The 68665-nt window shown below is 39.0% G+C and overlaps 2 protein-coding genes and 5 pseudogenes across 2 annotated transcripts; 3 read left to right on the top strand and 4 right to left on the bottom strand.

Moving 5' to 3' along the window:
• Positions 1-11484: 11484 nt before the first annotated feature.
• LOC130684691 (olfactory receptor 8H1-like) lies at positions 11485-12362 on the bottom strand (annotated as a pseudogene).
• Positions 12363-16028: 3666 nt separating this feature from the next.
• Positions 16029-16973, top strand: LOC130684690 (olfactory receptor 8H1-like; annotated as a pseudogene).
• A 12620-nt stretch (positions 16974-29593) lies between these two features.
• On the bottom strand, positions 29594-32516 carry LOC130685004 (olfactory receptor 1102-like; annotated as a pseudogene).
• Positions 32517-40855: 8339 nt separating this feature from the next.
• Positions 40856-41803, top strand: LOC130684689 (olfactory receptor 8H1-like). Its single transcript, XM_057506575.1, has one exon. The coding sequence runs from the start codon at positions 40856-40858 to the stop codon at positions 41801-41803; it is 948 nt and encodes a 315-aa protein (XP_057362558.1).
• A 3863-nt stretch (positions 41804-45666) lies between these two features.
• Positions 45667-53158, bottom strand: LOC130685003 (olfactory receptor 1086-like; annotated as a pseudogene).
• LOC118926484 (olfactory receptor 8H1-like) lies at positions 48517-49464 on the top strand. Its single transcript, XM_057506574.1, has one exon. The coding sequence runs from the start codon at positions 48517-48519 to the stop codon at positions 49462-49464; it is 948 nt and encodes a 315-aa protein (XP_057362557.1).
• An 11737-nt stretch (positions 53159-64895) lies between the features above and the next one.
• LOC130684688 (olfactory receptor 8H1-like) lies at positions 64896-65837 on the bottom strand (annotated as a pseudogene).
• Positions 65838-68665: the final 2828 nt, after the last annotated feature.

Below are 68665 nucleotides of genomic sequence, written 5' to 3'. Positions count from 1 at the left end.
AATACTGTAGAAATAGGTATTTATGAAATGCATTGTTATCTCAGAAACATTGAAGTGGTCCCTTGGCATGATTGTCTTAGATTTTGCCATCATTTTATGGTAAAAATGTCATCTTTCAAATAAAATAGTCTTGTAAGTGAATAAGTTATTTAAATAACATTTTAGAAAATGTATTTAGGACATATAACTCTCCTCAGTTATGGCTCATTTATTCAACACACTTTTACAGGCCACCTTTATTGTGACAGTTTCTTTAAGAGTTCCAAATCTAAAAGGTTTAAACTATAGAGTAACAATTGCTTGTTAGATGAACAGACAGTGGAAGAATATAGTAAATGGGAAGAAATTTTTTTGACTATTTAAAGATAAGAAAATATATGGATATGGTTCTGCATGGACTCTTTAAGTAAAAACAGTAGAAAATAAGTGTGGCAAGGTATTTACACCATGTATGAAGATGCTTTAATGCCAATATAACACTCTTTAAGTCTCTCTCAGTAGCAATAATGAAACCTTAAATGAAATGTAAATGGTATGCTTTAGGAAAATTCCCAGGATGTTAGTATTGCCACATATTGGAAAATCAAAGAAAAATTTGAGAAAGATTTTTCTGAAGCTGTTAAATAAAGAAAAATATTATTCTGAGAGAAGCAGGAAGGGCTATAAGTGAGTAACATAGTAAAGGAGACATAGTCAAGGGTAGTCATGAAAATCACCAACAGGATTGAGAAATGATTCAGTTTTGGGGGGGGGAAAGAAGAAAGGGTTCACATGACTGTACGGTTTTCAGCCTGTGTCCTTAGTAAGATAAATTGGTTAGGAGACATAAATGAAATGCAAGAACATGCATGTGGTTAGAATTTTTGAAGGAAGAGCTTTCTAGGAAGAGAGCAGAGCCAAGAATAATGTGGAAGAACTGGGAGGTTTCCTGGAGTGTTCCAGAAGCAACAAAATGATCAAAAGTGAAGCAAAGATGGGAAGGACTGATAAAGTAGGCAACATTGCCAAATAGGAAAAGGGATCCTGATGATGTGGGCATCTGCAGGGGTTCTGAATCTAAGGGCAGAGAAGGGCATAGGACGGAAGTCAGACCGGAGAATGAAATGGTCTGATTTACGATGAACAAGCTCACTCTGGCTGCTGTACTGAAGATAACTAGCCCCACAGAATGGCAGAAGTGACGGACGAGCCCTGGCAGGAGGCTGCACGTCCATTCAGCTGGGCACTGATGGCACGTGAGGCCAGAACTCTCACAATGAAGCTTGTGAGAAGCACACATTCAAGATTCATTTTGAAGATCACCAGCAGGAGGTGAGGCAGAGAGAAGATAGAGATTACTTCAATATTTGTTTCAACAGAGAAGCAAACAAAAGATGACAGCACATCAGAAAACCTACAATATATGTAAAAAGTAAAAATCTCAATATATATTGATGGATGGTGTGTATTAATATTGTAATATGGACAAGATACAAAAATTTGTTAAACCAAATTTTGTCACTTGAAAGAGAAAATGAATATACCACTTGTAAGTTTCACAGATAGGTAGAAGGATTAGATAGAAAGATAATGGGTATATAGATGATAGGTATGTAGAAAACATATAGACACACATTAGATGTATTGAGTTTAATGTGATTTTAATATCTGTTAGATATTGAAACTGCAAGATAAAAAACAAAATGACGTATAATTCGGATAAGATCAAGGATCTCAAACATATAAATAACACAAAATAAAAAAATGCAAAATACACTTAGGCAGCACACAGGACAGACCTTTCAGACTATTGTGAGAAAAATGAATGTATTACCTAACATTAGATCAAACTTTTGGGGAGTTTGAATAAGTGAAAACAATTTTTATTATTATTATAAATGAATATTGCTATAAATAAATGTATTTGTAAAGGGGTATACATTGGTATACTCATTTATACTTACAGTAAGAATAGAGATTGCAAGAGAGATTAATATAGTATTAAAGTAAATATCACAATTATAATTAGTGTTTGTAGCTAAGGGGTATATGAGAGACCCTTTATATATTCTTGTAAATTCTTATCTTTCCTAAATCTCTTCTATAAGTCTGAAAAGTCTCAAAATGAAAGTTAGGAAAACATGGGGAAAGTGCTTATAAAATGACATGAGCACTTTTACTTCTGGATGGATACAATAGCTTGTGATCCACACAATATGAAAAAATAACAAGAAAATCAAGGTAAGATACAGACATTATCTCTTGAATAAAGTTCGCTATCTCTTGAGCAACCACTAAGGAAGGATAAGAGGATTGGCTTAGAATTCAGACAGGTGTAAACTCGGACATGTGAGCTGACTTTTGCTCACTGATTCAGGGCCGCCGGAAAATGCAGGCTTAGCAGGCACAGGAGGGTCTGCAAGGAATTCAGAGGAATCAGCAGTGCTGGTGGCAGATGCTCTGCAGGTTACACCACAAATGCTTGTATTTCTTCTCAGGCATTCCCATATTTTGACCTGAGCGGGCTTGGCGTTCAAGTAAATAAACAGGTAGAGGTGTTGGGAAGGAATTCAGTTCAGAGACACAGGGAAGTCACAGTGAAAGGTGAGGAAGTAATTCATTAAAGGGAGATAAGAAGGGACTGGCAGCTGCCTTATAGGCATCAGAGAGCAAGGAAGGATAGAGGGACAAAAAGGAAGCTCATTCACCTCCTGCTTGGCATAGGGCTAATCCCTTGCCAACTCCTGAAGCCAGGGTCACCATGCGTCCAGTGTCCTCTTGAATCTGCATGGTGTGGGAACTAAGTCCCTACCACCCCTGGATTTCGGGGAGCCTTAGAACACTGGATGGAGTGAGATTACATTCTGAGAACTTCCCAAAGACAAAGAAAGGAGATTTTCAGGAAGACTACCAAGGAGCATGATTATACAGCTGCTGTCCTGTCCAGGTCACCCAGGTGATGGGAACTTGCAAGCCCAAATCAGAGCTCTCAGTAGCCCCTCCCTACTTATCAGGAGTAGAACAAAGACAGAATGAAGACTTGTGCTTAAGTCTTGAGAATAGGATGAAATAGCAGAGACAAAAAAAATCTTACCACTGGAAGAACCCAGACACAAAACATAAGGAGTTGAGCAGTAAGAAGTCTTTATTTAAGGCAGAAGGTACACACTCAAAGAAAGGGGAGTGCAGGCAACCTCAGAGAGGAGGCACCCTTAAGGGTTTAGGGTTTGGGGTTTTATGGGACCTTTGGGATAGGAGTCTGCATAAGGCATAATGTAGGCAGGTGATTCATAATTCCTTTGAAGTTTTGTTTTAAAATTAGGGTTATTTAGTTGACTGTGTTGGTCCAGATCTTGGCATTCTTTATCCACATAGCTTCAGTTTTACTTCAAAGGTCTATCTCCTGTCCTGGTTGCAAAGTTACTTAATTGATTAAGGGGCTGGAAGAAGAGGAAGAATAGCATATAGATTGTTAAAGAATAAACCGGGCATCTTTCACGGGCTAAGTAGATTTTACAGTGGCATGACCCATGTCCCCATTCCCTGCAGAGAAGTCCTTGACTGACCATAATTGGCCTTGGAGGCCTAATCTACTTGTTACAATGAAGTCATGGGCTGTGCTCTGATGCTTTTCTTTATCTATAATTGCTTTTTCATCTGGGGAATGTCTGAACATTCCAAGTCACTCCAGGCCTTTGAAACTTCAGCTAATTAGTGAATTCACTCTGTGAATCCTTTCTAGCTCTGTGGTTTTATCTGGTTAACTCTTTGAGTCCCTGTTAGTGGGCTTTGCTGGCTTAATACCCTCTGCACCCCACTCATGTCTGTCCTTCTGCCTATAACAACACTACCAAATCATAATACTCAATATAAAGCTACAGCAATTAAGACAATGTGATATTAGCTTAAGGATAAACATACCAACAAACACAAAAGAATGATAAGCACATGTATAATTACTTGTTTTACAGCAGAGTAACTAATACAAAGATGATATCTTTTGGTTTGCATTTTTTTTTTTTTACAAATGGTGCTAGAGGAATTGGATATCTACAGAGAAAACAATGAACATAACTTTTAACTCACACCATGTGTGAAGACTGATTTATGATGGATGATAGAATTATATGTGTGTGAAAAATAAAAGAATAGAGCCACTAGAAATAAACATAAGTCTATATCTTCATGACATCCAAATGGGCAAAAACTTCTTAACAAGGACACAGAAATAGTAAAAATAAAAAGAACAATGGAAGAATTGGGTTTTGTTTGGATTGAGGATTTCTGTCTCTGGAAATGTACCATTAAGAAATTAAAAGGGCAAGCCACAGAATATGGAAAGATATTGATAATGTGTGTATCTGACAGAGAGCTCATTTCCAGGAATCATATTATTGATTGCTGCCTATCTATAAGAATAATACAAATAAGACAGGTAAATATGGAAAAAATAGAAAAGAAATTTTGTAATGAAAGACATTAAAAGCCAATAAATACATGCAAAAATGTTCAATTTCATTGCTCATACATTTTTGACAGGGTTATGAAAATGGCACAACCACTTTGGAGAACTGTTTGCAGCAAGCTGACTATGTATACTTCCTGTGACAGTATTTCCACTTAGTATGAGTGTGTATGTCCACAAACTGAAACCAAAAAAGTGACCCATAACTGTTCATGTAGTCACAAAATGGGAGGCTAAGCAGCACTTTTTTTTTTGGTATAATTAATCTACAATTACATGAGGAACATAGTTTAGTAGACTCTCCCCCCACCAAGTGCCCCCAGCATATCCCATTACAGTCACTGTCCATCAGCGTTGTAAGATGCTGTAGTATCACTACTTGTCTTTTCTGTGTTGTACTGCCTTCCCCGTGCCCCTCCCCCTACATTATGTGTGCCAATATTAATGCCCCTTTTACCCCCTTGTCCCTCCCTTCCCACCCATCCTCCCCAGCCCCTTCCCCTTGGGTAACTGTTAGTCCATTCTTGGGTTCTGTGCGTCTGCTGCTGTTTGGTTCCTTCAGTTTTTTTTCTTTGTTCTTATACTCTACAGATGAGTGAAATCATTTGATACTTGTCTTTCTCGGCCTGACTTATTTCACTGAGCATAATACCCTCTAGCTCCATCCATGCTGTTGCAAAGCAGCACTTTTTAAAAAAAGTTATTGATATACAATAATGTAAGTGAATCTCACTAATGTTATGTTCCATAGAAGACAGACACAAAAAAGTGTCTCTTTGTATGATCCCATCTGTGTAGATTTGACAACAGATAATGCTAAGTTATGATATTAAGGCCATGAAAGGGCATTTTGTAATGCTAGAATATCTGCACCATGGTTTGTGTGTTGGTTATACTTATGTATGTAAACATAAAATTTAAGTAAGTTGCACACTTAGTATCAGGGCACTTTATAATGTGTGTGTGTATGTGTGTGAGTGTTATGTTCTCAGAGGAAAAGATGACTGGAATTTCAATCAAGAAAGTATGGAAGCAAAGGGAAGGGTTAATTTGAGATTTGCAGATAATTATAAGAAGTGATTGAATTTTGATTATATAACAATCATAGTGTTTTATTGGGATGTTTAAAATAAATAAAAGATAAATGCTTCCCACCAGCAATAAAAATTTTCATTTTAGTCCTTGCTCTATAATTTCCTAGGAGAAAAAAAAAAGACCATTGGTCTGAGAAATTTCATCTCTTTCTATTTCTTACATAATTCTATATATATAGACTAGAAATTAATTATGTAGTTTAAAACATACAGTCATTTCTCACCACTAAGGGCTTCTTGATGGCAGCAATGGCATATGATCGCTATATAGCCATTGTGAAACCTTCACTTTGTACAGTGGCAATGACTAAATGTTTTGTTTTCTCCTGATCACTGCATCCTGTGTAGGAGGCTTAATCAACTCACTGACACACATAAATCATTGAATACTAATCAAAGTAGATGGGCAATCATATTTAAAATGTATATTGAAAGGAATTTATGATCAACCTGATGAGATGTTGTTAAAAGAAAATGTGCATGTTGATAATATTCCTCTCTCTCCAACAAGCTTTTATGCTTTCTGAGAAGAGTTTTATTCATATATGTGCTCTCCACAACACCTAGCAAATGTATCACTGATGAAAATATGAATAAAATGTCCTTGCTTCTTTTTTTTGCTTGGGGAAGCACAGTGATAAAATCATTAAGGTTGAGGATTCTAAATTTCTGTTGTTTGTATCATTCTTAGGTATTTGGACAGTTGTGTGTATACTGACATTAAAAAAATATTACAGTAGTTGAAAATCCTATTTGTAGGATTTTTTCAAAAGCATTTATTATTGTAGATTTAAGATGACACAGGAATGAAGAGACATATTCCTTTTTAAATATTTTTTTTCCCTAATAGTAAGGATCTGGAGACAAGTTTGCATAAATTATGCTTTGTACATATGACTTCAACTAATTGGAGGAAACTGGTTAGATACTATCATGTATCCTACATCACAATCAAACCTCCCATAGAGAATCAGTCTTCAGATTTGGGTGTGGCTGCAGGTAACTCATGTGAAGGGATCTGTGTGTGCATATGTGTATATTTGATTTCAGGATTTTTAATTATCTTCTTTGATGTTTATTAGTTGGCTCTGACCCCTGCAAACTTCATTTAACAATGTAATATTTCACATTATAAACTATTCTGTGACAATTTACGAAAACTACTGTAATATAAGAGGAAAGAACGTGCCATCCTTTTCATACTCAAAACAAAAAATAGTAAACTATTGGATTTGCCCAAGGTTATGATTAAATGTCCATATGTATTCTCTGATATGCTCTTCATCCGTGTCTCTGGTATCACTCCCCTCCTTCTCTCTTCTAGCTGCTCTTTCTGTACCTTCCCTCTAGACTCTGTAATATGCATCTCTCCATAGTGGGTCAGGCATGTCTGTGCCTCGGCTTCAGGGTGTCTTCCTGACAGACCCTCCCAGAACTCTTGCTCTTGACCCGTGCATGTGATGTTTGGGACTATGTCCCAGAAGTGATCATAATGTGTGAAATTTGCCAGACATCTCATTTTTTATATCATGGTGAAGACAGGCATTCAATTTTAAATATGTTTGATGTTTGAGACTTCAAAATAAAAACTCTGAGGGTTTTTTTTCAGTTTGTTAAAGCTGTGGTGCCCTTGTAAAGTTCTTGTTAATCATTTGTATTCCTCAAGTTTGTGTCTATTTCACTACCTTTAGGATACCTTCTGCATTAAAATTAAAAATACGATTATTTTTCCTAACTAGTTCTATTTTAAGAAATATTGCCAAAATTCCTGAAGAAGCAAATTAGTGAACATAAAACAGATTGAATCAAATTGGCTTCTTGATATCAGATAGAGCCAGATTCACACTTATGCTCATTCACAAAGGTTAGAGACACATTTAGGAATGCCTTCCAGAGAACTGTGCAGATTATAGTAGGAATTTGCACAAGATATATGCCTTTCAAATTTGGGTGGTAAAGGTAAGGGTAGATAAACTATCTAAAAATAGCTTAAAAACAACAATTAAAAAAAAGTATTTCCCTGTAAAGGAAGCCATAGAAATATTTGTATTATGAAATATAAATGTATTAGAGAAAAATATAATAATTTTATATTTTTAAGTGTAATAAATTCCTCTACAAAGATAGACTATCAGAATGATCCAAAATACAAATTCTAGTGTATTATATTTTTTTGCAGTTTTTACCAAACCAAAGTGATGCAAAACATTAGGAAAAGAAACTCATTTTATAGAACCTTGTCTTTACTATTTGTCTTGCCTGAAATTCACTTCCTCCAAATACGGCTCTCCCCTTCACCTCTTTCAGTGTAACCCAATCACTGAAGGATTTCCCTGAAAAAATATTTATGAGAGGAAGTTGAAGCGTCCCCGTCAGCCCCTCCACTGTGATTGTCTCCACAGCCCCTATCTCCTGTGACATACAGATTCTTCTTGCCTGTTTCCTGTTATTCCTCCCCTCAACATAGAATGAGTCTCTTAGTGCATAGTCCTTGTTACTTCTCAAATTGCAGCCTGCCCATCCCACAGCAGAAGGCCTTTGCACTGGTGCCCCCTGTCTGAAATATTCTACTACAATGTGCTTCAATGACTAGCTCTTCCCTTCTTCAAATCTTGGCTCAAATGCCAATTTTTCATTTAGGCTACCTTGAGCATATCATCTCTGATCACTCCTCATGTCCCTCGTCCACAACCCCTAAGCTGTTTCACATTTTATTTCCTTTTCTACACAACTTTCACCTTCTTACATGTTGTATCACTAATTTGTGTTATTCTGTTTCAACCTGCTGAGAATTCATCATCTAAATATACTATAATTGATAAGGTTAGACTTTATCAATTTTGATACCCACTTTTCATATCCACATTTGAATCTTTTAGTTCTGAGCATCTATGAGGTGTTTATATAAGTTGATTACAATGAAGCCATAAATGTCTATAAATTCATAATGTATAGAAGTCACATTTTCTGACTGCAGTGCAATTTAAAATTCGTATTTGAAAGATAAAACTACATCTCTTAGCTTGAACATTAAAAACATAATCCTAAATTATTCTTAGTTAATAAGAAATAAAAAATTTAACTCAAAATTATTTATATGATGTTTCACAATAGGAAGGTTAATAGTGCTGCTGGGCAGCTGCATCTGGGCAGGTTTTCTCTGCTCACTCGGTGACGACTCAGCCTAGAAAGGTGAGGTTTCTTGGCTCTGACTGAGAAAGAATACTCAACCAGGACAAGTGTAGGTAAGGAAGAGATTCATTAAAGCAAGAGTAGAATCAAATGGCAGCAGCCCTGCAGGCAGTAGAGAGCAAGGAAGAACAGAGGGAGTAAAGTTCATTAAAGTCTCGCTCGGCATAGGGCAAATCCCTTGTCCACTCCTAAAGCCTAGGTTACCTGGCATCCAGGGATCAAAGCCACAGGATCCTAAAGGTACTCTGATGTGTATGTTTTGGGGGGAAGGGTTTTCTCTTAGAAAAATCTTCAAAAGTGTTTTTAAATATACATCTCATAAAACTCAAAGATTCAGTATTCCAGGATCATTTCAGGCTTGTACATTCAAGTCAGGATTTCAAATTGATGAGTCAAGGGTGGCCTAAATAACCCACTATCTACTAGGTAAATTGATTTATTCTTTGAAATCCACCACTAAGACAAAAGTTGGGAGCTCAGTCCAATATGAAAACCACACTTTTCCCTCACACTGGATGCGTACAAAATACTGGATGAATATTCTTCAAACAATGCAGGATAAAAAAGGGAACAACATCTGGGAGAAAATAGTTTAACAACGTAGAGGCAAGCTATGTCCAGGATTATCTTGTGAAAAAAAGCCATTCACAAACCAAAGTTTGCTAAACTCTGCAACTTATTACCAAGGATATTTTTTTCTTTGTTGAGCTGCTCTGTTTACAGGACAGCTGTACCCTGACTATTACAGCTTTTCTCTCTAAATGATACTATTATGTGATAAACTGGTTCTTTCATGACAGAGTTATTCTTTCTGTAAATAGGACTGTGCCAATATGTTTGAGAAAATTTAGCTAGTACTGCCAAAATCACACTGTCCTCTATTCGTGGAGAATGTCCGCCAGCAAATATACCTCCCAACAGCCCCTCATGTTTTTCTTAATGCCTTCTTTAATATAATAATGGACTCTATTTTTTTCAACTCTGATAAAAGTGGTATTCTTAGAATGGTGATGCATAATGTGAACTACAGAGTTGGAGTATCTAGTTTCAAATGTGAGGCTGTTCTTTAATCAGTGGAGGGACCATGAGCCAGGTACTGAATCTCTGTGTCCCAGTTCCATCAACTGTAAAATTCTTCTTTCAGATACATTTATTAAGGCACTGTTGTAGGTGCTGGGGATACATGAAAACAAAGTAAAAATCCTGTGTTCATAAAGCTCACATGATGAGGAGTAGGGGCAGAGAGGAAACAGAAGACACAAGTCAAATATACAAAATGTTAGGTGGAATTACCTGTAAAGGAAACAAACATGGAAAAGCATTTAGTTCAGTAATTTATTTTTAAAAGCCATAAGAAACCTACAGAAATAAGGATAAAGGCAATGATTTTTAAATATACACAGAACTTCAGCAAAAGCAGTTTACTGACCCTTGTAGACACAACAGAAAAATAAGAAAAATACAGAAATAGAAAATAACAGAAAAAATAGAAAATATAGATATAGAAAAAGATACAAAAATAATTTTAAAAAAGTGTTAAATCTTCAGTCTGTAACCACTGAAGAGGTATTTCTGCTTGGACATGTTTATGTTGTTGAATTTTAACATTTCAGTCAAAAGCATGGCAAGATGAGTCCTGATATTTCCCAGGTACCAAGAACACATTCATCTCAGGTTTCAACAACAAAAGAATTCTCAAAGGTTAAACTTATAAGTGAACGCAGAAAACTCCAAAAAAGGTACATAGAAAATGATAGAAATGTTCATTACATTTATAAGACATGCATATACATACATCATTACAGATCTAGAAGAACATGTACTAAACTAATAACTGTGAAGGCATTTCTATTTCTCTGAGTTTTCTCATATTTTTCGTATCTCTCCAATATGAACGTGTATTATTCTAAATCCAAAACTGTGAAGAGCTAGTTTTTCCTAAGCTATTATGTTTGTCAGTTAAATGAACATAAAAGGAATTTACAAAATGCAAGTGAATGTTCTTTAAGAAAAAAAACATTGTGCATTGTGCATCTGCAAGAATGTAACACTAGTGATAGTGGCCAGGATGTATTAGTATTGCCTTAAATGCTTTACATCTCTTATCTGATTAAATCTTTAAAATAACTATGTGGACATGGAATTACTATTTATTTTGTCCAGTTTAGGAAACTCAGGCTTAAATTTCAGGAGTAATTAAGGGTGATAGAACTAAATGAATGGAAGGTCTAGAATTTTAATCCTGCAATACTTGGAACCAAAGTAAGTGCCTGTCATCACCCTACTATTTCTCTTCTATATAATAAATGAAACAATTTTCTGAAAGTGTTAATTATAGTACTAAAAATGAAGCTTTTACCTTAATACAATTCTATGAAGTTAGACTATGTGTGAGATGTTGTATGATATACTTTATAAGACAACAATTCTGTTTTTTTTCTTTGGAGCATCAGTTGCCTTTTAATACACTTCTACGTAGACCATATTTTTAACACATATTTCGTGGATTCCAATTATAGTGTAGGTTTGTAAAGGACCTAAATTCCTGGAAAGTCCAAGAATTTACTGGTCAAGTAAAGGATGACTTCATAGAAAAACAAATTAAAGGATTCAATGTTTGTGGAGAAAAAACAAGGAAATAGAGCAAAGGAAAGAAACAATGTCTTAAAAGTTTAGCATCATTGTTCTCTTAATTGCCTGGAGTCCTCTCTCTTCTGCATGATTCTAATGAGAGCAATTTTCACTTCTTTGTTCCTAAGACTGTAAATGAGTGGATTCAGCATGGGGATCACAATTGTGTAAAACACAGAAGCCACTTGATCCTTTCCCAAAGAGTAGGACTTACTTGGTTTTAAATAAGTGAATATTGTAGTCCCATAAAAGATGGTGACTCCCAGGAGATGGGAGGCACAAGTAGAGAAGGCTTTCCTCTTCCCTGCATTGGAAGTAATTTTCAGGATGGTCGACAGAATGGACACATAGGACACAGACATTGTGATAAGAGACGCCATTAGAGTGGAACCAGCACCAATGAATATCATCATTTGGATGTCATGCGTGTCAGTGCAAGACAGGGCTAAAACTGGGGATACATCACAGAAAAAGTGATGGACTAAATTGGAGTGACAGAAATGCAATCTGCTCACATAAAGCACATTGACTGTGGCATTCATAAATCCAGCGAAGTAGGACCCCAAGATGAGGGAGCAGCAGAGCGTTGTGGACATAAGGACGGGGTAGCGGAGGGGGTCACAGATGGCTACGTAGCGATCATAGGCCATTGAAGAGAGAAGAAAACATTCTGTGGCTCCCAAGAAAACAAAAAAGTACATCTGGGTGAAGCAGCTCACATAGGAAACATACTTGGTGGAAGTCAGTAAGTTCTCTAAGGTTTTAGGTGTGATGATGTTTGAATAAGTGAGGTCAAGAAATGACAGGTGACTGAGGAAGAAATACATGGGGGTATGAAGCCGGACATCCAGGCAGATCACCAGCACCATGCCTGCGTTCCCCAGCACTGTGATCAGGTACATCAGCAGGAACAGTAGAAAGAGGACCAGCTGGACCTCCGGGGAATCCGTCAGCCCCAGAAGGATGAAGTCTGTCACCTGCGTGGTATTCCTTCTGCCCATAATGGTCAGCTGGTTTGAACTGCTGAGAAGTCAGCATTGATACTTAGGAGCAGTGACTTCTGAGAGGCTTGTGTCTGCATGAATATCATGGCACATTTATATCAGTGTCATGTTGCTAGAAAGCGATAATAATGAGTGATTTAAAGAATATGACTAATAAAAAATCTTAATTTCATGGCCCAATATAGAAATGTGTATAAACTGACACTTAGTATGACATGATAATAGCTTACATATGGCATAATTAGAATGAACCTGACCATATTGTAAATGCTTCCTTTTAGTAATGTATTTAGTTCACATGAGAATATAATGCCACAGATGTCACCATTAACCATGTCATTTAGATGAAAAAAGGGTCCAGTTTAAGAAACTAATCCAGAGTCAGAACTATTAAATGCTGGCCATGAGTCTACCAAGATAGATAGGCTTCAGAAAGCATTTTCATAATGTATTCCTTTTTACATACAATTTCAGTAAATGTGAGAAAATATACTATAGATATAATAAACAAAGAGAGGAAAACAATTTTAGGGCATTATTTACCTACCTTTTGTTTCCAGTATATATGGCACTTAATATACATAACAAAGAAATTTCAAGCTAGGTGACTTTACAAGGATGTATTAAAAGTATGGACCATATAAATTAATATTAATTGCAAAGCATAAGATGTTTTCCTTTCTTGACCACTCAAAATCAAAATCTTCCTAATACTGTATTTCTAAAATATGAACATTAATTGTAGTCCCCAATTCCATCAACTCTATTTCTGATTCCGCAAATCCTGGCATTACTGCTGGTATGGTCTAAATGATATGGGTATGCATACCCCTGGTATGATAATGTCCCATTTTATTTTACCTTAACTTAAAGCCATCTTGACTTAAGAATAATACTTACTGTGAGCCAGAGTTGGTGGGAAAAAATCCTCAATCCAATATTATTTCTCTAGAAAATTGTCAATCTCAAATATTGCTCACAAATTAAATTTGAAAAGCATTTTGAGTCGCAAATTTCTGTAGTATAAAATTTGTTTTCCTTGGAAGAAGTTCTATTTAATTTTTAGTGTTTTCATTCTGTTTTATTCTGAGGTAAAAAGAAATCAACCTAGAACTTTTGTTCAGGTCCTGGTCAAATGGAAAATTTGATCTAAAAGAATGTCAGGGAGCTCCTGTGAATATAAGTGGAGCGGAGTATCCTTGCCTCTCACATTGGTCATTCCAGGGCCCCTCATTTACTGAGGATTGATGATCATGCAAAGTTTGATCTTCCAGGGGAACCAGTTTCCAAGGAAGATGGATTGGCCTGTTTTGCTTGGTGTGTTTCCAAGGACACAAGTTGAAGGACTAATTGCAACTCCCTTAGGTTTCCAGGAACTTGTTGCCTTTTCCCTTAGAGGCCACATGGTGGAGAGCCTGGGGGTTTGTCCTCCTTTGTGATTTTTGACTAGAATGGTGGAGAAGCTATTTCTGGAGAAATACCTCCTTACTCTGACTGAAACCATCGGGAATAGAATGATCCATTTTTTTTTTTACAATGAAACACTTTTATTTCTAAAAGGGGGAAGTTATTATAGAAGTAAACATGTCCATTAGGAGAAAATTAGAATATAACAAAACTCAAAGAACAAAATGAAAACAAATCAAAACTTGTAACATTTTGATGTATCTCTCCTGATTATTTATTTTGTTCATATAATGCTTGTTTGTGTACCTATAGATTTGCATAATTATTAAAATTATGTCATATATACAGTATCTAATCCTCATTTCATGACTGCGGGTAAAATTGCAATATTTGCAGCATCTCTCTCCTGGGCTTATTGCAGCTCCATATCAATACGTACTTCAAGGAGTGGAGAGAAATAGTCCCTCTCCGTATCGGTAGGTGATTACAAAGCAGGTGGAGAGTGAGCACGCAGCAGGATGGGAGAGGTTTGCTGGGGCCTTAGCAGCCCAGTCGCAAGAGACACAGTCGAGCAGGAGAAGACAAGTGCTTGTCAGCAATAAATGGGTTTCTCCCACTTTACTTCTCCCTTTGATTGATTTCAGCGTCAAAGGTTTATTTGCCCCAGGTTGGGAACATATTTCCCCCTGGGGTTACAACGACTAAATGATCTTTCTTTTCTCCTTTTATAGATAAAAAAGAATAAGATAAAATACAGAACAAGCACATGAAAAGAGTCAGCCCTGTTGCACACGCATGGCTCTGTGGGTGGATGAGGTGACTGCCAGAGCAAACCGAGGAGCTTGCACCACATTTTCCTTGTAATGCCTCAAAAAATCTACTTATCATTTGATGAACTTTTCTGGGGGAAGCTAGTGATGGGGCTCCTGTCAATGCTTATACTGAAATTATGGTTTTTATCAAATGCTAATGTAACAAGGGTCATGGTATTTCAATAAATTTTAGTCTATTTATTTAGACTACTTAGACTAAATATTTAGTTTGTTTCTCCAGTAATAGAATCTCCACCATTCTAGTAAAAAATTTAGGGCCTCACAAAGGAGGACCAAACCCCCAGGCTCTCCATCAGGTGGCCTTTAAGGGAAAAGGCAACCAGTTCCTGAAAACCTAAGGGAGCTGCAATTAGCCCTTGAACCTGTGTCCTTGTAAACAAGCCAAGCAAAACAGGCCAAGCCATCTTCCTTGGAAACTGGTCCCAGGGATGACTCAATGTTGCCTGATCATCAACCCCCAGAACATAAGGGCTCTGGAATTACCAGCATGAAAGGCATGGTTATTCCACTCCACTTATGTTCACAGTAGCTCCCTGACATTCTTTCGTATCAAATGTTCCATTTGACCAAGACCTATAAAAGTGTTCTGGGTTGATTTCTCTTTACCTCGGAATAAAACAACATGAATGTCCTATAATTTAAACAGAAGTTCTCTCAAGGAAAACTCCAGAAGGTTTAGACTCAAATGGTTTTCAAATTTAATTTGTGAGCAACATGTGAGGTTGACAAATTTCTAGACAGATAAAATTGGAAATTTGGAATAAGGATTTTTTCCTATCAAATCTGGCTCACAGTAAGTATTATTCTCAAGACGAGGGCTTTGATCAAGGTCAAATAAAATGCATATCTTATAAGAAGATTATGCATATCCTTATCATTTACAGCTTATGAGGAATAAGGCCAGAGTTTGTGGACCAGAAATAGAGAGTTGATGGAATCAGGATCTACAAGTAATGTGCATATTATAAAATACAGTATTTGAAAGACATGATTTTGAATGGCCAAGTTGGGAAAACATCATATCTTATGAAATTGATATTAATATGTGGCCTATAGTTTTGATACACTCCAGTCAGCTCATATAACTTGAAATTTATTTGCCATGTATATTAACTGTCATGTATATTGGAAACAAAATGATGAGAAATAATGCACTATCATTGTTTATTGTATCTCTAGCATATTTTCTCACATTTGCTGAACTTAAAGGTAAATAGGATGACAGTATTATGAAAATGCTTTCAGGAGTTAATATATCTTGGTAGAATCACAGCCAAGATTTAATAGCACATTATTATCACTTTCTAACAACATGACACTAAACAAAATATGTCGTGTCATTCATATAGATGAAAGCCTATCTGAAGTCATCGCTGCTAAGTATCAAAGATGACTTCTCAGCAGTTCCAACCAGCTGACCACTATGGGCAGAAGGAATACCACGCAGGTGACAGACTTCATCCTTCTGGGGCTGACGGATTCCCCGGAGGTCCAGCTGGTCCTCTTCCTGCTGTTCCTGCTGATGTACCTGATCACAGTGCTGGGGAACGCAGGCATGGTGCTGGTGATCCGCCTGGACGTCAGGCTTCACACTCCCATGTCTTTCTTCCTCAGTCACCTGTCATTTCTCGACCTTATTTACTCAACCGTCACCACACCTAAGACCTTAGAGAACTTACTGACTTCCACCAAGTATATTTCCTACATGAGCTGCTTCACCCAGATGTACTTTTTTGTCTTCTTGAGTGCCACAGAATGTTTTCTTCTCTCCTCAATGGCCTATGATCGCTACGTAGCCATCTGCAACCCCCTTCACTATCCTGTCATTATGTCCACAAGGCTCTGCTGCTCCCTCATCTTGGGGTCCTACTTCATTGGATTTATTAATGCCATTGTCAATGTGCTTTATGTGAGCAGATTGCATTTTGTGACCAATGTAATCCATCACTTTTTCTGTGACACATCCCCAATTGTAGCCTGTTTTGCACTGACACACATGACATCGATATGATGATATTCATTGGTGCTGGTTCCACTCTAATGGTGTCTCTTATCACAATATCTGTGTCCTATGTGTCCATTCTGTCTACCATCCTGAAAATTACTTCCACTTCAGGGAAGCAGAAAGTCTTCTCTACTTGTGCGTCCCGTCTCCTGGGAGTCACCATCTTTTACGGCACTATGATGTTCACTTACTTAAAACCAATTAAGTCCTACTCTTTGGGAAAGGATCAAGTAGCTTCTGTGTTTTACAAAATCGTTATTCCCCATGCTGAATCCACATATTTACAGTCTTATGAACAAAGAAGTGAAAATTGCTCTCATTAGAATCATATGGAAGAGAGAGGCCTCCAGGCCTTTAAAATAATAGTGATGCTAAACTTGTAAGACATTTTTTTCTTCCCTTTGATATATTTCCTTGTTTTCTCACCAAAAGCAATTGAATCCTTTAATTTGTTTTTCTGCTGAGTCATCCTTTACTGAATGTGATCTTGGACATTTCTAGGAATTCGTCTTTACAAAATCTACACTGTAAACGGAATCCATTAAATTATGTTTTAAACATACAGTCTAAATATATGTTTTTAAGGGCAAATGACTCTCAAAAGTATTAATTGTCATGTTTTATAGTATATCCTACAAGGTCTCACACATATTCTAATTTCTGGGAATTTAAGCAAATAAACTTCATTTTAGCAAAATAATAACAATTTCAGAAGTTGGTTCATTTATTTTTTAGAGAAAAAAATGGCAGAGTGAAGACAAGCACTTGCTTTGGTTCCAAACATTCCAGGATTTAGGTTCTAGGTCTGCTACCTTTTTAGCTGTAAAACCCTTAATAACTTCTGAGATTTAAGCCTGAGTTTTCTCAACTGCACAAAATAAATAGTAATTCCAGGTCCACAGAGTGATTGTAAAGATTAAATCAAATAATGGATCTAAAGCATTTGAGGCACTACTAATAAATACTGGCCACAATCATTAGAAGATTTATATTTCTGCAAAATTTTTAATGCACAAGATTTTTTCTTAAAGAATATCACTTGCCTTTTGTAAATTCTTTTTGATGTTTGTATATGACAAAGATCAATTTAATTGACAAATGCACAATGATTATATTTTAAAGAATATTCACTTGCATTTTGTAAATTGGTTTGGTCATTTGGACATGTGCGAGATTAATTTCATTGATGAATGCACAATACTTCTGGAGAATGTAGCACTTCATAATTTCGGATTTAGAATGGTATTTGTTAGCATTGGAGACACCTGGAAAATATTGAAAAGATTAAGGATTAGAAATGCCTTCACAGTAACTAGTGATTTAGTATATGTTCTTCTAGACCTATAATGATGTGTGTACGTTCATGTCTTACAAATATAAGGAGCATTTATTTTCTATGTAAGTTTTTGCAGCTTTCTGCATACACTTACAAGTTTATGCCAATTTGATAATTCCTTTGTTGTTGAAACCTGAGGTGAATGTGTTCTTGGTACATGGGAAATACCAGGATCCATCTTGCCATGCTTTGTACCTGAAATGCTGTAAATTCATCAATTTAAAAATCTCTATAGAGAAATATCTCTTTGGTGGTTACCAACTAAATATTTTACAACCTTATTTTTCCATTGGATCAACAAGCTTCAGTAAAACTGCTTTTGTTGAAATTCTATATATGTTTAAAAATCATTGCCTTTTTCCTAATTTCTATGGGTTTGTTATGGCCATTACAAATAAATGCTTGAAATATATGCTTGACCCATTTCTTTCAAAATTTTTAACAAAGATGAGTTTTAAAACTAAGACTTAACAATGAATTCAGATTTTGTGGCAACTTGTAAACTTTAGTTAAGTAAATGCTACTATTCCCCTTAAAATTTTTCCTCTATAATCTGGAATTGCAGTTTCAATTTTCTCTGCTTTTTAAATTTGTTGAAGAACATATTGTTCTGCTTTCCATGTCTTTGATTTTTCTTTGTTTGATCTTTTGTAACCAGTTAGATTTCTTCAAGCAATGATGCAATAAAATTTATATTTTTAAAATATTGGTTTTTTCTTCACAAAACTGTATCTGACTATTCTTTTTGTGTGTGTGTGTGTGTGTGTGTGTTACTTTACTTAATTTATATTAGTGTTTCTTTTTCTTTTTTTTTTTTTTATTGAAGGGCAGTTGACAACAGTATTACATTACATTAGTTTCAGGTGTACAACACAGTGATTCAACATTTATATACATGATAATTCTAGGTACCAGCTATCACCATACCACGTTGTTACAATGTTTTGACTATATTCCTTATGCTATACATTACATCCCGGTTACTTATTTATTTTACAATTGGAAGTGTGTTTATATATATATATATATATATACATATATATATATATATATATATATATATATATGTATATATATATTTTGTGAGGGCATCTCTCATATTTATTGATCAAATAGTTGTTAACAACAATAAATTTCTGTATAGGGGGGTCAATACTCAATGCACAATCATTAATCCACCCCAAGCCTAATTTTCGTCAGTCTCCAATCTTCTGATGCATAACAAACAAATTCTTACATGGAGTACAAATTCTTACATAGTGAATAAGTTACATGGTGAACAGTGCAAGGGCAGTCATCACAGAAGCTTTCGGTTTTGTTCATGCATTATGAACTATAAACAGTCAGTTCAACTATGAATACTCATTTGGTTTTTAAACTTGATATATATGTGGATACCACATTTCTCTATTATTATTATTTTCAATAAAATGCTGAAGCGGTAGGTAGATACGAGATAAAGGTAGAAAACAGAGTTTAGTGTTGTAAGAGAGCAAATGTAGATGATCAGGTGTGTGCCTGTAGACTATGTGTTAATCCGAGCTAGACGAGGGCAATAAACATAAATGTATGCAGAAGATTTCTCTCAGAACATGAGGGGGGAGGTTCTAAGCCTAACCTCTGCTGCTCCCCATTTTCTCACCAGATGGCCCCCTGCGACTGTGCCTGTCTTAGGTTGTTCCTCCCTTGAGGAATCTTACCCGTCTCTGGCTAACCAGTCATCTTCCGGGGCCATACAGGGAAATGTTAAGTTGGTAAATGAGAGAGAAGCCTTATTGTTTGAAAAGGTTAGCTTTTTACTTCTTTGCATATTTATGCCCTGTGGCTTCTAAGCCCAGCATTTGTCTTGAGGTGTCTTTACCACTTGGAAGAATTATGATACTCGGTAAATTCGACATGTGGCACGAGTTCTATTTAAAGGTTGTGATTAGGTAGGAAGAAGAAAAGCTATAGAAGTAGCAGGCAGAAGAAAACCTGGGAAGATTGATTATTTCTTTGACATATCTTCTTGTAGAGTAACTTCAGCATGGATAGGTTTTAAACGACTAATTAAATTGTGCGCACACATTAACATAATAGGAGTACAGTTACGTAACCAAAGCATACCTGTAATTACCAGCCATCTCCAGTGAAACCAAGAAAACCAGTTAGGCACCTTAGGCATTTGTGAAAACTTATCTATGATATGGTGGATATTGTCCAACTGAACTTAAACAGTCTGAGAGAATTCAGATAAATTAGAACAACCCATTCCTGGGGACTGTTCATATCCCATATGTTCTTTTAACAATAAAAAGTCTGTGGTTGTAAGATTTTGGAGTGCTACAATTTGCACTTCTCCTTATTCTTGGTTGAGTTCCAACAGTATAGATCCAGTCCAATTTGTTGTTTTACTGTATGCGCAGGCCAGCTTAGATATCTCCTTCCTCATTCCCATGGCAAGTCCAGGAACTGGTGGGATGAGTGCATCTACACCTGAGACAGTGCGTGGATCTTTGTTGGAGTTTTTTTTTTTTTTGCTGATCATCTTCTGTCATGAGTCTTCCCAAGAGTGCTGATGTTGGAAGTTCTTTTTCATATCGTATCTTAGTTCATTTTCGGGGTAGCCCAATTAGGCTTTGATCCTCTGTATAAACACAAACAGACCCTTTGCCTACACTTTTATATGCCCTTTATATCATTGTGTAGAACTCATTGGAGGTCACCACATAGGAACTGCTTTTTTTTTTTTTTTAATCATTAATCTACACTTACATGACGAATACTTTGTTTACTAGGCTCTCCCCTATACCAGGTCACCCCTATATACTCCTTTACAGTCACTGTCCATCAGCGTAACAAACTGTTGTAGAATTACTACTTGTCTTCTCTGTGTTGTACAGCCCTCCCCTTTCTCCCACACCGCTATGGATGCTAATCTTAATACCCCTCTTTTTCTGCATCCCCTTATCCCTCCCTACCCATCCATCCTCCCCAGTCCCTTTCCCTTTGGTACCTGCTTGTCCATTCTTGAGTTCTGTGATTCTGTTGCTGTTTTGTTCCTTCAGATTTTCCTTTGTTCTTATATTCCACAGATGAGTGAAATCATTTGGTATTTCTCTTTCTCTGCTTGGCTTGTTTCACTGAGCATAATACCCTTCAGCTCCATCCATGTTGCTGCAAATGGTTGGATTTGCCCTTTTCTTATGGCTGAGTAGTATTCCATTGTGTATATGTACCACTTCTTCTTTATCCATTCATCTATCGATGGACACTTAGGTTGCTTCCAATTCTTGGCTATTGTAAATAGTGCTGCGATAAACATAGGGGTACATTGGTCTTTCTCATACTTGATTGCTGCATTCTTAGGGTAAATTCCTAGGAGTGCAATTCCTGGGTCAAATGGTATGTCTGTTTTGAGCATTTTGATTTACCTCCATACTGCTTTCCACAATGGTTGAACAAGTGTACATTCCCATCAGCAGTGTAGGAGGGTTCCCCTTTCTCCACAGCCTCGCCAACACTTGTTGTTGTTTGTCCTCTGGATGGCAGCCATCCTTACTGGTGTGAGGTGATCGTCATTGTAGTTTTAATTTGCATTTCTCTGATAATTAGCGATGTGGAGAATCTTTTCATGTGTCTGTTGGCCATCTGTATTTCTTTTTTGTAGAACCGTCTGTTCAGTTCCTTTGCCCATTTTTTAATTGGGTTATTTGTTTTTTGTTTGTTGAGGCGTGTGAGCTCTTTATATATTCTGGACGTCAAGCCTTTATCGGATGTGTCATTTTCAAATATATTCTCCCATACTGTAGGGTTCCTTTTTGTTCTATTGATGGTGTCTTTTGCTGTACAGAAGCTTTTCAGCTTAATATAGTCCCACTTGTTCATTTTTGCTGTTGTTTTCCTTGCCCGGGGAGATATGTTCAAGAAGAGGTCACTCATGTTTATGTCTAAGAGGTTTTTGCCTATGTTTTCTTCCAAGAATTTAATGGTTTTGTGACTTACATTCAGGTCTTTGATCCATTTTGAGTTTACTTTTGTATATGGGGTTAGACAATGGTCCAGTTTCATTCTCCTACATGTAGCTGTCCAGTTTTGCCAGCACCACCTGTTGAAGAGACTGTCATTTTGCCATTGTATGTCCATGGCTCCTTTATCAAATATTAATTGACCATATATGTCTGGGTTAATGTCTGGATTGTCTAGTCTGTTCCATTGGTTTGTGGCTCTCTTCTTGTGCCAGTACCAAATTGTCTTGATTACTGTGGCTTTATAATAGAGTTTGGAGTTGGGGAGTGAGATCCCCCCTACTTTATTCTTCTTTCTCAGGATTGCTTTGGCTATTCTGGGTCTTTGTTGGTTCCATATGAATTTTTGAATTATTTGTTCCAGTTCATTGAAGAATGTTGCTCGTAGTTTCATAGGGATTGCATCAAATCTGTATATTGCTTTGGGCAGGATGGCCATTTTGACGATATTAATTCTTCCTAGCCATGAGCATGGGATGCGTTTCCATCTGTTAGTGTCCCCTTTAATTTCTTTTAAGAGTGACTTGTAGTTTTCAGAATATAAGTCTTTCACTTCTTTGGTTAGTTTTATTCCTAGGTATTTTATTTTTTTTGATGCAATTGTGAATGGAGTTGTTTTCCTGATTTCTCTTTCTTTTGGTTCATTGTTGGTATATAGGAAAGCCACAGATTTCTGTGTGTTGATTTTGTATCCTGCAACTTTGCTGTATTCCGATATCAGTTCTAGTAGCTCTGGGGTGGAGTCTTTAGGGTTTTTTATGTATAGTATCATGTCATTTGCAAATAGTGACAGTTTAACTTCTTCTTTGCCAATCTGGATTCCTTGTATTTTTTTGTTTTGTCTGATTGCCATGGCTAGGACCTCCAGTACTATGTTAAATAACAGTGGGGAGAGTGGGCATCCCTGTCTAGTTCCCGATCTCAGCGGAAATGCTTTCAGCTTCTCACTGTTCAATATAATGTTGGCTGTGGGTTTTTCATAGATGGCCTTTATTATGTTGAGGTACTTGCCCTCTATTCCCATTTTGCTGAGAGTTTTTATCATGAATGGATGTTGAACTTTGTCAAATGCTTTTTCAGCATCTATGGAGATGATCATGTGGTTTTTGTCTTTCTTTTTGTTGATGTGGTGGATGATGTTGATGGACTTTCGAATGTATTACCATCCTTGCATCCCTGGGATGAATCCCACCTGGTCATGGTGTACGATCCTTTTGATGTATTTTTTAATTTGGTTTGCTAAAATTTTGTTGAGTATTTTTGCGTCTACGTTCATCAGGGATATTGGTCTGTAGTTTTCTTTTTTGGTGGTGTCTTTGCCTGGTTTTGGTGTTAGGGTGATGTTAGCTTCATAGAATGAGTTTGGGAGTATCCCCTCCTCTTCTATTTCTTGGAAAACTTTAAGGAGAATGGGTATTATGTCTTCCCTGTATGTCTGATAAAATTCCGAGGTAAATCTATCTGGCCCGTGGGTTTTGTTCTTTGTAGTTTTTTGATTACCGCTTCAATTTCGTTCCTGGTAATTGGTCTGTTGAAATTTTCTGTTTCTTTTTGGGTCAGTCTTGGAAGGTTGTATTTTTCTAGGAAGTTGTCCATTTCTCCTAGGTTTCCCAGCTTGTTAGCATATAGGTTTTCATAGTATTCTCCAATAATTCTTTGTATTTCTGCGGGGTCCGTCATGATTTTTCCTTTCTCATTTCTGATACTGTTGATTTGTGTTGACTCTCTTTTCCTCTTAATAAGTCTGGCTAGAGGCTTATCTATTTTGTTTATTTTCTCGAAGAACCAGCTCTTGGTTTCATTGATTTTTGCTATTGTTTTATTCTTCTCAATTTTATTTGTTTCTTCTCTGATTTTTATTATGTCCCTCCTTCTGCTGACCTTACGCCTCATTTGTTCTTCTTTTTCCAATTTCGATAGTTGTGACATTAGACCGTTCATTTGGGATTTCTCTTCCTTTTTTAAATATGCTTGGATTGCTATATACTTTCCTCTTAAGACTGCTTTTGCTGTGTCCCACAGAAGTTGGGGCTTAGTGTTGTTGTTGTCATTTGTTTCCATATATTGCTGGATCTCCATTTTGATTTGGTCATTGATCCATTGATTATTTAGGAGCGTGTTGTTTAGCCTCCATGTGTTTGTGAGCCTTTTTGCTTTCTTTGAACAGTTTATTTCTAGTTTAATGCCTTTGTGGTCTGAAAAGTTGGTTGGTAGGGTTTCAATCTTTTGGAATTTACTGAGGCTCTTTTTGTGTCCTAGTATGTGGTCTATTCTGGAGAATGTTCCATGTGCACTTGAGAAGAATGTGTATCCTGTTGCTTTTGGATGTAGAGTTCTGTAGATGTCTATTAGATCCATCTGTTCTAGTGTGTTGTTCAGTGCCTCTTTGTCCTTACTTATTTTCTGTCTGGTGGATCTGTCCTTTGGAGTGAGTGGTGTGTTGAAGTCTCCTAGAATGAATGCATTGCATTCTATTTCCTCCTTTAGTTCTGTTAATATTTGTTTCAGGTATGTTGGTGCTCCTGTATTGGGTGCATATATATTTATAATGGTTATATCGTCTTGATGGACTGAGCCCTTTATCATTATGTAATGTCCTTCTTTGTCTTTTGTTACTTTCTTTATTTTGAAGTCTGTTTTATCTGATACCAGAATTGCAACACCTGCTTTCTTCTCTCTGTTGTTTGCTTGAAATATCTTTTTCCATTCCTTGACTTTAAGTCTGTGCGCGTCTTTGGGTTTGAGGTGAGTCTCTTGTAAGCAGCATATGGATGGATCTTGCTTTTTTATCCATTCTATTACTCTGTGTCTTTTGATTGGTGCATTCAGTCCATTTACATTTAGGGTGATTTTTGAAAGGTGTGAATTTATTGCCATTGCAGGCTTTAAGTTTGTGGTTACCAAAGGTTTAGGGTTAGCTTCTTTACTATCTTACTGTCTAACTTAACTTGCTTGTTGAGCTATTATAAACACAGTCTGATGTTTCTTTATTTCTCTCCCTTCTTAGTCCTCCTCCTCCCTTCTTCATATGTTGGATGTTTTGTTGTGTGCTCTTTTTAGGAGTGCTCCCATCTAGAGCAGTCCCTGTAGGATGCCCTGTAGAGGTGGTTTGTGGGAGGCAAATTCCCTCAACTTTTGCTTGTCTGGGAATTGTTTAATCCCTCCTTCATATTTAAATGATATTCGTGCTGGATACAGTAGTCTTGGTTCGAGGCCCTTCTGGTTCATTGCATTAAGTATATCATGCCATTCTCTTCTGGTCTGTAGGGTTTCTGTTGAGAAGTCTGATGATAGCCTGATGGGTTTTCCTTTGTAGGTCACCTTATTTTTCTCTCTGGCTGCCTTTATTACTTTGTCCTTGTCTTTGATCTTTGCCATTTTAATTATTATGTGTCTTGGTGTTGCCCTCCTTGGATCCCTTGTCATGGGAGTTCTGTGTACCTCTGTGGTCTGAGAAGCCATTTCTTCCCCTAGTTTGGGGAAGTTTTCAGCAATTATTTCTTCAAAGACATTTTCTATCCCCTTTTCTCTCTCTACTTCTTCTGGAATACCTATAATTCTTATATTTTTCCTTTTCGATTGGTCACTCAGCTCTCTTAAAATTCTTTCATTCCTGGAGATCCTTTTCTCTCTCTCTGCATCAGCTATCTCTGTGTTCCTGTTCTCTGTTTTCTAGTCCATTAATGGTCTCTTGCATCTCGTCCATTCTGTTTTGAAGTCCTTCCAGGACTTGTTTTATTTCTGAATTCTCCTTCCTTAGTTCTTGCATATTTCTCTGCAAGTCCATCAGCATGGTTATGACTTTGTTTTGAATTCTTTTTCAGGAAGACTGGCTAAATCTATCTCCCCAGATTCCTTCTCAGGGGAAGATGTAGCAGATGCCGAAGCTGTCTGGGTTAGTCTTGTCTGGATCATATTTTTTTGCCTTTTCATGTTGACAGGTTCTATTGACTGTCAGCTGGGAGGACCAAAATTTTCACTTGCTACTGGCCTTTCTTTATTGGGACAACTGCGACCCCTAGTGGCTTGTGTTGGGTAATTGCGTGTAGACTGGGTCTTTGTGTCTTGCCTGGCCGGGAGGGGGAAATTTCCCTTTCTGTGGGTGGAATTTGTCTCAGGCTGCTTCTCTGCTTTCGCAGCGCCCAGAGGGGTAATGGATGGGGGGGCTGCTTGACTCTTTGCCTCCGTCAGGGGTCTCAGAGCTGTTGCCCAGGGGGTTAGTGCACCCGGTTTTCCCTGTAATTTCCAGCTGCTGTTCTGTGACCTGGGTTGTTTCCGTCAAGCTGTTAAGTCCCTGACCCTTTAAGACTTTCAAAAAGCCCCCGCTTTTCTTTGTCACAGGGGCATCAGCTTCGGCACCCTCTCAGATGTCTTACTCCCTGTTCCCGTATCGAGGGCCCTCTGCCCACGCACTGTGTCTGTGCTCTGGTGGGGGTGGCTAGGGCTGGATGTTCAGCAGTCCTGGGCTCCGTCTCCCTCCCGCTCTGCCTGCTCTTCTCCCCCCGGGAGCTGGGGGGAGGGGCGCTCGGTTCCCGCCGGGCCGGGGCTTGTATCTCACCCCTTTCACCAGTCGCTGGGTTCTCGCTGGTGTAGCTGCAGTCTGGCCACTGTCCTGCGTCTTCTGGTCTCTCTTTTAGGGCTAGTTGTGTTTGTTGTATTTTCAAAAGTATATATGTTTTTGGGAGGAGATTCCCACTGTCCTACTCACGCCGCCATGTTCTGACTATTCTTTAAATACTTTTTAAATATTTAAAGTGCAAAAGTGCAAATTATCCTTTAGGAGTTAAAAGTTTAGAGTTCTCCACTAATTCAAAACTGTTAATAAGGATTCATTTCTTTTAAGAACGGATTATATTCTCTCTCATGTATTTTTAAATTTCCCTGATTATATGTCAATGTCATTTTAAAATATTATGAATTACTTTTCCTTTGGTGTCCATATTATTTAATGTCTATATAGCTAATGCTATTTGTTGGTGCTGGAATTTAAAGTATATATTTGATCAATATTTATTGTCTAATAATGCATTTTTTTGGCTCATATCTTCTTGTATACACATTGTGTCATTTTAAGCATTTTCAGGCTCTTCATTCTTTATGACTATTATTTCAGCTTGCTTTCATTCATGTCTATTTCTATGATAGGAAATATATTATTTTGGTTAATGTTGGCAAAGATAGTCAACAGACCCATGAATTTAAGGAAATAGTGAGGTAAATGGTAATTAAATTTGATCAAATTCTATTTATAGTAAGACAAGGCAAATAAAATTAACTTATGATTATATTAAGTTAATCTACATACTTCATACTATAATTTAGAAAGCATGTATGTAATGTTATTACACATGTGTTATATAATCTAGGGTCAATATGAAAGGTGTGAACTACTTGCTTTTTGCCTGTAATTTCCCTATTATATTAGTGAGTATAATATTTCATGTATGATGTAGTCTGTTGTAATTTAGGATATACACTTCTTGATTATGGTGCAAAACCCAAGTGCCCTTTCATATAAACATGAAAATAAATTAAGACTAGAATAGAGCATGACTAAAATATGAACAGCCGTGTTTACTTCCAAACAATTGATAGATACGGTAATGCCATATTTTATAGGGTGCTTACCAAGTTCCAGGTAATAGTCAAAGGGCTTTAGATATATAATAAACATAGTTTATCTTCACGAGATAACATCAATGTAGTACTAGCGATGCCTACATGATAATCCCACATCATGGAAAGTGATCTTTCTCCTTCTTCAGACAGACATGGTCCTGGATTTCTCCCTCTATCACACATGCCTCATATCCAGCCAATTGGCATGCTGTGCTAAATACAGAATCTGTTCAGAGTCTGACTACTTCTCAGCTCTTTCTCTGCTGCCACCCTGGTCCTGGATCCATCATCTCAGTCTTAGAATTAGCACTGCAGTTTCCTAGCTTGTCTCTCTGTGTGACCTTGTCCCTCTGACTCTAATTTCAGTGGAAGAGCTGGAGTGGTGCTGGCATGCAGTGCGCTGGAGCCTGTCGCTTTCTTCACACATCCTGCAAGACTTCTCAGGACACTGTAAATAAAAACTAAGCCTTTAGTAGAGTTCACTGGTAAAAACAACCTCACATTTGAAACTAGTCAGTCCAACTCTAGAGTTCACATTCTTCATCATCATTCTAAGAATACTACTATTATTACAGTTGAAAAAATAGAATCCCTTATTATATTAAAGAAGGCATTAAGAAAAACACTAAGGGCTTTTGAAACATTTATTTGCTGGTAGACGTTTTCCAATGTTGCTGACAGAGGACAGTCTGATCTTGGCAATACTAGCTAAATTTTCTCAAACATATAGGTACAGTGCAACTTACAGAGAGAATAACTCTGTAAAAGAGAAAACAATTTATCAGATGCTGGTATTGCGCTGGAGAAAAAATCTTTAATAGTCAGAGTACAGGCTATCCTGTAACAGAGCAGCTCAACACATAATAAAATATCCTTGGTTATAAGTCGCAGAGTTTAGGTAACTTATGTTTGTGAATGGCTCTTTTTTTCACAAGGTAATGCTGGTACCCAGGTTGCTTTATATTGTTGAATTGTTTTCTCCCAGATGTTTCTCTCTTTTGCATTCTCCATTGCTGAAGAAGATTCATCTAGCACTTTGTGCACATCCACTGTGAAAGAAAGTTGAGGTTTTCATGTTGGAAAAACAATTGCCAAATTTGTCTTACAGATGGCCTTTAAAGAATAATTGAAATTATTTAGTAGATAGGACTATTCCAACCACCCTTATTTCATCAGTTTGAAATGCTGATTTGAATGGTAGAAGCCTAAAATGATTCTGGAATACTGAAAATCTTTTGAGTTTTCTAAGAGATGTACATTAAGGAACACTTTTGATAAGGATATTTCATTCTAACAAAAAATTCTTCCCCCAAAATCATACACATCAAAGCACCTTTAAAACATAAAATTTAGTCTACCACATGAATAGTTATGTGTTTCTGAAAATAAGTTTTCTCTTTTTAGATGAAATTTGCATATACATTCTGGCCTCAAACAGTTTCATTTTCGAATAGAAAAGTGGAAATCCAAGTTATATAAACTAATAGCAGTGTGTGTATAACTGAATGTTGAATATGGATCAGTATAAGCATAGTCAGAGGTACAAATATGATACAATTTAAATTTTGTAAAACGCTGCATTGAGGGACTGATTAATGATTTATTGTATGACATGTATAAAAACTTCATAAAACAAAGTCATTTCCTTTTCTAGATCTAATGATTGAACAATAAAATGACACCCAACATACTTTTTAGTTTCATTCAATGCTTAAATTTTACCTTCTTATGAAATAGTATCCCTTAAAATATTTTTCATTGCATCCTTTAATCTTTGATCCTGAGAATGGAAGGTTGTGGATACAGGAAGCAAAATTTTGAGTGGGTCCCTAGGAGTAACAGTGAGAAGTGCCACCACCATTTCTACCCCTTGATCCTGTAACAATGGGCCCTGGCTCTGGGAGAAACAGCCCCGTACACTGGATGTTGACTCAGAGCATTACAGCTGTAGTCATGGTCTTTACTTAAAAATGTGCAAGAAGAATAAAAAGACACTAAGAACCTAAAACAAAACATTTTTATCATAAGTTCTTGATATAGAGACAATGCACATCATTCTTAAACTGTTTCTGTTTAATGTCTAGTGTGAAAAATAGAAGGAGTTGATAAACCAATTTTTCTGACACACTCTTATCATTGCCTTTTTTTACATCTTTGTTCCTCAAGCTGTAGATAATGGGATTTAGGAAGGGAATCACAACAGTGTGAAATACTGACACCATCGTGTCATGGTCTGAAGCACGGTTGGAACTTGGTCTCGCATACATGAAGAGGATGGTTCCCTGATAAATTATCTCTCCAGTTAGGTGAAAGCCACATGTAGAAAAGTCTTTTTGTCTCCCTTCAACAGAATGAATGTTCAGAATGGCCAACAGAATGAAGCCATAGCAGATCAGCACAATCAGGGTAGTGACTGTCTCAGTACCCACCCTCCAAAGTAGAAGAGCAGAAGCTGGCTTGTGTGAGTGTCAGAGCAAGAAATAGCCAGGAGACAAGGGATGTCACAGAAGACATGTCTGATTTTATTAGATGCTCAGAAGGAGCAGCTGAATGTGTCCACTGGGTGTACAGAAACATGCAGGCTGCCACCAACACAGGAAGCAATGATATGGGACACACAGACTTGGGGAGACATGCTCACTGCATACAGGAGATTGGTGCAGATTGCTACATAGGAATCATATACCATTGCAGCAAGGAGAAAGCCCTCTGAGGATCCACAAGTAAAAAGGAGAGGCATCTGTGCTGCACATGCAAGGAACCAAATGGTTTTATTCTTTGACACAAAATCTGCTGACATATCTGAGGTAATTACTGAGGAGAAGCAGGCACTGATAGGTCAGAGCACACTAAGATAGGCGAAAGCACACTTGAGAAAAGTGTACATGGTTTTTGGAGTCAGGAATCCCCACTGACCTATAAAGCCAAAGCCAGGTTTCCCTACATAGCAAAGAGGTAAATGGCTAAAAACAGGATGAATCAAATTGTCTGCAGTTCAAGCTCTTCTGTGAAGCCCTTCAGTATATACATGGTGACTGCAGACACATACTGTATGTTGCCACCTCATGAGGGAAAATTGAAGATCTTCATGAAGTATATAAAATGTCGGTGCAACTGGTCTTACTATTTTGGAGTTGAAAGGAAGGAGTGACACACAGCAGCAATTCACCGGAGAATTCCGCTTTAATAGGGAAAGGCGCTGGGTTATATAGGAAGGGGCATGAGCTGATTGAGGTGTCACTTCTACGGGGCTGGTGGCTATTGGCTAGGTGCTGGGATTAGGGGGGTGAGGGGTGATTGGGCTTCAGGTGGCGCCGGCGGGAACAGAGGACCCGGAAGAGAAGCAGGAGGTTCGCCGTCTTATGCGTGGGGGCCCTTCATTCCCCCCTTTCTCCTCTATGGGGTGTGGACGTTGCTTTCTCTCTGACTGCTTCCTCCTGAACGGGGGCGGAGAAGGGAGTGAGGGCTTGAGGACCGGGAGGAAAAGATTGATAGGACTCCTCACAGTAAGGACGAGTAGATGTGGACTTCTTCAGGTTGGAAATCAATGAAGGTTCCCTGTAACCATAGGTCGAGGACTTGTTGATTCCAATGGTGCCAAGAGGATACGGGTGCCAGAAGCCAGGCGTCTGTGGCCATTGTTTCCAGGAACAGTTTCCAGCGGAGAGAGGGGTCCATCTCAGCGTGTGGTGAGGAGGTCACGTGAGGGTGAGGGATCTTCTGTGGCTAAAAGCTGGTAGTTCTTGAGTAAAAGCTGGTTGAAAGTTTGATTAGAGATTTTACCGACTTGGGATTTGATAAACTTTATTATACAGGGTAAGAAGTGACAGGCAAGGAGAATGATTATTATAGGGCCTGCAATGGGCCACAGCCAGGTGAGGAAGGGGTTTGTTAGTATTGAAGAGAATGGGTTGGAATTGGGAGCAGAGTGGAGGCTGGAGGCAAGGTCAGTGAGTTTGGTAATGTCAGTTTCTACAATGCCGGATTCGTTGATGTAATAGTAGCACTCTTCCCGAAGGAAGACGCAGCTGCCGCCCTTTTTGGCTGTAGGCAGATCTGAGGCCCACCAGTTTTGAAGGGTGACCTTAGCTAGCAAAGTGACCTGTCTTTGGAGAGAGGCCAGGGAATAGGAGGTGGATGTCAGGGCTCGCTCAAGTTTGACGTTGAGATCTCTAATTGCCTATAGAGAGTGACCCAAGGCTCCCTCTGAAAATCCTGCCCCAATGGCTGAGGTGGCTAGGGAAATACCGACCATAATGGGAAGGAAAGCAGCCCTTCTTGTGCCCAAGGGCAAGGGAGGTTGAGCTCAAGGAATTCTGCCGTGCTGTAAAGTGTAAGCTGTGGGATTAGGGTGATGAGAATGCAGGGTGTGCTGGAGTTGGGAGGCAGTGAGTTGAAAAGACTGCCATTACACCAAAAGAAGAGTCCCGGTTGCATAAAAGTCTTAGAGCCAGAGGTAGGGGTGTAGATAGAGAGACAGTGAAGTGCAATGGAGGGGGGAGGGGTTGGCCTACACAGCGGTGGATGGTGAGATTGTTTACGTATTCTGGTTCCCATATGGGTATGTCTGCCAGGGGACGGAAGGGTTGTCCTTCTGCATGAAAGGAGTAATTGGAAATGTTTAGGGGCATGGCGGCTAGCAGTGGTTGCTGTAGTGATGCGCAGAGGAAACAATTGGCAGTGTTAAGGGTGTGGTTGAGAAAGATGGTGGTGTCCTGAATAAGCTGTAACCAAGAGTAGGATGAATTGGAAGAGGGGCGGGGATAAGAAGATGAAGAGGCGCCGTCAAGAGTTTGGATAATGACTTTTTCGGAATGTCCGATATCTGATTCAACTTGAGAGATCTGGGAATGAGAGGGAACATACTCTCAAGAGATATGAAGGGTACCGTGGGGGGTCGATGACCCCCCATAGTAAACTGAGGCTGTGACTCCGGAGGCCCATCGAGAATCCCAGGGACCTGGGATTGATACAGAGAATGAGCCATTGGGGTATTTCATGAAACGGTTTGAGCATTAATACTGTGGGTACCGGGAGTTACCCATGTAGTGAATGGCGCAAGACCAGTAGGGACATCCCCCGTAGGTGTCTGGCCATCGCCTGCAATAGGCTTGTTTTTGGTCAAAGAGGAAGCAGAGGTAGGGAGAATAAAGGTAGCTGCTAGTGTACACTTCGGTGGAGGGATGAAAGTGGAGGTATAAAGGCACGGAGCAGCCTTTCAGAGGGCAGTCTGATGTGGCAATGAGGGCAGTAATTTTTGTTTGATGCTGTGTGTAAGTCTGTCTGACTTTGAATCGCCATACAAAGGAGGCTGGGGTGGCAGGGAAGACAATAGGAATGAGGAAAAAAAGCGAGAGAGCAGTAAAGGAGGAAAAAGTCATGATTCGGGTATGGATGGCAAAGGGGGTGAATGGGAGGTGCGGAGTTTCAAGGGATCAGAGGGATGAAGCATGGTAGAGTAGACAGCATCTTGGGCTGTATCCGAAGGACTCTGGGTTGTGACTGATGGGTCTTGGGTATTTGGTTTCAACCTGGAGATATGAATTCAAGGGGTGACAGAGTTATCAGGCAGTGAGAGCTTGGTGGCCGAGGGGGTGCAGAGAATAACTGGATGTGGACCTTCCCATTTTGGGGTGAGAGAGGGCCGATCCTCTGGCAGCTTATAAAACACTAGTTGGCCGGGCTGTAAGACAGGAGGGTTTTGGGAGGCGGATGGATCAGGAAGGAGAAAATCCTGATATTTCCACAATTCAGTGCGGAGGAGAGAGAGTAGTGGAAGGGCCATATTAGGAGGAATTGGTCCTTTGTGGGAAGGGAGCCCTGGGGGTAGAATTGGGAGGCCGTACATGATCTCAAAGGGTGACAAGAAGGAAGGTTTCTTTGGGAGGGCCCGAATGCGGAGTAGAGCTAAGGGAAGTAAGCGAACCTAGTCAAGGTGTAGTTCTAGAGATAGTTTGGTCAGGATGTCTTTTAGAGTCCTATTGGCTCTTTCTACTTTTCCCAAAGCCTGTGGTCGATAAGGACAGTGTAGATGCCAGGGGAGTGAGAGTGACTTGGAGAGGTTCTGAATGATTTGGGCAGTGAACTCAAGGCCGTTATCTGATTGGAGGGAAGTGGGCATCCCGAACCTAGGAAAGATCTGGGTGAGGAGGATAGAGGCAACCGCGGACGCTCGTTTGTTAGTGGTGGGGAAAGCTTCGACCCATCCTGAAAATGTATCTACTAACACGAGTAGGTATCTGGTACGCAGTATAGGGGGCATGTTAGTGAAGTCTATTTGCCAATCTGCAGCGGGGACATTACCCCTTTCTTGATGAGCTGGGAAGGGTCAGGCCTTAAGGGGAGTATTAGGGTTAGTGCGTTGGCAAATGGTGCACCTGCGGGTGATTTGGTTAAGTAGGGTTTTGTCTTCAGGAGAGAGAGAAAAAAAGGATTGTAAAAAATGGATCAAGGATTGGGGGCTAGGATGGAACAGATTGTGTAAGAAGCAGAAGAGAGACTCTCTGTCCTGGGAACAGAGGGTGTCTTGTGATAAGGCTAAAACCACAAGGGCAGATGGATAGTTGTCTGGTACGTCTTCTGATAGGGCAAATGACCGGGCTACTCTGTCAGCTTTGTTGTTACCTCTTGTAATGGGGGAGTCATCCTTTTGATGTGATTTGCAGTGGACTATGCCCAGTCGGTGTGGGAGTTGTGAAGCCTCTAGAAGTTTAGTAATTAAGGCTGAATTAGTGATGGAATTTCCTTTTGTGGTGAGGAGGCCTCGTTCTTTCCATACTGCCGCATGAGACAAGAGAATGTGGAATATGTATTTGGAGTCAGTGTACAGTGTGAGAGACGTGTCCCGGGCCAGAGTGCAAGCTCTGGTGGCTGCAATGAATTTGGCCTGTTGATTGGTTGTACCGGGGGGTAGGGCTCGTGCCTCGATGACGTGTTTGAGGGAGACTATTGCGTATCCTGCGTAATGGGTGCCCTCATGTTTAAAGGAGGACCCATCAGTAAACCAGATGAGGTCGGAGTGTGAGAGGGCTCCTTCAGAGATCATGGAGTAGCACAGAAGGCAGTTGTGAAGGGCTTCCAGACAATCATGCGAGGGAGTATGAGGAGAGTAGGGTAGAGGAAGAAGAGTGGCCGGATTCAGGGGCGGGCAGGGGAGGAAATAAATGTCTGGATTTTGGAGGAAAGAGAACAGTAAGGTCAGGAGCCTGGAGGGAGAGAGAGTCTGTAAACTTTTGTAGGTTAAGAGATCTTTTAGGTGATGTGGGGACAGAATGGCAAGGGGCGCCCCGAATGTCAGTTTATGAGCTTCCTTCTGCAAGAGCTGTCCAGCGGCTAATGCCTGTAGGCAGGGGGCCCATCCCCAAACTTTGGGGTCTAATTGCTTGGAAAGATAAGATATTGGGGCAAAGGATGGGCCATAATATTGGCCTAGGACTCCTAGAGCTTGACTGGACCTCTCATGACTGTATAATGAGAAGGGCTTCGACAAATCAGGAAGATGGAGAGCTGGGGCTTCCACAAGGGCTCCACGGAGCTTAATGAAGGAGTGTCGGGGTGAGGAGGATAATGGCTCTTCAGGGGGGCCCTTGCTGAGGTCGTATAGGGGTCTTGCCAACAGGGAGAAGTTAGGGATCCATGCTCTAAAATACCCAGCCAGGCATAGAAAGGAAAGGATTTCTGTCTTGGTTTTGGGAACGGGCAGGTCAGAGAGGAGTCATTTTCTGTCTAAGGTAATGGACTTTCTTTGTTGAGATAGGAGGAATCCGAGGTAAGTGACAGAAGGGGAAGAGATTTGAGCTTTGACAGGGGATACGCGGTAACCTCTGGAAGCTAGAAGGTTAAGTAGGGAGGCAGTGTCAAGTTGAGACTTTTCCCACGAGGGACTGCAGAGTAAAAGATCGTCCACATATTGTAATAAGGTGGACTCAGAGTGATCATGATGAAACTGTTTGAGGTCCTGAGCTAGGACCTGTCCAAAAATATGGGACTATCTCGGAAGCCTTGTGGAAAAACTGTCCAAGTGGGTTGTTCAGAATGTCTTGTGTATGGGTCCGTCCAGGTGAAGGCAAAAAAATCTTGGGAGGAGGGGTCCAGAGGGATAGAAAAAAATGCGTCCTTCAGATCTAGGACTGAGAAGTGGAGGCCAAGGCAGGGATCCGCGATAAAAGGGTGTATGGATTTGGAACTAAGGGATGGATAGGGACAACGGCCATGTTGATGAGACGAAGGTCTTGGACAAGGTGGAAAGATCCGTTGGTTTTTTTAACAGCTAATATGGGGGTATTAAACGGAGAGTTAGTGGGTCTGAGGTAATTTTTGTTTAAAAGATCTTGAATGATGGGTTGGAGGCCTATGTGGGCTGAAGTGGTTAGGGGGTATTGGGCCTGACAGATATACTGAGAGGGGTCACGTAATTTGATAGAGGCAGGAGGACATAGAGACACAGCGGGGCTTGTAATGTCCCAAACTTTGGGATTTACAGGGTGTATGAGGGTGGAACTGGAGCTTTCATTGGGTAGAGGGGGGTCGTCGGCTATGAGGGCCATCAGAAAGGGAGTACTGGGGGCTGTGGGAGTGGATATAGTTATGGAAACATGGAGGAGAGAAAGGATGTCCCGTCCTAGTAAAGGGATGGGACACTGGGGCATAACCAGGAAGGAGTGGGAGAAAGGTATAGGATTGTCTTGGATTGTGCATAAAAGGGGGGGTTTTAATGGGAAAATCTGTTTACCTCCTACCCCGACTATAGGAGTAATGGCAGGCATGGTAGGGCCCCGGTATTCTCGCAAGACTGAGAAGGTGGCTCCTGTATCTAGGAGGAAGGAGATGGGGCAACCGTCTACTATAAAGGTAACCCTGGGCTCTTGGTTGGTGATGGAAATGGTCAGGCGAGAAGCCCCGGGGCCCCGTCAATCTTCTTCTGGCAGCCCCACTATGGCGGGCTTAAGATGGGGGTTGTTCGTCCAGCCTCCCCTTCGGGTTGTTGGGCAATCAGAACCCCATTGGACCTTTATGTGGCATCTGGGGCGGCATGGGGTGGTAGGAGATCTGGGGGAGGGGCACGCCCTTGACCAATGTCCTTCTTTTCTGCACTTGATACAAGCTCCTGGGGGGGGCTTGTTTGTATAGGGGCGCCCAGGTTGTGGTTTTATCAGCTGGGCCAACATTTGGAAATTGGCCTGATCAGCCTTTTGTTTACGGCGTTCTTTCTCCTCCTCCCGGTTATGGAGGACTTTAAAGGCCACTGTTAGGATCTCAGTCTGTGGGGTAGCGGGGCCATGTTCTAACTTTTTGAGTTTAGCTTTAATGTCGGGGTAGCTTTGAGCTAGGATGTCATTAGGACATGTCTTCTGTCAGGCATTTCTGGGTCTAGGCTGGTAACTGTAATAGGGCTTGAGTGAGTCTGTCTAAGAACTCGGACGGAGTCTCCTCCCTCCTTTGAATTATGTCTTGGAGCTTTTGAAAATTGACTACTTTATGAGCTGCCTTTTTCAGACCTGCTATTAAGCAGCAGGCGAACATATCTCAAGAGCGGAGACCCACGGCGGTGTTATAATCCCAGTGTGGGTCTTGTTCAGGGACAGCGGTGGGGCGAGGGGGATAGGTGGGGTCAGTCCTGTGGGTTTCAGTGGTGTGCGTTTGGGTGAAGTCCCAAACTCGTCTACGCTCTTCAAGAAGGAGGATATTGGCCAGGAGCATGAAAATGTCATGATGTGTGAGGCTGTATGACTGGAGGGTCCATTGAAACTCCCTGATATATGTCGTGGGATCAGTGGAAAAGGAACCTAGGCGTTTCTCAAGTTGGGCTAAATCTCCAAAGAAGAAAGGGACGTGAACGCGCACGATGCCTTTGGATTCTGCTACCTCCCGGAGGGGGGGGCGTTAATTTTGGGAGGCCCTCGGGACTGAGTCTGAGGAGGACTGAAGGGTTCTGGTTCAGTCTGTGGGGGAGAAACAGGTGACGGGTGCAAAGATGGAGGAGGCTCCTGGGACTTAGTTAGAGGGGGGCTGAAAGGCTCAGGCTCGATCTGCAGGGGGGGGAAGGTGAGGGGGATGAAGGTAGAGGGGGTGAGGTGAGTGAGGAGATAGTGGTGGAGGAAGGGGGAGGGGCTGTTGTAGGAGAGGAGGGGGAAGGGAGTGGGCGGGAGGATTCTGCGGGGGAGGAGGTGGAGGCGGCGGTGGTGGCGGAAGAGGGCGGAGGGGTTGTAGGAGGGGGAGGGGCTGAAGGGGGAAGCCTGTATGGTGGAGGTTTGTCGGCTGGGTCAAAGGTAATCGAAGAGGGACTGGGAGTGTGTGGAGGGGAGGGAGGCAGCCTGCAGGCTAGGAGAACTTGGGGTGGGGAACAGGTGGTGCAGAGGCTGGGATTTTGAGCTAGGAAGCGAAAAGCCTCGATATAGGGATTCTCCTTCCATTTTTTCAGGCGCTGGCAGTAGTTAAAGAGATCGCGAGTGATGTTAGGATCAAGAGATCCCCCTGCAGGCCATTGGTTGTGATTGTCTAGGGGGTATGTCGGCCAATCTTGGGAGCAGTATTTACGGAGAAGGTTTGGTTTTATATCAGGTGTCAGGGAGAAGGTGGCTAGATGCTTGAGCAGGCATTCAGGAGGTGAGCTTCCAGGGAGGGATGAGGAGGTTCCCATGGTTAAAAGACAGAGAAGGAGACAAACAGGGGAAGACGAACGGAGACCCTCGGACTAGGAGCAGATGGCAAGGAGACAAAGGGCGTCCCCGATGATCCTTGGGGGTCTGCGGAAACTCGTGTACGAGTAGGTTTCTTAGGAAGTGTGGGTCGTCACCCAGACTTCTCTGAGAACGCAGAGTGCCAGAGTCCGAGGTACCTAGTACTAGGAATTTTTGGCGGAAGGAATTTTCGGCGGAAGGAATTTTCAGCGGAAAGAGTGTGGGGGAAGGGAGCGTTCTCATCCGCAAAGGAGTCACCCCGTTTATGGCTGTTGAAGGGGGGCCTGAGGGTCTGCCGCAGCCGTGAAGGCCAGAGGAGGGGAGAGCTCCCCCCTCGTCCCCGAGCGTCAGGGCCTTGCCGGACGATCATGGTCAATGGCGCTGCGGTAGCTCGGGGAAGAGTGGCCCGCTCCGGGGGAAAACTTACCCAAAGGCCAGAGAGGAGTGGTGAGTGTGAGGAGCCAGCACCGGAAAAAGAGGATGAGGGCAAGCTGCTGCTGGTGTTGGGGGAAGACGGGGCCCAGTTGGGGTGTCCCGTCTCCCGGGTTTCGGCACCAATGAAAGGAAGGGAGCAACACACAGCAGCAATTCACTGGAGAATTTCGCTTTATTAGGGAAAGGTGCTGGGTTATACAGGAAGGGGCATGGGGTGATTGTGGTGTCACTTCTACGGGGCTGGTGGCTATTGGCTGGGTGCTGAGATTAGGGGGTCGAGGGGTGATTGGGCTTCAGGTGGCACCGGCGGGAACCGAGGACCTGGAAGAGAAGCAGGAGGTTCGCCATCTTATGGGTGGGGGCCCTTCAGGTGTGCTTGCATTTTATATTATTTTACCTTATTTTATAGAGTGTAAAAGGAGAACAGAAAGGCTTGTTAGTTATGAAATGAGGATTGGGTATTGAATATACAGTATAATAATAATTATGCAAATCTATAGGCACACAAATAAGCTCTATACTAACAAAAGAAAATGATTGGAAGAAATTCATCAAAATGTTACAAGTCTTGATTTGTTTTCATTTTGTTCTTTGAGTTTTCTTATATTCTAATTTTCTCCTGATGTACATAATAACTCCTATGACAGTATCACCCTTTAAAATGTAATATGGTTCATTGTGAAAACTGGATCATCGCATTCCACATGGTTTCAGCCACAGAGTAAAGAGATATTTGTCCAGAAATAGCTTCTCCACCATTCCAGTTAAAAATTGAAGGCATCACCAAGGAGGACAAACACCCCAGGCCCTCCACCATGTGACCTTTAAGGGAAGAGGTGACCAGTTCCTGGAACCCTAAAGGAGCTGCAATTAGTCCTTGAACTTGTGTTCCTGGAAGCATGCCATGCAAAACAGGCCAAGCAATGTTCCTCGGAAATAGGTCCCCAAGGATGAACAGATGTTGCACGATCATCAGCTCCTATGCACAAGGGGCCATGGAATTAAAAGCATAGGAGGCAAGGCTGCTGTGCACTCCTTATATTCACAGGAGCTCCCTGAGGTTCTTTCAGATCAGATTTGCCATTTGACCAGGACCTGAGCAAACGTTCTAGGTTGCTTTCTTTACACCTCAGAATAAAACAAAATGAATACATTACAATTTAAAAAGAACATTTCTCAAAAAGAAAAAAACAAGCATTATGCTACAGAAGTTTTGGATTCAAATGGTTTTCAAATGTAATTTGTGAGACATATGTGAGGTTGACAAATTTCTAAACAGGTAATAATGGAATAAGGATTTTTTCCGACCAAGCCTGGCTCACAGTAAGTATTATTCTCGAGAGTAGAGGGTTTTAGTTAAGATCAAATAAAATGGGGATGTTAAGAGCAGAGTACTTGAATTCATGGAACCAGAAATAGAGTGTTGAAGGAATCAGGGTGTACAGCTAATGTACATATTTTATAAATATGGTATTTAGAAGAAATTTGATTTTGAGTGGTCAAGTTGGGAAAACTTCATATCTTTTGAAATTAACAATATCATGTGGTCCTTAGTTTTAATACATCCTGCTAAGTCAACTAGATTTAAATTTATTTGTCATGCATATTAAGTTTCATGTATACTGGAAACAAAAGAAAGGTAAATAATACCCCCAAATTGTTGTTCTATCATTGTTTATATCTGTAGCATCCTGTCTCACATTTGCTGAAATTAAATGTAAACAGAAATACAGTATTATGAAAATGATTTCTGAAGTCAATCTGTCTTGGTAAAAACACAACCAACATTTAATAGCTTTGACTCTGGATTGGTTACTTAAACTAGACCCTTTTTCTCATCTACACAATGTGGCTAATGGTGGTCACATATGGCATATGGAGTAAATGCATTACTCAGGGGAAGCATTTACAAGAGTGTCAAGCTCACTTTAAATATGCCATGTGTTAGCTATTATTATGATTTATCTAAATGTCAATTTATACCGATTCCTGTATCTGGCCATGAACATAAAATTTTTCATATTCACTAACCTACTCATTATTATAACTTTCTAAAACACAACACTGAAATTAATATGCCATGTCGTTCATATAGACACAAGATTTTCTGAAGTTACTGCTCCTAAGTATCAAAGCTGACTTCTCAGCAGTTCAAACCAGCTGACCACTATGGGCAGAAGGAATACCACGCAGGTGACAGACTTCATCCTTCTGGGGCTGACGGATTCCCCGGAGGTCCAGCTGGTCCTCTTTCTGCTGTTCCTGCTGATGTACCTGATCACAGTGCTGGGGAACGCAGGCATGGTGCTGGTGATCCGCCTGGACGTCAGGCTTCACACCCCCATGTACTTTTTCCTCAGTCACCTGTCCTTTCTCGACCTTATTTACTCAACCGTCACCACACCTAAAACCTTACAGAACTTACTGACTTCCACCAAGTATATTTCCTACATGAGCTGCCTCACCCAGATGTACTTTTTTGTCTTCTTGGGTGCCACTGAATGTTTTCTTCTCTCCTCAATGGCCTATGATCGCTACGTAGCCATCTGCAACCCCCTCCACTACCCTGTCGTTATGTCCACAAGGCTCTGCTGCTCCCTCATCTTGGGGTCCTACTTCGTTGGATTTATGGATTCCACAGTCAATGTGCTTTGCATGAGCAGCTTGCATTTCTGTGACTCCAATGTAATCCATCACTTTTTCTGTGATACATCCCCAGTTTTAGCCCTGTCTTGCACTGACACACATGACATTGAAATCATGATATTTATTTTTGCTGGTTCCACTCTAATGGTGTCTCTTATCACAATATCTGTGTCCTATGTGTCCATTCTGTCTACCATCTTGAAAATTACTTCCACTTCAGGGAAGCAGAAAGCCTTCTCTACTTGTGCCTCCCATCTCCTGGGAGTCACTACCTTTTATGGCACTATGATATTCACTTACTTAAAACCAAGTAAGTCCTACTCTTTGGGGAAGGATCAAGTAGCTTTTGTGTTTTACACAATCGTGATCCCCATGCTGAATCCACTCATTTACAGTCTTAGGAACAAAGAAGTGAAAAATGCTGTCATTAGAATCATGCAGAAGAAACAGGACTCCAGACCATTAAAATAACAGTGATGTTAACTTTTAGGGATTTTTTTCTTCCCTTTGGTGTATTACATTGTTCTCTCTCAAAAATAATTGAATCCTTTAATTTGTATTGATTTCTGTTGTATTATTCTTTACTTGACTAAATAATATCTTGGGCATTTCCAGGAATATGTCTTTACAAACCTACATTGTAATAGGAAACCGTGAAATAGGTGTTAAATATATCATCTAAATATAAGTGTTTCTAATAGCAACTGAAGTTCAAAATAAGAATATTGATTGTTATGTCCTAAAGTATATCATACAATGTCTCACAAATATTCTAACTCCAGAGAATTTTATTAAGCAAAGGAGATTAATTTTTGGCACAATAATAAAAGCTTCAAAACTTTTAACTTTTTTTATATAGAGACTAAAATAGCATAGTGAGGACAAGCACTTGCTTCAGATCCAAACATTCCAGGATTTAGATTCTAGATGTGTTACCTCTTTAGCTCTATAACCCTTAATAACTCCTGAAATTTAAGCCTGAATTTTCTCAAATGCACAAAATAAATAGTAATTCCAGGTCCACAGAGTTATTTTAAAGATTAAATCAGATAATGGATGCAAAGCATTTAAGGAAATACTAAGAGTGGCCACAATCGTTCAAAGACTTACGTTTCTACAAAATTATTAATGCACAATTGTTTTTCTTAAAGAATATTCATTTGCATAGTGACTCTGTGGCATCTTAATACACTGATGTATAATGACTTCAAGGGCGCATGGGGAGGACTTGATAATATGGGTGAATGTAGTAACCACAATGCTTTCCATGTGAAACCCTCATAAGAGTGTATATCAATGATACCTTAATAAAATAAAATAAAAGACTCTTCACTTGTATTTTGTAAATTCCTTTTGGTTAATACAATTGACAAATGCACAGCAGCTAAGGAAAATACAACAGTTCATAATTTGGATTTTAGAATGGCAGATGTCAGCATGGAGAGATTTGGTGAAAATTAAAAAATTAAGGAAATAGAAATGCCTTCATAGTTGTAAGTTATTTGCATTTGCCCTGTAATTTCCCTGTTAATAGTAGTATCTTTTTTTCATGTAAGATGTAATCTGACATAATTTAAGACATACTGTCCATGTTTATAGTGCAAAGCCAAAATGCTATTTCATATAAACATGGAAGAAATTAAGATAAGAATAGAGCATGGATAAAATATGAACAGCTGTGGTTGCAACCAAATAACTGATAGATATGGTAAAACCATATTTTGCAGAGACCTTACCAAGAGCCAGGCAATATTCGAAGGGCTTTCGCTGTATAATTAACATAGTTCATCTTCCCGAGACAATTTTCAGGTAGTATTAGCAATACCCACACATTAACCTCATCTCTTGGAAAGTGATCTTTCTCCTTGTTCAGACAAACACTGAAGAATGATACTGGATTTCTCCTTCTGTCTCACACACCTGATGTCCAGCCAATCAGCTTGTTGTGCTAAACACAGAATCTGTCTGGAGTCTGACTACTTCTCAGCTCTTTCTCTGCTGCCACCCTGGCCCTGGATCCATCATTTCAGTCTTAGAATTAATGCTGCAGTTTCCAGGCTTGTCTCTCTGTGTGACCTCATCCCTCCTGACTCCAATCTCAGTGTAAGGGCAGGAGTGGTGCTGGCACGCAGTGTGCTGGGGCCTGTCGCTTTCTTCACACATCCTGCAAGTCTTCTCATCACACTAAGAGTAAAAACCAAACCTTTCCAAGAGCCCCCTGGTCCAAAGTGATCTCACCGCCACTCCTGAGCCCTAATAACTCATTCCTTAGTGTTCTGTCAGCCTCACTTTGCTCCCCCACACGGCCTCTGAACTCTTCCTGAACACCTTAGAGCAGATATTGCCTGAGATATATTTCACTTTCTCTTTTTCATCCTAAACCTTCCTTTTTAAAGATAAATGCAGGCTGATTTCTCTTAATTTCTTCTGAGAACAATCCTTACGCCATTTTTTAATATTGTACCTGTCTCATGTCTTTCCATCACTTGTTTCCCTTTACAGGCACATCCACCTAACATTTTGAATATTTAACTTGTGCCATTTTTTTCTTCTTTGCCCATGTCCCCATCATGTGAGCTCTGGGAACACAGGATTTTTGCTTTCACTAATGTTATATCCCCAGTGCCTAGTAGAGTGGCTCAATAAATGTATCTGAAGGATGAATTTTAATGTTGATGAAACTGGGACACAGAGAGATTCAGTAACTGGTTCCTGGTCCCTCCAAAAGATAAAGAACAGCCTCATATTCAAAACTAGACATTCCAACTCTGGAATTCACATTCTTCATCATCATTCTAGGAATACTACTATTATCAGAGTTGCAAAAGTGGAATCCATTATTACATAATAAAAACAAGAGGTGTTCTTGAAAGGTGTATTTGCTGGCAGACATTCTCCAAAGCAGCTGATAGAGGACACCGTGATTTGGGCAATACTAACTAAAATTTCTCAAACACATTGGCACGGTCGTATTTACAGTAAAAATAACTCTGTAATGGAACGAACAATTTATCAGGTGACTATATTGCTCTGGAGGAAATATCGGTAATAGTCAGGGTACAGGCTGACCTGTAAACAGAGCAGGTCAACAAAGAATAAGTATCCTTGGTCATAAGGTGCAGAGTTGAGCTGACTTGGGTTTGTGAATGGCTGTTTTTCACAAGGTAATCCTGGAACCTAGGTTGCCTCTGTGTTATTGAATTGTTTTCTCCCAGGTGCAGTTCTCTTTTGTATCCTGCACTATTGAAGAAGATTCATCCATTACTTCATCCAAATCCAGTGTGAAACGTGCGGTTTTCATGTTGGACAAAGAATACCCAAGTTTGTCTTAACCGATGACTTTAAAAGAGGAATTAAGTACTTTTAGTAGATAAAGGATCACTCTGGCCATCCTTGCCTCATCAGTTGAATTACTGATTTGAATGGTAGAAGCCTAATATTCTGGAATATGGAAAACTTTGAGTTTTGTTGGAGATGTATATTTAGGAACACTTTTGATGAAGATTTTTATTTCTAAGAGAAAATTTTACCCCGATAATCATACACATCAAAGTACTTTTAAGATCCTGTGGCTTAGAAACCTTAATATTTTTATAACATAAAATTTGGTCTACTACATGAATAGTTATGTGTCCCTGAAAATAAGTTTTCTCTCTTTCAGATGAAATTTGCATATGCATTCTGGCCTCAAACATTTTTTTTTTCTAATACACAAGTGAAATCCAAGTTATACAAACTAACAGCAATGTGTCTATAAATGAATATTGAATATGGATCAGTATAAACATAGAGGTATGAATATGATACAATTTAAACTTTATAAAATGCTACATTGAGGGACTGATTAATGATTTATTGTATAACATGTATAAAAACTTAATTAAAACAAAGTAATTTCCTTTTACAGATCTAATGATTGAAAAATAAAATGATACTCAACATTCTTTTTAGTTTCATTCAATGCTAAAATTTTACCTTCTTATGAAATAGTATTCCTTAAAATGTTTTTCATTGCATGCTTTAATCTTGGATCCTGAGAACATAAGGTTGTGGATACAGGAAGCAAAATTTTGAGTGGGTCCCTAGGAGTAACAGTGAGAAGTGCCACCACCATTTCTATCCCTTGATCATGGACCAATGGGCCCCGGCTCTGGGAGAAACAGCCCCGTACACTGGATACTGACTCAGAGCATTACAGCCTGTAGTCATGGTCTTTACTTAAATATGTGCAAGAATAATAAAAAGACACTAAGAACCTAAAACAAAACATTTTTATCGTAAGTTCTTGATATAGAGACAATGCACATCATTCTTAAATTGTTTCTGTTTAATGTCTAGTGTGAAAAATAGAAGGAGTTGATAAACCAATTTTTCTGATACACACTTATCATTGCCTCTTTTATATCTTTGTTCCTCGAGCTAAGATGATGGGATTTAGCAAGGGAATCCAACGGTGTGAAATACTGACACCATCGTGTCATGGTCTGAAGCATAGCTGGAACTTGGTCTCACATACATGAAGAAGATCGTTCCCTGATAAATTGTCTCTCCAGTTAGGTGAGAGCCACATGTAGAAAAGTCTTTTTGTCTCCCTTCAACAAAATGAATGTTCAGAATGGCCAACGGAATGAAGCCATAGCAGATCAGCACAATCAGGGTAGTGACTGTCTCAGTGCCCACCCCCCAAAGTAGAAGAGCAAAAGCTGGCTTGTGTGAGTGTCAGAGCAAGAAATAGCCAGGAGACAAGGGATGTCACAGAAGACATGTCTGATTTTATTAGATGCTCAGAAGGAGTGGCTAAATGTGTCCACTGGGTGTACAGAAGCATGCAGGCTGCCACCAACACAGGAAGCAATGATATGGGACACACAGACTCGGGGAGACATGCTCACTGCGTAGAGGAGATGGGTGCAGATTGCTACATAGTGATCATATACGATTGAAGCAAGGAGAAAGCACTGTGCAGATCCACAAGTAACAAGGAGAAGCATCTGTGCTGCACATCCAAGGAACCAAATGGTTTTATTCTTTGACACAAAATCTGCTGACATATCTCAGGTAATTACTGAGGAGAAGCAGGCACCTATAGGTCAGAGCACACTAAGATAGGTGAAAGCACACTGAGAAAAGAGTACATGGTTTTTGGAGTCAGGAATCCCCACTGACCTATAAAGCCAAAGCCAGGTTTCCCTACATAGCAAAGACGTAGATGGCTAAAAACAGGAAGAATTATTTGCAATTCAAGCTCCTCTGTGAAGCCCTTCAGTATATATATGGTGACTCCAGACACATTCTGAATGTTGCCACCTCATGAGGGAAAATTGAAGATCTTCATAAAGTATATAAAATGTCGGTGCAGCTGATCTTACAATTTTGGTGTGCTTGCATTTTCTATTATTTTATCTTATTTTATGGAGTGTAAAAGGAGAACAGAAAGGCCTGTTAGTCATGAAATGAAGATTGGATATTGAATATACAGTATAATAATAATTATGCAAATCTATAGGCACACAAATAAGCTCTACACTAACAAAAGAAAATAATTGTGGGAAAATCATCAAAACGTTACAAGTCTTGATTTGTTTTCATTTTGTTCTTTGAGTTTTCTTATATTATAATTTTCTCCTGATGTACATAATTACTCCTATGACAGTATCACCTTTTAAATATAATATGGTTCATTGTGAAAAATGGATCTTCACATTCCACATGGCTTCAGCCACAGAGTAAAGAGATATTTGTCCAGAAATAGCTTCTCCACCATTCCAGTCAAAAATTGAAGGCATCACCAAGGAGGACAAACCCCCCAGGCCCTCCACCATGCGGCCTCTAAGGGAAAAGGCGACCTGTTCCTGGAACCCTAATGGGGCTGCAAATAGTCCTTGAACCTGTATCCTTGGAAACATGCCATGCAAAACAGGCCAAGCAATGTTCCCCAGAAGCAGGTCCCCAAGGAGGAGCAGATGTGGCACGATAATCAGCTCCCATGCACGAGGGGCCATGGAATTAAAAGCATAGGAGGCAAGGCTGCTGTGCACTGCTTATATTCACAGGAGCTCCCGAAGTTCTTTTAGATCATATTTGCCATTTGACCAGGACCTGAGCAAACGTTCTAGGTTGATTTCTTTACACCTCAGAATAAAACAAAATGAGAAGATTAAAATTTAAACATAACATTTCTCAAAAAAAAAACAAGTATCATGCTTCAGAAGTTTTGGATTCAAATGGTTTTTCATATTTAATTTGTGAGACATATGTGAGGTTGACAAATTTCTAACAGATAATAATGCAACAAGGATTTTTTTCCTACCAACCCTGGCTCACAGTAAGTATTATTCTCAAGAGTAGAAGGTGTTAGTTAAGATCAAATCAAATGGGAATGTTATGAGAATAGTACGTGAATTCAAGGAACCAGAAATAGATTGTTGATGGAATCAGGGTCTACAAGTAATGTACATATTTTAGAAATATGGTATTTAGAAGAAATTTGATTTTGAGTGATCAAGTTGGGAAAACATCATATCTTTTGAAATCAACACTAACATGTTGTCCTTAGTTTTAATACATCCTGCTAAATCAACTAGATTGAAATTTTCTTTGTCATGCTATTAAGTGTCATGTATACTGGAAACAAAAGAAAGGTAAATAACACCCCCAAATTGTTGTTCTATCATTGTTTATGTCTGTAGCATCTTTTCTCACATTAGCTGAAATTAAATGTAAACAGAAATGCAGTATTATGAAAATGCTTCCTGAAGTCTATCTTGGTAAAAACACAGCCAGCATTTCATAGCTCTGACTCTGGATTGGTTACTTAAACTGGACCCTTTTTCTCATCTAAACAATGTGGCTAATGGTGGGCACATATGGCATATGTTCTCATGTGGAGTAAATGCATTACTCAAAGGAAGCATTTACAACAGTGTGAGGCTCATTCTAATAATGTTAGTTGTTATTATGACTTACCTAAATGTCAATTTATTTGTATTGCATGGATCTATACAATGATGGCCATGACTCTAAGGTTTTTCATTCATAATCTCTATTCCATCATTATAATCACTTTATAAAACACGACACTACAATAAATATGTCATGTCGTTCATACAGACGCAAGATTTTTCTGAAGTCATTGCTGCTAAGAATCAATGCTGACTTCTCAGCAGTTCAGAGCAGTTATCACTATGGGAAGAAGGAATACCACGCAGGTGACAGACTTCATCCTTCTGGGGCTGACAGATTCCCCGGAGGTCCAGCTGGTCCTCTTTCTGCTGTTCCTGCTGATGTACCTGATCACAGTGCTGGGGAACGCAGGCATGGTGCTGGTGATCCGCCTGGACGTCTGGCTTCACACCCCCATGTATTTCTTCCTCAGTCACCTGTCCTTTCTCGACCTCATTTACTCAACCGTCACCACACCTAAGACCTTAGAGAACTTACTGACTTCCACCAAGTATATTTCCTACATGAGCTGCCTCACCCAGATGTACTTTTTTGTATTCTTGATTGCCACAGAATGTATTCTTCTCTCTTCAATGGCCTATGATCGCTACATAGCCATCTGCAACCCCCTTCACTACCCTGTCATTATGTCCACAAGGCTCTGCTGCTCCCTCATCTTGGGGTCCTACTTCATTGGATTTATTAATGCCACTGTCAATGTGCTTTTTGTGAGCAGGTTGCATTTCTGTGACTCCAATGTAATCCATCACTTTTTCTGTGATACATCCCCAATATTAGCCCTGTCTTGCACTGACACACATGACATTGAAATCATGATATTTATTCTTGCTGGTTCCACTCTAATGATGTCTCTTACCACAATATGTGTGTCTTATGTGTCTATTCTGTCTACTATCCTGACAATTACTTCCACTTCAGGGAAGTGGAAAGCCTTCTCTACTTGTGCCTCCCATCTCCTGGGAGTCACCATCTTTTATGGCACTACAATGTTCACTTATTTAAAACCAAGTAAGTCCTACTCTTTGGGAAAGGATCAAGTAGCTTCTGTGTTTTACACAATCGTGATCCCCATGCTGAATCCACTCATTTATAGTCTTAGGAACAAAGAAGTAAAAAATGCTCTCATTCAAATCATGCAGAAGAGACAGGACACCAGGCCATTAAAATAACAGTGATGCTAACTTTTAGGAATTTTTTATTCCCTTTGATGTACTTACTTATTCTCGCTCAATAACAATTGAATCCCTTAATTCGTATTGATTTCTGTTGTATCTTCCATTATCTGACTAAATAAGATCTTGGGCATTTCCAGGAATATGTCTTTACAAACCTACTTGTAATAGGAAACCGTGAAATAAGTGTTAAATGTATCACCTAAATATATGTGTTTTTAAGGGCAACTGATGTTCAAAGTAAGAATATTAATTGTCATGTCCTCAAGTATATTATACAATGTCTCACAAATATTCTAACTCCAGGGAATTTTATTAAGCAAAGGAGATTAATTTTTGGCACAATAATAAAAGCTTCAAATTTTTCATTTTTTTTATATAGAGATGAAATAGCAGAGTGATGACAAGCACTTGCTTTAGATCCAAACATTCCAAGATTTAGATTCTAGATCTGCTACATTTTTAGCTGTATAACCCTTAATAACTCCTGAAATGTAAGCCTGAGTTTTCTCAACTGTACAAAATAAATAGTAATTCCAGGTCCACAGAGTTATTTTAAAGATTATATTGAGTAATGGATTTAAACCAATGTAGGAAATACTAATAAATACTGGCCACGATCGTTAGAAGACTTACATTCCTATAGAATTATTAATGCACAATGATTTTTCTTAAAGATTATTCACTTGCATTTTGTGAATTTTATTTGGTTAATATAATTGACAAATGCACAACAGCTAAGGAAAATACAACACTTCATAATTTTGGATTTAGAATGGTAGAATAGCATGGAGAGATATGGAAAATATTGAAAAATTATGGAAATAGAAATGCCTTCTAAGTTATTTGCATTTGCCCTGTAATTTCTCTGTTAACAGTAGTATCTTTTATCATGTAAGATGTAGTCTGATGTTATTTAAGACATATTGTCCATGTTTACGGTGCAAAGCCAAAATGCTGTTTCATGTAAATGTGGAATAAATTAAGATTAGAAAAGTGCATGGATAAAATATGAACAGCTGTGGTTGCAACCCAGTAATTGATAGATATGGTATTACCATTTTTTGCAGAGAGCTTACCAAGAGCCAGGCAATATTTGAAGGGCTTTAGCTATATAATTAACATAGTTTATCATCACACGACAACTTTCAGGTAGTACTAGCAATATCTAAACTTCCATCTCACATCATGGAGAGTGATCTTCCTCCTTGTTTAGACAAAGATTTAAGTATGATCCTGGAATTCTGCTTTTATCACAGACGCCTCACATCCAGCCAATCGGCATGCTATGCTAAACACAGAATCTGTTCGGAGTCTGACTACTTCTCAGCTCTTTCTCTGCTGTCACCCTGGTCCTGGACCCATCATCTCAGTCTTAGAATTAGCGCTGCAGTTTCCTAGCTTGTCTCTCTGTGTGACCTTGTCCCTCTCACTCTGATCTCAGTGTAAGAGCCAGACTGACACTGCTACGCAGTGTGATGGGGCCTGTCACTCTTCACATATCCTACAAGGCTTCTCAAGACACTCAGAGTAAAAGCCATACCTTTACAAGAGCCCCCTGGTCCAAAGTGATCTCACCACCGCCCCTGAGCCCTGATAACTCATTCCTTATTGTTCTGTCTGTCAGCCTCACTTTGCTTCACCACTTGGCCCCTGAACGCTTTTTGTACACATTAGAGCGGATACAGCCTGAGATGTTTTCCACTTTCACTTCTTCATCCTAAACCTTCCTTTTTTGAGGATAACTGCATGCTGATTTTTCTTATTTTCTTCTGAGAACATTCCTTATCTCCTTATTTAATATTGTACCTCTCTCATGTCTTTACAACATTTGTTTCCCTTTACAGGAACTTCCAGCTAACATTTTGAGTATTTAGCTGCATCTTTGTTTCTTCTCTGCCCCTGCTTCCCATCATGTGAGCTCTGTGGACACAGGATTTTTACTTTCACTAATGTTATATCCCCAGCACCTGATACAGTGGCTCAATAAATGTTTCTGAAGGATGAATTTTACTGTTGATGAAACCAGGGCACAGAGAGATTCAGTAACTGATTCCCAGTCCCTCCACCAGTTTGTCTTACTGGTGAATTTAAAAGAATAATTGAATATTTTTAGTAGATAAAGGATCGCTCTGGCCATCCTTACCTTACCAATTTGAATAACTGATTTGAATGGTAGAAGCCTAATATTCTGGAATACTGAAAAACTTTGAGTTTTGTTGTAGATGTATATTTAGAAACACTTTTGATGAAGATTTTTATTTCTAACAAAAAATTCTTCCCCAGTAGTCATACACATCAAAGCACTTTTGAGATCTGTGGCTTAGAAACCTTGATTTTTTTATAACATAAAATTTGGTCTACTACATGAGCAGTTATGTGCATCTGAAAATAAGTTTCTCTTTTTTAGATGAAATTTACATATACATTCTGGTATCAAACATTTTCTTTTTCTAATACACAAGTGAAATCCAAGTTATACAGACTAATGGCAGTATGTGTATAATTGAACATTGAATATGGATCATTCTAAACATGTCAGAGGTATGAATATGATGCAATTTATCTATATTTTGTAAAATGCTGCATTGAGGGAGTGATTAATGATTTATTGCATGATATGTATAAAAAGCACTAATTAAAACCAAGGCAGGTGCACCCCTGTGTTTATCACAACACTATTTACAATAGCCAAGAAATGGAAGCAACCTAAGTGTCCATCAGTAGATGAATGGATAAAGAAGATGTGGTACATATACACAGTGGAATATTATTCAGCCATAAGGAAACAAATCCTACCATTTGCAACAACATGGATGGAGCTAGAGGGTATTATGCTCAGTGAAATTAGCCAGGCAGAGAAAGACAAGTGCCAAACGATTTCACTCATATGTGGAGTATAAGAACAAAGAAAAACTGAAGGAACTAAACAGCAGCAGAATCACAGAACCCAAGAATGGACTAACAGTTACCAAAGGGAAAGGGACTGGGGCGGATGGATGGGAGGGGAGGGATAAGGGCAGGGAAAAAGAAAGCAGGCATTATGATTAGCATGTATAATGTGTAGGGGGGCACGGGGAGGGCTGTACAACACAGAGAAGACAAGTAGTGATTCTACAGCATCTTACTACACTAATGGGCAGTGACTATAATGGGGTTTGTGGGGGGACTTGGTGAAGGGGGCAGCCTAGTAAACATAATGTTCTTCATGTAATTGTAGATTAATGATAACAACAACAACAACAAAAAACCAAGGCATTTCCTTTTCTGGATATGACCATTGAAAAATAAACTGACACCCAACATTCTTTCCAGTTTCATTCAATGCTAAACTTTTACCTTCTTAAACAATAATTTCCCTTAAAATATTTTTCATTGCATCCTTTAATCTTTGTTCCTGAGAATGTAGGGTTGTGGATACAGGAAGTAAAATTTTGAGCAGATCCCTAAGAGTAATAGTGAGAGGTGCCTGCTTCTCTTCTACCCCAAATAAGTTTGCAGATTTTGTGTCAAAGAATCAAGTGTGGAGGGTGTGGAGCCACAAATCCACAAGGACCAATAAAACCAAAGCCAAATTTCCCTGCATAATCTGGAGATAGATTGCTAAAAACAGGAAGAGCAAGATTATCTGCAATTCATGCTTGTCTGTAAACCCTTCAGTATAAATACTGTGGGCAGAGTCAGCCTGCATGTTGACAGCTCAGGGGGACAACTGAAGATAGTCATAAAATTGTAAAACATATTAATATGAAAGAAATACACAAAATTGCTGACCACCTCACTGCAAAGGTCACATGACCCCCCATTCTGCCTCCTCCTGGTCATTGCTTCCTACATCCTAGGTTGCGCCAACTCCCTCACTCACATGAGCGGCTTGCTCAGTCTGTCTTTCTGTGAGCCCAACATCATTAATCATTTTTTCTGTGATATCCCATTACTTTTTCAACATTTTTGTTCTGATACCCAATCCAATCAGATATTATTTATTGTCCTCTCTGGAATGACATCAGTGACCGCCTTCCTGTTAGTGGTGTTTTCCTATATTGGAATCCTTCTCACTGTCCTGAAGATACAGTCTAGGAGGAGCAGATATAAAGCCACCTCCACCTGTGCTTCCCACCTGACCACAGTGACTCTCTTCTACGGGACAGTGATATTTGCTTACCTGGGAACCAGCTCTAACTACCACATTATAGAGACAAAATCTTGTTGGGGTTTTACACCCTTTCACTGCTAATACTAAATCTTGTGATGCATAGTTTGAGAAACACAGAGGCCAAAGAAGTAGTGAAAAAAATTATTGTGAGAAAGATACTTGCTCAGTGGACATGAATTTTCAAGCAGGAACATTTAAAGAATATTTATTGATGCTACTGGCATTTACACTGTTAAGTGCCTGTGAACTTGTGGGAGAAGAAAAGAATGGTATTTTCTGGGCAGTATATGTGCAAAGATATATTTATCATTGGATTTTGGAAATACACACACATATATGACATGCATTTTTTGTGTGTGGGAGGGTATGTGTGTGTGCTTATACAAAGACATATATATGCAATGCATTCTGTGAGGAAAGAAGATATTTCTTCTACCCTCTTTGGTTTACTGTCAAAAGACAAATGAAAGAAAGAGATTTCTGTAGGTGCACAAGTAAACCAGCTTGCTCTGTATTTAGAGATGAGGTATATATGCTTCACTGAAGAGGAATAAGGGAAGGGAGAAAAGGCTCCTACAGGGTAAACAAATGGGCTTTTAAGGGACCTAATGAGTGATGAGAAGTTTTGTGATCCCATCTGGTATGGTGGGGAAACTGATCTCTGTCTCCTTCCTCCAACACCCCCAGAGAGAACGTTTATGGCAGGCTCGTTCTCAGAACTTTCTGCTTTCCATTGGATAAGGGAAACTGGAAAACCCTCTTTCGGCCTCAGTTGATTTCCAAGTTTAAGATAGTCTTATGCCACTGTGTCATTTGGATCCCTCCAATTCTCAAATTAGTGTTTTGAATTTCTACTAACTGCCTATTAATAAACTTTTACCACCTTCTACGATTGATTAGTTATGCAATACCATCTTCAGTTTTGATGAGGAATGTAGAACAATAGGTGACAATCACACACACATACATACAGAAACACACCCACACTCAGAATGCACACAGCTAGGCAATTCAAGAAGAAACAGTTACAGAGGGTGAGTCAATCTTCCTTCTCCTCTAGAAGGGCTGACCCAAATTACAGATGAGTAAATAAAAGATCAATGGAGTTAAAAGGTTACCCAAGATCAGATGACATTAACATTTGAGAGGTAGAATTTAAACACACATATATTCATATACTTGTACATAGGCCTTCTCCCATTTTATATAAATAGAATTTCCTCTATGTATATTGGATGCCATTCAATTTGCCTAGAACTATTAAGATTTAGATTTCAACTTTAAAAGAATTCCACAGGCACAGAGAACTTTTCCTTAAAACAATTCAATTTTTTGTCAGTTTAACAGAAACACCAAAATAGCGATGTAAATATATTTTCCATTGTATCAGCGAACACTGGAATTCACTAAAAATCAACGTTAGGAAAATTCCATAAAACAGTTAAGCCATTTGACAGTCCTAATAGGGTTTTATTTAATAAAATGACCATTATAACCCTATTTGCTAATATTCATCATTCCATATAGTTTTTATTGTTCTCCTTACTCAACCAGGCATCAAAAACTCAGTCCAGTGCCATTGTCACCACTGTAACTGTTAAGAAAGCAAACACAGCTTTTGCTCGTGACACTTTTGCTCTGTGTAGTTAGCAATGGTTTTGAGTGTGAAAGAATGTTTATAACCACAAATGGAATAATATTTAGTTCACAGCAATAGATCTCATCTATTAAAATCTAGGTCTATAGACATTTTTCTTACTGCTTGATTGTTGAAGTTATGTAAACATGTACCAAATGCGTCAAGGTAAATTTTATTTCGTTGCTTCTAGGCAGCCCATATTTTCATTTTCTCCCAGAATAATCCCAGTGTCAAATATTTTGACTGCATATCACCCTAACAGCATTGCATTTTTGAAAATGTAAGTAATCACTGTTATTGTTATAACCAAGTTTTCAAAAGAAAACTCTCACCTAATGAGGGATTCCCTAGGACCTGGGAAACAGCTTTCTGAATATCTCATAATCACGGACGATTCCGTGCTTATGCTCCCATTGCTCCCCTCTCTCTCTCATTGCTCAACCACTCTCTCACTCGCTCTCCTGGATTGTTCTACTCACTGTTTTCTCTTTCTTTTCTGACTCATGAAAGAAATGGCTCTTTTATCTTTTATGAATAAACGATCTTCATTTTGTTTTGTCTTGTTTATAATTCATTAATGTTACCTAAGTTCTATCTTTTTGGTTCCCCTATTTTATTAGGTTTGTGGAGGAGGAAAAAATATTTTCATTTTGCCCTTCTAGGTTCTAGGCTGAGTCCCTCCTGTAATAAAAGACACACAGAAATTTTGTAAAACGTATGCCTTCTTTACACACGGAAAAGTGAGCCACTCATCCTTACGCTCTTTCTTGGATTATTCTAGCCATGTTTTCTCTATCTTTCAAGTTAGCTCCTCCTGAAGTGGCCCAGACACAACCTTAAAGACCACTTCCAGCTAAAGGCAAAAGAAGCTGTTAACAGGTGGGGTGCAGTTATGGAAGGTTACCAGAAAAAATAAAGGAAACAAAGGTAAGGTTATTATGCAGATATAAGCCCCTGTGTTCTCCATGGATAAATTTCTAGAGATTTAGTCAGCCTTCTCTCACAGGCAAGGAAAGGGAGATAACCTTACAAATGAACATTTCCCTTACAGATTTATTATACTTAAAATTATATTATATTTTCTCTAATACATTTATATTTCATAATACTGATATTTCTATAGCTCCTTCTCTGGGAAGTGCAATTTTTTAGTTGTTTTTAGGCTATTTTTGAATAGTTTATCTACCCATACCTCCACCACCATATTTTGAAAGGCATATAGCCTGTGCAAACTCCTACTATATACTACACTACTCTCTGGGATGCATTTCTCAATGGACCTCTAACTTCTGAGAAACAGCATAAGTGCAAATCTGACTCTACCTGATATCAAGAAGCCAGTTTCATTCAATTTATTTCATTTTCACTAATTTGCTTCTTCAGGAATTCCTGCAATGCTTCTTTAAATAGACCTAGTCTGGAAATATATTCATACTTGTTATTTTGGTAGAGAAGGTATCATAAAGGTAGTAAAATAGACATAAGCTTAAGGAATAAAAATAATTAGCAGGAACATTACAAGAACACCACAGCAATAACAGACTGAAAAATAAAACAGCATAGGAGGGGGGAAAATATGGTGGCATGAGAAGTGAGACATAAACCTCCTCCCAAAACTACATATAACACGAAAATACAGCAAATACAACTAATCCTGAAAGAGCAACTTGAAGACTGCAGGAGATGGCCTACATCTGGGGAAAAGAGAAGAACTCAAAAAGAAGGTCATGATTCAGTAGCAAAGTCATGATTCAGTATGACCCAAGCCTTCCCCCAATCCCAGTTCACAGGCAGGAGGAAGAGAAATGGAGCAGGGAGGGAGTATAAGCCCAGGACTGCTAAACACCCACCCCTGGAGAACTGCTCTGGGAGCATGAACCCACATTACATGGTCCTCTGGAGATTAGAGGAGTTGGAAAGCGAACACAGGCAGAATACTCAGGCTGAAATTCCAGCCTCTTGTGGAGAACAGGTACCCACAACTGGCTGCTCTGGGAAAAAATAAAAGTGGGCACTTTGAAAGACTTCCCATCATTGAGAGGGGTGCTAAATGGGCAAGGATTATACAGAATTTACTGCTTAGGAGAAAGACCAGATGGACAAAATCATCCCAGTGCACTCAGCCTAGCAGGTTGGGAACTTTCAGGAGCTTCAGATGCTCCATCCCACTAGCTAGCAATGCAGCACTGAGGCCCCAACTGCAATATATATCCTGTCACTCCTTCCTCCCAGCAGGCACTGGTCTGCTTGCCTGATGCCCTCACAACTGCACCAGGCCAGCTGGAGGGCAGCCCTGCCTCCGGCAGCTGCAGGGGCATAATGCAGAGGCTCCTCCTTTGTATTCGGCCCTCTGGACCTAGAAGTGGAGGTAGTCACTGCAACCAGAAAGCAGGAAAGAGCTCTTTCCTCCTGGCAGGCACTGGGACTGCTCACATGTGACCCCCGCCATTGCTCCAGGTGCTGGGCAACCCTAGAGGGTAGAGGTTCTAGCACTAGAGGGTGCTGCCTACACAAAGTTATTATTCCATAGTAACCATTAGAAATATGAAACAGTAAAAGAACTTTGCACAAACAAAATCCCACAAGCACCAGAAGGGGGCTAAGTGAAACTGAAATCACCAATATTTTCAACAATGATTTCAAAATAAAAATTATAAACATGCTCAAGGACCTACAGGAAAATATCACAGAGAGGAGTTCAAGAAAGAAGTGGAAACTTTGAAAAATACAGTATCTGAAATGAAACATACAATGGAGGGACTTAAAAGCAGATTAGATGAGGTAGAGGACACAGTAAATGAAATAGAAATTAGAGAACAGGAAAACAAAGAAGCTGAGGCACAGAAAGAAAAAAGGATCTGTAGGAATGATAGAATAATAAGAGAATTGTAGGACCAATCCAAACAGAACAACATTTGCATGATAGGGTTACCAGAAGAAGAGAGAGAAAAAAGGGAAAGAAAGTCTCTTTGAGGACATGGAAGATTTCCCCAATCTGGGGAAGGAAATAGTCTCTCAGGCTATGAAAGTACAGAGATCTCTAAACACAAGGAACCCTAGGAAGACAAAACCAAGACATATAATAATTATAATAGCAACAATCAAGGACAAGGAGAGAGTATTGAAAGCAGCCAAAGAGAGAAAAAAGACCACATACAAAGGAAAACCCAACAGGCTATCATCAGACTTCCCCACAGAAACCTTACAAGCTAGAAGGGAGTGGCACGATAAATTTAATGCAATGAAACAGAAGGACATCCAACCAAGAATACTCTGCCTGGCAAGATTATCATTTAAATTTGAAGGAGGGATTAAACAATTTCCAGAAAAGCAAAAGTTCAGGGAATTTACCTCCCACAAACTATCTCTACAGTGTATTTTAAAGGGACTGCTATAGATGGAAGTGCTCTTAAGGCTAAACAGCTGTCACCAGAGAAAATAAAACCACAGCGAAGGAAGTAGACTACTCAATTACTAAGGAAATGTAATAAATCAACTACCCGCAAAGTCAGTCAAGGGGTAAACAAAGAGTACAGAATATGATACCTAACTATATAAAGTGAAGGAGGAAGAAAAAGAAGGGATAGAAAAAAAAGAACCTTTAGATTGTATTTGAAATAGTGTAATAAGTGACTTAAATTAGACTGTTAGATAGTGAAGAAGCTATCCTTGAACCTTTAGTAACCACGAATCTAAAGCCTGAAATGGCAATAACTACATATCTATTGATAATCAAACTAAATGTTAATGGACTGAATGCACCAATTGAAAGACACAGAGTTACAGAATGAATAAAAAAGCAAGACCCATCTACACACTGCCTACAAGAGACTCACTTCAAACCCAAAGACATATACAGGCTAGAAGTGAAGGGGTGGAAAATGATATTTCATGCAAATAAGAGGGAGAAAGACGCAGGAGTTACAGTACTTGTATCAGACAAAATAGACTTCAAAACAAAGAAAGTAACAAGAGACAAAGAAGGACATTACATAATGATAAAGGGGTCAGTCTAACAAGGGGATATAACCATAATAAATATCTATGCACCTAACATAGGAGCACCTAAATAAATGTTGGCCAGTATTAACAATTCACCATGTATGAAAATCTACTGCCTTGAATGAAAACACTAATTTTTATATATTCTTTTTTATATCTTCATTTTAAAGCAAAGAAAAATCTACAGTAACAAATTATATTGAGGATTTTGATTTCTGTGACCTATAATAAGCCATAATCTAACTAATTATGTTAATTTCTATGTTTTGTGGTCAAACAGATCTGTTTTAAGATCCTGGTTCTATCATGCATTTAGTACCTGTCTGACTTTGGTCATGTTAACTTGACTACTATTCTGAGATTTAATAAAACAGAGTAATAATACCAACTTATTCATAAGGCTGTTATAAGGATTAAATAAAACAATATAGACAAACCAGGGAACTCTGCTTGGTAGGGTCTTCTGGTGACGATTGGAGAAATTATCTTTTTATATAATCAAAAGTCTTGCTATATCTGAGAAGTTGATTTTTGTTGCCCTTCTATATTTTAGCCTACTGGGAAAATTCACCCTACCATTTTTAATAGCTGGAGTAAGAAATCTTTAAGGACATCTGGATTCCTTGTGGCTTCAATGGTATTCCTAAACAATACCTCTATCTGTAATTTTGTAATGTTTCTGAAAGGCTATTTCCTTTGATTTCACCCCTTATATTTGATTTAATTTGATTCTGCTTTCTTAATCTTGGACCGATAACCATGTTCTCAAGCTCATTTCTGAATAAAAAGGACAGAGTAACTTTATGCCCTCAAATTGTGTCTTATAAAATCCATTGATAATTTCAGGGCTGAAGAGCATGATTACTCAATGTATCTTCATTAATTTTCACCTTATTGGTTTTGACTTTTTCTTCTCACTCATGAGATGTTATTATGCAGTACATTCGTTATATTTCTGTCCATAGCTTATAATTAAACTTTTAAATAAATATAATTTTATTGATGAAATTAGATATCATGCAAGTTTTTTGGAAAGTAATTTAGCAAAATATTAAAATAAAAGTGTTTATATGTGTTTCACCAAAGAATTATATTATTAGAAATCGATTGAGATGAAAAACATTAGAAAAATTAAATTGTTTTATATGCATACATTATCAGTATACTATAAATTACTTTGTAAAATTAAAAACTCTTAGTATAACACAAGGAGATGGATACTTTGGTAGTTCTAATGTAGAATTAAACTTTTGTCTGTGATTAAAAGTTATTCAGAAAGCTGCTTGCCATGTCTTAAGAAGTCCCTTATTAGGTGAGAATTTTCTTTTGAATCTTGGTTATAACACTAACAATGATAACTTGTACTTTGCAAAATACAATGCTCTTATGGTGATAAGCAAATCAAAATATTTGACAAAAGAATTATTCTGCAAGAAAATATAGGTGACTGAGAAACAAAGAAATAAAGTTGCCTTAATACATTTGTTACATGATTACATAACTTTAATCATCAAGCAATAAGAAAAAAATGTCCATAGACACAGATTTATCATAAGATTTATTGCTATAAGCTAAATATTATTCCATTCAATAAATATAAACATTCTTTTCACAAAAGTAAAACCAGTGTTTATCACATTGGAAGTCAGTAGAGATTCAAAATAATAATTTGGGAATAGGAGGGATCCAAAAGACACAATGTCAAAAATTATTTTAAACTGAAGATACCTGGGAATCAACTGAGACAGAAAGCATCGTTCAGAGTCCCCTTATGCCATGAAAGGCAGAACATATTTGGTCAAGTAAATGATGAATCAACAGAAAGACAAACAAAGGATTCAATTGCTTTTGGAAAGGGAACAAGGAAATACACAAAAGAGAAGAAAAACTGCCTTAAAAATTTAGCATCAAACTGGAACAAATAATTCAAAAATTCATATGGAAACACCAAAGACCCCGAATAGCCAAAGCAATCCTGAGAAAGAAGAATAAAGTAGGGGGGATCTCACTCCCCAACTTCAAGCTCTACTATAAAGCCATAGTAATCAAGACAATTTGGTACTGGCACAAGAGCAGAGCCACAGACCAATGGAACAGACTAGAGAATCCAGACATTAACCCAGACATATATGGTCAATTAATATTTGATAAAGGAGCCATGGACATACAATGGCGAAATGACAGTCTCTTCAACAGATGGTGCTGGGAAAACTGGACAGCTACATGTAGGAGAATGAAACTGGACCATTGTCTAACCCCATATACAAAAGTAAACTCAAAATGGATCAAAGACCTGAATGTAAGCCATGAAACCATTAAACTCTTGGAAGAAAACATAGGCGAAAACCTCTTAGACATAAACATGAGTGACCTCTTCTTGAACATATCTCCCCGGGCAAGGAAAACAACAGCAAAAATGAACAAGTGGGACTATATTAAGCTGAAAAGCTTCTGTACAGCAAAAGACACCATCAATAGAACAAGAAGGATCCCTACAGTATGGGAGAATATATTTGAAAATGACACATCCGATAAAGGCTTGACGTCCAGAATATATAAGGAGCTCTCACGCCTCAACAAACAAAAAACAAATAACCCAATTAAAAAATGGGCAGAGGAACTGAACAGACAGTTCTCCAAAAAAGAAATACAGATGGCCAACAGACACATGAAAAGATGCTCCACATCGCTAATTATCAGAGAAATGCAAATTAAAACTACAATGAGGTATCACCTCACACCAGTAAGGATGGCTGCCATCCAAAAGACAAACAACAACAAATGTTGGCGAGGCTGTGGAGAAAGGGGAACCCTCCTACACTGCTGGTGGGAATGTAAGTTAGTTCAACCATTGTGGAAAGCAGTATGGAGGTACATCAAAATGCTCAAAACAGACTTACCATTTGACCCAGGAATTGCACTCCTAGGAATTTACCCTAAGAATGCAGCAATCAAGTTTGAGAAAGACAGATGCACCCCTATGTTTATTGCAGCACTATTTACAATAGCCAAGAATTGGAAGCAACCTAAATGTCCATCAATAGATGAATGGATAAAGAAGATGTGGTACATATACACAATGGAATACTACTCAGCTATAAGAAAAGGGCAAATCCAATCATTTGCAGCAACATGGATGGAGCTGGAGGGTATTATGCTCAGTGAAACAAGCCAAGCGGAGAAAGAGAAATACCAAATGATTTCACTTATCTGTGGAATATAAGAACAAAGGAAAAACTGAAGGAACAAAACAGCAGCAGAATCACAGAACTCAAGAATGGACTAACAGGTACCAAAGGGAAAGGGACTGGGGAGGATGGGTGGGTAGGGAGGGATAAGGGGGGGAGAAGTAGGGGGGTATTAAGATTAACATGCATGGGGGGTATGAGAAAAGGGAGGGCTGTACAACACAGAGAAGGCAAGTAGTGATTCTACAACATTTTGCTATGCTGATGGACAGTGACTGTAAAATGGTTTATAGGGGAGACCTGGTATAGGGGAGAGCCTAGTAAACATAATATTCGTCATGTAAGTGTAGATTAGTGATAGCAAAAAAAAAAAAAAAAAAAAAAAAAAAAAAAGGGCAGTTCCTGTGTGGTGACCTCCAACGAGTTCTACACAAGGGTATAAAGGGCATATAAAAGTGTAGGCAAAGGGTCTGTTTGTGTTTATACAGAGGATCAAAGCCTAATTGGGCTACCCCAAAAATGAACTAAGATGCGATATGAAAAAGAACTTCCAACATCTGCACCCTCTGGAAGACTCATGCCAGAAGATGATCATCAAAAAACCCCAACAAAGATCCACGCACTGCTACAGCTGTAGATGCACTCATCCCACCAGTTCCTGGACTTGCCATGGGAATGAGGAAGGAGATATCTAAGCTGGCCTGTGCATACAGTAAAAGAACAAAATTGGACTGGATCTATACTGTTGGAACTCAACCAAGAATTTGGAGAAGTGCAAATTGTAGCGCTCCAAAGTCTTACAACTACAAACTATTTATTGTTAAAAGAACATATGGCATGTGAACAGTCCCCAGGAATGGGTTGTTTTAATTTGTCTGATTTCTCTCAGACTGTTCAAGTTCATTTGGACAATATCCACCATATCATAGATAAGTTTTCACAAATGCCTAAGGTGCCTAACTGGTTTTCTTGGTTTCACTGCAGATGGCTGGTAATTACAGATATGCTTTGGTTATGTAACTATACTCCTATTATGTTAATGTGTGTGTGCAATTTAAGTAGTAGCTTAAAACCTATACATGCTGAAGTTACTCTACAAGAAGATATATCAAAGAAATAATCAATCTTCCCATGTTTTCTTCCGCCTGCTACTTCTATAGCTTTTCTTCTTCCTTCCTAATTACAACCCTTAAATAGAATTCGTACCTCATATCAAATTTACCGAGTATCATAATTCTTCCAAGTGGTAAAGATACCTCAAGACAAATGCTGGGCATAGAAGCCACAGGGCATAAATATGCAAAGAAGTAAAAAGTTAACTTTTTCAAACAATAAGGCTTCTCTCTCACTTACCAACTTCACATTTCCCTGTATGGCCCCGGAAGATGACTGGTTAGCCAGAGACGGGTAAGATTCCTCAAGGGAGGAACAACCTAAGACAGGCACAGTCGCAGGGGGGCCATCAGGTGAGAAATTGGGGATCAACAGAGGTGAGGCTTAGAACCTCACCCCCCCGTTCTGAGAGAAATCTTCTGCATACGTTGATGTTTTATTGCCCTGGTCTAGCTTGGATTAACACATAGTCTACAGGCACACACCTGATCATCTACATGTGCTCTCTTACAACACTAAACTATGTTTTCTACCTTTATCTTGTATCTACCTACCACTTCAGCATTTTATTAAAAATAATAATAATAAAGAGAGAAATGTGGTATCCACATATAAATCAAGTATAAAAACCAAATGAGTATTCATATTTGAACTGACTGTTTATAGTTCATAATGCATGAGCAAAACCGAAAGTTTCTGTGATGACTGCCCTTGTACTGTTCACTATGTAACTTATTCATTATGTAAGAATTTGTTCTACATGTAAAAACTTGTTTGTTATGCCTCAGAAGATTGGAGACTGACAAAAATTAGGCTTGGGGTGGAATAATGATTGTGCATTGAGCATTGACTCCCCTATACAGAATTTTATTGTCGTTAACAACCATTTGATCAATAAATATGAGAGATGCCCTCACAAAAAAAAAAAAAAAAAAAAAAAGGACAGACTTCCAATGGTAAAATAAATTAGTAACCGGGATGTAAGGTATAGCATAAGGAATATAGTCAAGATATTGTAACAGCCTGGTAGGGTGATAGCTGGAACCTAGAATTATGTATATAAATGTTCTACCACTGTGTTGTACACTTGAAACTCATGTAATGTAATAGTGTGTGTCAACTACCCTTCAATAAAAAATAATTATTAAAAAAAAAAAAAAATATTAAGCATTAATGCTAATTTAAGTTTAACTGAAACGGACATGTCCTGGAAGTACAGTGGGTGTCCCAGCTGCCAAAGTTTACTTAAAGTCATTTAAGTTGATGTTACCTATTAAACATTTCAAAAAGATGCTTAAAAAAAAAAAAAAAAAAAAATTTAGCATCATTGTTATTTTATTTTCCTGGAGTCCTTCTGCATGATTCGAATGAGAGCATTTTTTACTTCTTTGTTCCTAAGACTATAAATGAGTGGATTCAGCATGGGGATCACAATCGCATAAAACACAGAAGCGACTTTATCCTTTCCCAAAGAGTAGGACTTACTCGGTTTTAAATAAGCAAACATCAGAGTGCCATGAAAGGTGGTGACTCCCAGGAGATGGGAGGCACAAGTAGAGAAGGCTTTCCGCTTCCCTGCATTGGAAGTAATTTTCAGGATGGTAGACAGAATGGAAACATAGGACACAGATATTGTGATAAGAGACACCAGGAGAGTTTAACCAGCACCAATAAATAACATCATTTCAACCTCATGCGTGTTGGTGCAAGACAGGGCTAAAATTGGGGATGGGTCACAGAAAAAGTGGCGAATTACATTGGAGCCACAGAAATGCAATCTGCTCATGTAAAGCACGTTGACAGTGGAATCCATAAAACCAACAAAGTAGGACCCCAAGATGAAGGAACAGCAGAGTCTTTTGGACATAACAACTGGGTAGTGGAGGGGGTTGCAGATGGCTACGTAGCGATCATATGCCATCGAGGAAAGAAGAATACATTCAGAGGCACCCAAAAGAACAAAAATATACATATGGGTGAAGCAACTCATGTACGAAATATACTTGGTGGAAGTCAGTAAGTTATGTAAAGTTTTAGGTGTGGTGATGGTTGAGTAAATAAGATCGAGAAAGGACAGGTGACTGAGGAAGAAATACATGGGGGTGTGAAGCTGGACGTCCAGGCGGATCACCAGCACCATGCCTGCGTTCCCCAGCACTGTGATCAGGTACATCAGCAGGAACAGCATGAAGAGGACCAGCTGGACCTCCGGGGAATCCGTCAGCCCCAGAAAGATGAAGTAAGGCACCTGTGTGGTATTCCTTCTGCCCATAGTGGTCAGCTGGTTTGAACTGCTGAGAAGTCAGTGTTGACATTAAGCAGCAATGAATTCAGAAATGCTTGTGTCTGTATGAATGACATGGAATATATACTTTACTGTTATGTTGCCAGAAAATGATAACAATCAGTGAGTTAGAGAATACGACTGAAAAAAAATCTTAGTTTTATGACCAAACATAGAAATAGGTATACACTGACATTTAGATATGACATAATAATAGCTAACATCTGGCATAATTAGAATGAACTTGACCTGTTCTAAATGCTTCCTGTTCATAATGCATACAGTTCACATGAGAATATAATGCCATAGGCACCCACCAATAGCTACATTAAGAGGAGAAGCAGCATCCAGTTTAAGTAACTAATCCAGAGTCAAAACTATTAAATGTTGACCATGATTCTACCAAGATAGATTGACTCCAGAGACCATTTTCATAATGCTGTATTCCTGTTTGCATTTAATTTCAGCAAATGTGAGAAAACATGCTACAGATATAATAAACAATGATAAAAAACAATTTTTGCACATTATTTACCATCCCTTTGTTTCCAGGATACATGACATTTAATATACATGACAAAGAAATTTCCAGCTAGGTAGCTTTAGTAGGCTGTATTAAAACTATGGAATTCATGTGAATATTAATTTCAAAAGATATGATCTTTTCCTAACTTGAGCACTCAAAAACAGATGTATTTCAAATACTGTACTTCTAAAATATGTACATCACTTGTAGACCCTGATTCTATCAATTCTCTGTATTTGGTTCCACAAATCCTGGCATTATTCTTTGTAAAGTCTAAATGACATGGATATGCACACTCATCTCCTAGCATCCCCATTTTATTTGATCTTAACTAAAGCCCTGTAGACTCAAGAGTAATACTTACTGTGAGCCAGAGTTGGTGCAGAAAAAACTTATTCCAATATTAACTGTCTAGAAATTTGTCAACCTCACATGTTGCTCACAAATTAAATTTGATAACTGTTTTTGTTGAAAATTTCTGTAATATAGTACTTGCGTTCCCTGAGACAAGTTCTGTTTAAATTTTAGTGTGTTCATTATTTTTATTTGAGGTAAAAAGAAATCAACCTAGAACTTTTGTTCAGGTCCTGTTCAAATGGAAAATTTGATCTGAGAGAACCTCAGGGAGCTCCTGTGAACATAAGGGAAGCAGAGTAGCCTTTCTTACCTCCCGTGCTTTTAATTCCAGGGCCCCTCATGTACTGGGGGTACATGCAATGTTTGGTTATCTCTGGGGACCAATTTTCCAAGGAATGCTGCTTGGCCTGTTTTGCTTGACATGTTTCCAAGAACACAGGTTCGAGGACTAATTGCAGCCCCCTTAGGGTTCCAGGAACCCATTGCCTTTTCCCTTAGAGGCCACACGGTGGGAGAGCCTGGGGGTTTGTCTTCCTTTAGGATGCCGTGATTTTTTACTAGAATAGTAGAGAAGCCATTACTAGGGAAATAGACTAAACATTTAGACTAAGTAGTCTAAATACATAGACTGATATTTCTTGGAATACTATGACTATTGTTATATTATCAGTTGATAAAAACCATAATTTCAGTATAAGCATTGACAAGAGCCCCATCACTAGCTTCCCCCAGAGGAGTTCATCAGATGATACGTAGATCTTTTGAGGCATCACAAGGAAAATGTGGTGCAGGCTCCTTGATTTGATCTGACAGTCACCTCATCCACCCACAGAGCCATGCATGTGCAGCGGGGCAGACTTTTTGTGTGCTTGTTCTATATTTTATCTTATTTTATTTAATTTATGAAATATAAAAGAACAGAAAGGCCTTTTTATCATGAAATGAGGTTAGATACTGACTGTACAGTATAATAATTATTATTCAAATCTATAGGTACACAAATAAACATTACATGAACAGAAGAAAATAATTGGGAGAAATTCATCAAGATGTTACAAGTTTTTATTTGTTTTCATTTTGTTACATTCTAATTTTCTCCTAGTGAACATATTGACTCTTATGGTGTTATCACCCTTTTAAATATAAAATGTTTCATTGTAAAAAATGGATCATTCTATCCCAGATGGTATCAGTCACAGAGTAAGGAGGTATTTCTCTAGAAAGAGCTTCTCCACCATTCTAGTCAAAATTTAGGGCCTTACAAAGGAGACAAAGCCCCAGGCTCTCCAGTGTGTGGCCTCTAAGGGAAAAGGCAACAAGTTCCTGGAACCCTAAAGGAGCTGCAATTAGTCCTTGAACTTTTGGACTCTTAGAATGTATTCTTAGAAACATGCTACGTAAAACAGGCCAAGCAGTCTTCTTTGGAAATTGGTCCCCACGGAAGACTAAATATTCTGTGATCATCCACCCCCGGTACATAAGGGCCCTGAAATGACCAGCGTGAGAGGCAAGGCTACTTACTCCTCTCCACCTAATGTTCACAGTAGCTCCCAAGGTTCTTTCAGATCACAATTTCCATTTAACCAGACCCGAACAAACGTTCTAGACTGATTTCTTTTCACCTCAAATAAAACCAAATTAACACACTAATATTTAAACAGAGCTTGTCCCAAGGAAAACAAGTTTTACACTACAGAAATTTTTTACCTAAAATGGTTTTCAAATGCAATTTGTGAGCAACATTTGAGATTGATGATTTTCTACACAGACAATATTGGAATAAGGTTTCTTCCCACCAACTCTGGCTCACAGTAGATACATTCTCAAGACTAGAGGGCTTTAGCTGAGATCAAATAAAATGGGACACTTCTAGAAGAGAATGCATCACCACATCATTTAGACCTTACCAAGAGTAATGCCAAGATTTGTGGAA

Source organism: Manis pentadactyla, chromosome 9 (assembly GCF_030020395.1).
Source record: "Manis pentadactyla isolate mManPen7 chromosome 9, mManPen7.hap1, whole genome shotgun sequence".
NCBI classification, from domain to species: Eukaryota; Metazoa; Chordata; class Mammalia; order Pholidota; family Manidae; genus Manis; species Manis pentadactyla.
This window is presented reverse-complemented; position numbering and strand designations above follow the sequence as displayed.

Bases quoted from the DNA above. Each gene is read 5' to 3' on its own strand.
- LOC130684689 (XM_057506575.1), top strand. From the start codon at position 40,856: ATGGGCAGAAGGAATACCACGCAGGTGACAGACTTCATCCTTCTGGGG.
- LOC118926484 (XM_057506574.1), top strand. From the start codon at position 48,517: ATGGGAAGAAGGAATACCACGCAGGTGACAGACTTCATCCTTCTGGGG.